The following is a 60,948-nucleotide window of genomic DNA, read 5'->3' as shown; positions in this document are numbered from 1 at the left end:
TTCTCTACAGACCAGTCAGATAAATCCGACGAGTCTACTTACAAAGATCAATGTGATGACGAGGATGAATCCAAGGATGACGAATCAACTGATGAGGATGAATCCAGTGATGATGAGGAGGAGTCACCTCTGGAGCTCCCATACTTCTGCTCTGTTGCCTTCCGCTTCAGAAAGGTACAGTTTTTAATCCGGCTCCTCAAGCCCCAGTGCTGTTTGAGATGATCTAAATCTTTTTCTCACTATTAGGAACACAGTCAATATAAATAACTGACAATGAGAGACTTTATTGCCATTTGCACAGGTAGCAAGTACATGCTCATTGAAATTCTTGTGCGGTTCTTCAGTCAGGTTAAAACAATCAACAACATAATATGAAACTTTTACCTGTTTTCTTTCAAAACTCCAGGTGTACGGCAGCCCGATGCCCCTGTCCTCTGTCACACTGTTCAGGCAGAGTCTGTTGTCCACAAATCTGAGACACAGGAAGGTGGAGGAGGAGCAGGAGGAAGAGGACGAGGTTGATGAAGGTTATCAGGAGGAGGACTCAGAAAACCTTCACGATGATGGGGTCGACATGACAGTCCCCACATCCAGTCACTTCACTAAACAGAGTCAAGCCAAGAGGAGGAGGAGGAGGAGGAGAAAGAGGGGGAAGAAGAGAAGGAGGTGTAAGGGGAGAAGGAGGAAAAGAAAGGGGAGGAGGAGGAGGAAGAAGAGAAATTGGAGGAGGAGGAGAGGAAGAAGGCAAAGAGGACAGCAAAAAAGATGGGGTGAAGGAACAGGAAGAAAAGGAGGATGCAACACTTTCCCTTCACCACCCACTTCCTCCTAATTAGACAGGAAAAGACCAACAGAGGACTTTTTTTATGCGCAGAAAAATGTGTCACTAGAAAACTGAGTTGGGGTTTTTGTAAGAGACTTTGTAGTGACACATGTTTCTGTCCATACTATTTCTGTTTTACCTGTTTTGTTTTCACTGCAAAAATAAACAAATAAATAAAAACTACAGTAGTAGTAGTTGATTGTTATGAAAATGGGAAAACTCCTGGAAAACTGTAACAGCTGCCAGATGAGGCAGGAAAATGAAGCACAAAACAATACAACAAAAAGTTTAAAAGTCACTACAGTTATTGGTAACTCCATCAAACTGTCCCTCAGTTGCAGCGGTCTGAACAGCTGCTACCCGCCCTATTAATGGACTGATTACTAGCTTTGTACTATTTATTCCCCACCTCTGGCTCCCTCTGAGCACCCAGGCATCTGAGGGAGGGGCGTTTGTGTGAACCGCCTCTCCTGAGGTTTCTTCTGCTCAGGACTTTTCCTGGGCAATGAACCGTTGATGTTGTGGGTAAAAAGTACTGATACTGTACATGAAATTTAAGCACCTAAGCTGTGCCATATTACCCGGATCTAACAGCTCCACTAATGCTATCACTTGCATACATACAGCCTTATCTTTTATATATGATATGTTTATGCAAACCCGTGACTCAGGCCGTGACTCAGGAATGGCTTCGACATCCTGGAAACTGATGGCGTTCAGCTCAGAGTATCATGTCCAGGGAACTGGAGGTCATTTTCGCGTCATTTCAAAAACTCCCTTGAATTCATGGCCGCCCCCCCCCCCAGTCATTCTTTTTACACTTCACGAAGAGCCTGCCAGTTCTCAGGTGCTACGTATGGATGATGCCAACATATATCACACCTAGAGAGAGAGAGGGACAGAGAGACTAGTGTTTAAAAAACCCTGTGGGGCCCAAGGGCATTTTCTCAATTTTGACACATCTTCTTAAATTCATATTTTAAAGGTACTTGCATATAACATGATACCCATGTGTTTTATATCAAAATTTCCAGAAGAATTTCAGCTCTCTCTGTAACGAGGCACCCATGTGTCCCGGAGCACTGTGTAAAGAGATAGCTTGGCCATAAAGCTGAAAAGTTGAAGTCTGATTTTTGAAATTCCTCAAATGTCTTGTGAAAACATACTTTTACTTATGTAGATGAATTGTTTTGGTGCTTGAATGGGTTTACCAAAGTCTTAGGTTCAGAAAAGAAGGGGAATATGTCGATAAAATAGTAAGTAAATGTATAATAAATGCCTAAGATGAAATTTTGTAATAACGTTTTTTGAGTAGAAGTGTTATCTGTCACTCTACTTTCATCAAGTGTTAGAGACTGAGATAAAATGGGACTGAATAATGGGTATGTGCAAATAGAAAAGGAGCATTACAACAGTCTCTTTTTTCCAACCAAGTACTTACTATATATATATATATATATATATATATATATATATATAAAAAACACACAATTTACATATTTTTATGTGTGGCTGCTGGAGAGATGCTGCATGTGGTTCACTGGGCCCTGGCAGTGAATCCTCTCTTTAAAAGAAATAAATAAAATTCTATGAAAGACAAAGTCTCATCTGCACAGAACAGTATGATAAAAAAAAACATATCCATTCATCTATACTATTTGTAAGTGAAGCTCTCTAACTCTATCTGTCTATCTGTCCATCCACTGCCACTGGACACATATTAGTTCTAAGTTTATTTCCTGGATTATCAGCAGCTGCTGTAGCAGAAACACCCTTGTCCAGGCTGATCTGTGAAGTCGACTTTCAACCTAAACTGAAAAGGCTAAGTAAAGATTGTGGCATCTCAGAGGAATGCACTCATTGGCTTGTATGATAACTGCTGAAAGAGAAAGACAGAAGCCTGAGAAAGCCTTTCAGGCTTTCTTAAATAGAATATTGTCACGTTATTCTCACGGCAGCTGGGGTAACGATCAAACACTAATGTCTGAATAACTGCTGGATCATTTTCTGGGATAGATTCCTGTGCAGTGCATTAGTGGTCTTGATGACTTATATGTATTGTCTTCTAATCACAATAATAGTGGTAACCTCTTTGTTCGGGAGCTTGAGTGTTGCCTATTTTATTCATTTTCTGTTACATTTTCACAGTGTTGACTCTGTTACTAAAGCTACAATAGCTTTAAGTGATACATGAATTATGTTAAGTTCATGACCAGCGTTAAACAGAACAAACTCAAATGTGAATCAGATGAGCAGTTTATTTCACTCTGTTGCTTCATATTTCACGCGTCAGCGCAGATGATTCATGCCACAGATATAAGTCTAATGCAGAGAAAATAATACATCAGACTTAAAATAGCTGCGACTTGTTTGCCAACTTTATCAAGTATTAGTGAGCAAAGGTCTATAGAAAGGGTCTGTTCTTCTTTCAGAAGTCAATATCCTGCCCAAGTCTTTGTCCTGTTATCTCATCTCAGGCACCGTTGTGGGTGACGCAGGCTCATTTGGCTCAGACCCATTCATTTGTGCTTTACGGGGTTGCTGATGCTTGTAATTATACCGAGCGTGTATGATATCGGCGCAGAGTGAAATGAATTAGACTTGAGAAAACAATTTGACCATCATATCAGATTTAATTGAACAACGTTTTCTTTCAATTCAATTACACATGCAAACACAAGAAACACATTTCATAACCTGATCACAGTTTCTGGCTCAGGTGAATAGTCTTTGAGACAAAAGACCAGCTTCATCTTACGTTGTTTGACATTGTTCACAGTGTCCTTTTTTCTGTGATCATGTTTTACGTCCGTCTTTCTAGTTATTAGTATTTCAAGAGTCAGTCCATGAAGTGTTTTGTGTGTATAATGAGGTAATATAATAAATCATTTCATACAAGTAGAAAAGTCAAGCAGACCTAAGCTCTAAAGGACTGATCCTGAACGCCAAGATTGTTTTCACCTGAACTAACATTGCTTCTAACCAGGTGCCAGTGCCACAATGTGTTAACTCAGCTGCAAGGTTGAGATTTTCTCCATCAAGCCCCCAGACTGCTCCCGAGGGCTTTTCATTTCCTCTTGCCTATCCGTGCCATTAGTTCTGCATTCGCTGCAGCCTTGGTCCTCATGTCCTGGTTCTTGGCCAGGTCTATGAGGACACTGAGGATGCTGGTGGGAACATCGAGGGACAGGGCGAAGCGAGACCCCTGCTGGGCTCTTTTGGGCACCTGGGAGGCTGGGTGTGGGGCTCGTGCCCGCCTGAGCACTGTGTGTTGCTCTGACCGGAGCAATGAGTTCAACGCACCGCTGCGGTTCAGGACGTCAAAGGCCAGCACATCCCTCTGGGTGTCTTCATTGAGTTGGGCAAGAGCAGGACGGCTCCTCTGACTCTGGACACACCAAGGCAGCAGCAGAGCCAGGCAGAAACACACACGCACACTTCTCATGGTCAGAGCTGTCTGCAGGGAGAGAAGAAGAACACACCAACCAGGGGCTCAAAATGACACGACTGTGACACTGTAAGGCTTCGCCCAGTGATGGCATGCATCGGGAATTTTCTTTTTCATCATAATCTGACTGGGGAAACCAATGGGAAAACGGTGATTGATTCCTGAGTTCATATCGAAAACACAAGAGTAAAATAATGTAAAAGTGGAATAATAGCATCCATCGCCAGTAATATCCAACCAAGATTCACATTTCAGTGGCCCCAACCAGTGCACAAATAGAGATAAATGAAGTATCCACTGTGCAGTAGCTGGGATATTGTAGACATAAAAGCATGTTTAAAAACAAAATTGTTTTTAGAAGTTTTAAATGCCCTGCAAAAACGATAAATTCACCAATTTTTTGACCACTTGTCCTATAAATCATCTATTATTTAATGCAACCTTCTGTCATGTCATGCAATATTTTCTGATTTATGTAAAGATAAACTTGGCTCTACTGAAGTGTCATAATCCCAGTCCATACTTACTCACCGCTGTGAAATGTTGGTAAGTCGACAAAAAGGCACTTCTCCCTCCTCTGGTCTAAAGCAGGGCTCGGGTAATGATCTCTTGTCTTTTACCCTCAGATGTCCTGTGGTACTCTATCTTCTGTCTCCCAGTTTCCTCTTCTTCTCGAGCAACTGGAGGAGCGACCTGTGTGGCACGGAGTCGGATGTTCAACTGGACTTTTTGCCTGCTCGTCCGCGACTTTGTCCTCACGCCCATCAGTCTTCGTCGTGACACTGTGCCTTCCTCTCCCTGTTTATCTTTTACATCTCTACATCCCATCGCCCTCCCCTCATTTAATCTCATTTCCTCCACCCTCATTGCCGTCGTGCTCTTTCTAAAAATAACATGATGGTAATCACAATAGTTTGCCTATAATGAGTTGGATAGTTGCCGTCAATCAAGTAATCCAAACAATATCGTCATTGAGACGACCAATTTTATGCTATTAAAGCTTGTCGTGATGAACTTTTTTGATTCTGCTGTGTGTGTGCGTGTGCGTGCGTGCGTGGCTTCTAATTCTGTGTTATTTTAACACTCCACTTAGGGTGAATGTGTACATTGATTTTCATAAACACACTGAATGGGAAAGAAGAGCAGATTTACTTCATAAATGCTTAAATCCCATACAGTTACCAGAATTACTGCTACCTAATATAACAATCAGGTTATGGTGCAGTTAGGAAAGTGAATGGCAGTTACAAAGATCTTTCCTTAACAAGACACAAAGACACAGACACAGATCGCAATTGACAACTACAGTCACTGGACTGTTTTTGTAAACACCAGACACCTGCTGGCCTTTCTTGTCTCAAATACAGCACAATGCCTCCGCCATCAAGAAGAAACAGTATCCTTGAATAAATAACAAGCTCACTGAGGGAAAAAAATCATCCTCGTCTTCAGCCCAGATGATCATCACAATGTCTCAAACTCTGTTCAACAGACAGAAGTCATGGTGTGGGCTAGTTTTATTGTATCATCGCCTTAATGAGACACTCCGAGGCACCGGGTGGGGGTGTGATACTGTAAGGCCAAATGAATCTCACGCACGCACTGTTTGCTTTACTTGGAGTTCTACTAAAGCAGCATATTTTACAAAAAAACCAAAAACAAAACATATTTTCATTAACTAGTCAGCCTACAGACAGAACTTGGGGACCTAAAACAAGCAGCTTACATCAAAAACTCCAAAAAAAGTTTAGGGAGAAGATTAAATTCTTCAGGGTGCACTTAGTCGGGAGCAACAGCCACTAAAATGTGCTGTCATCAATTGCAGCTCACAGCGGTTTTTAAAATGCAATTTGTTTTTCTCAGTAATTTAGCAGAATAAAAGCAACTGAAAATTGTTCCTTGGGTTTCAACTGTGAAACGATAGGCTTGATTGAAGATCGAATAATCAATGTGAGCACTTTTTACTGATGTCTGCTCCTCAGGCGGGAGGTTGTGTATGACAGCCGTCGCAGCCATGTGCACACCTCTCCTCGTGTGGAAACTTGAAAAGCTTGCAAGGTATGACATGTTGGACACAGATTCTGGACACTGTGCATTGTTGCCACCTAAAGGAACATATTGTATGAGTACACAAGTCCATCTATTTACAGAACACAGGAAAGGAGGGGAGGGGGCTGTTGGGAGGTTAGACAGAGGAGCGATCATACAGAAAGCCCACTGGAGAACGAGGAGGAGGAAGGAGCTGTCAGGCTCAGGAGGGAGACTCACCAAGACAAAGCCTACCTCGTTTCCTGAGTCACCTCCAGTCCAGCCCATCAAGGGATTTATCCTCATCCGCCTAATGATATGAGTATTACAAGTGCAGCCTGATTACTGCAGTTGGGCCCTCTGGGGCCCTCAGGATCACAAACTGTCTCAGTTACCCTCAGATAAATTAAACACGGGTCACACAAATGTCCTCCAGCAGCAAACAGAGATGTCCTGGGTTGTACCAGTTGGATTACTGTCACAGTGACAGCACTACGCAGGACTACACATGAATGTGAGATGATGTCATCTCTATGATTCAAGATACAACATATAAATCCGAGCAGGTCCTGGTTAATCTCTCAAGTAGCCTACTGACGTATGTTCTATATAGAATAAGCTTAGAGCGTCTCATCACCGGTACTTTGATCAGTGACGTCAACCCAACCATGTTGTCCATTTAAATTCTGATTATTGTTTAATTCTAAAGAAAAACATGATTCTAAACAAAGGAAATAATCGTCATGGCAATCGGTAGCACTAAGTACAGCGACTACAAAAGGTCAACGGTAAAGCCTATGAAGATAATGCTGCAGCGGTGTAGAACAAATATGCAACCCACGATTTGCACCTTAAACCACAGATCACCAATTAAGCCCAAATATATTCAAAAGGCTGAACGCAGGGAAAATGCAAAGAAAAATAAGATGTCGGGATAACAGCTGGGCTCATCAGTGTTACCCAGTGCTCGTTTTCCAGAGACAATTAGACAGAGTGACACTCAAATTCTTTGATGCGTCGATTTCAGTCCTGGAAAAAAAACAGTAAAATTAAATGTGGAGGTGTAGTGTTTAACATTCTAGAGCCTATAAAAGACATTCATTTCATTTCATTACGTAGTGTGACTGATTATGTATCCAAGTATCGAAAAAGATCAAGGAGTGTCATTATGCTTACGTACTGTATTTTGTTTTTTTAGTTGCGGTGTTGTGTATGTGTTAGAATGTGTTTGTTAAATGTCAAACTGAATACTAACAGTTTCCCCAAATTCAACAAGACCAAATAAATCCAACACTGCAGCTGACGATGACACTTAAGCAGTCTGCTAAATATAATAAAGTGAACGAAGTATCGATAAATTTCATATAAAATGTGTTGTGTACTTGATACTTTGAAAAGCAATACACCACGTACCACGGTGCATATGAATGAGACAAAACACACTAGATCAATATTTTACAGTATTTTATTTTTGTTGAAATGAAAGCTTCTGTTATGTACAATAGAAGACGGAAATAATTGTTACAGAAATTATAAATATACTCCTACTCCAAACTGGCTGTATTCAGTACCGGTCCAGTAGCTGACATTTTATATTTTCAAAGCCGCCCTCTCTCCCCTCCCCTCTGCAAGTCAGTACCAGTTGATGAATACCTGTACAGTAAAATCAAGAGGTAACCAATGCGTACAATGTGCAGGCTGGCTGCCTCATGGCTAACTAAGAGTGATTAGTGGGCGGGTTAAGAGAGGGAGGCGGGGAGAAGAAAGAGGATGGATCAATGTCTGTGATGTAAGCCAACATGTGGACAATCCTTCACTCACGTAGTGATGACATGAGGAAAGCATGGTAAAGTTGAGGAGGAAACGTGGGACACATAGAAGAATACAACAACGTATCTTAAAATCTGAGCCAGTACATGGCACTGCGCATTCTGTTGTAGTCGGGTAGCTGCTCAACGGGGCCTGGAAGAGAGACAGGAAGGACAGATTAGAGAAAGTCGTGACAGTATGACCTCTGACTTCGCTGTGAAAGGACTAAAACCAAAGCAGAACTCACCGACAGCTGCCACAGCAGGACACTTATCGTAGATATATTTGGAGCAGACGTCACGAACCATTCTGGGGGTGACGGCCTAAAAGGAGAGATGGGGAGGAAGTCAGAACTCTTATCCTGGAGACAGACTAGACTTACCAGTTTTAGCTGATTAGGAAAGGCACTGCATCCCATAATCATTCTTTTTCTCCCAACTGTACAACAGTCAAGGGCAGAACTCTGCTTCAGAGTTTTGACTCACATCAATCCGAGCGTCCCACTCGGCCAGAGGAATACGCCGGCTGTAGTTCAGGATGTGTCTGCCGATGTCATCACAAATTGGTGTTGTACCTAACCCGACAAACGAGTATATTGATTTGTGATTCCAGTAAGTTTGCATGTGTGTTTGTTTCAATGCAAGACTAACGAATTACGTACCATTGAGCTGTCCAACCAGGCTGGCCTTCAGAGCATTCTTGCCTCTGGCTACATCACTCTCCGTCACGGTGGTACACAGGTTCATCCTGCGGGGAGCAGAAAATGGAGGAAATAAGACTTAATATGTGAATTGTCCTATAACTAAAAGTTTTATAACATAATATAGTTTTGGTGTTCTGTGTGTGTGTGTCCTGGAGTCATTACTGACCAGGCATTCTGGGACCAGTGCATCATGTCGTCGATGTAATGTTTATCAGCCACAAAGTAAATGCCCAGCAGGCCGGTGTCGCTGTAGGAGGAGTGGAAGGCCTGGAAGCTGTGACAAAGGTTCTCCTCCACTGCCAGGCGAGCCAGACGACTACTCAGATGCTGCATGTGAGAGGAAGTCATAGATGCTGATATTCTACTGTTCTCAAAGTTCCTCTCCTGGCATTGTTTCAACTGCAAATCAGTTTTTCCCATCAAAAAAAAATCCCTTCATGGCCATAAAATGGCTTGGATGTAACCCTACACTTATGCCTTATTTAGTATTTGTGGATCCATGAATATAAAGTTAACACTGCCTCCATTTCCACCCATCCGTCAGCCTCTGACCTGGAGCTGCAACTCTGCTAATCAAACACACTAACCTCTGCTTGTTTTCTTTTGTACTAGCTACTGAACGCTACCCAATGACAAGTGGTAATATAGGAGTGATTCGGGCATTCACCTTCGAACCGGTAACTGACTCCGAAGAGGAAAAGCAAATTGTACGGGGTCATCTACAAGTCCATGTATCAGAAGGGTAATGTATTTTATGTATCGCATGTAAACAAAAACACCCTATCGACATGTTAACAATGTTAAAAAATTGATTTTCATTGCAGGGGGTCTTTAAAGATCTCCTTCATAAGCAAAGCGGGGTTATATCACACAAGTCAGGTAGTAGGTCAAAAATATTGGTAGTGTTTGGCTGACCTACTTTGAACATCAGATAGTTGGGACTGACAGTACAGTGACAGTGTCAATCATGAAAAATATGACAAAACTGACTTTGAAAAACATTCAAAATCTTCCCTGTCTTGGCAATATCCTCATATCTGGATTTAAACCTAAAATAAATTACATAAATTACATTCCACACAATGTCATCTTAAAACTGCAGCAAATGTGGTGGAATGTTAAGAGTAATGCAAGTGCCAAGAAAAATGGACCAATTACAGTGTTCTATCATACTTCACCGAGAAAATGGAATGGAAAAGTGATATATTTAAACATGTGTGTAAGATCTGAGTAAATCAACAAACTGTACAACATTTAGAGCTACTATTCTACCCAAAGAATTATGCTCCATGAGTAAACAGATTTTTCAGAAGCTGCTACGTATTTCAGGTCTTGTTCCTCCTGAAAGGTCCAGAGGCAGGAGTGAGACCCCTGACCCAGGTTTTCAGAGAGGACCATGATCTACCCCTCCATAATGGCCACTCAAGACATTAACAACCTCGAGTGGGCAAAGCTTAAAGGGGACAGTGCTGTACCAAAAAGATGAATTTACTTCAGGAGGTATTTCTGTTCATCACTGTTGTCTTTTCAAAGCTGCATAAACTAACACATGCCTGTACAAAAACACATTACACCAACCTTTCCACCGCCGTAGGTGAGGTCATAGCTGCCAATGATGGAGTTGGCCACCATGAGAGGCACGATGTCTGGGCTGGCAGCACTGGCCCCCTCGACAGCGATGGCAACGTGTGCCAGAGGCAAACCATCGTCACGCATACGAATCTGTGGTGGGGGAGGAAAAGAACAGATCAACAAGACAAATCACCATGACAGTAAATGGAATAGCAGCTATCCAAGCTCCATTTCCAGTGACAGGCCAGAATAACAACAAATGCATGTAAAGCATCACTCTGAAATGGTATTTCCCAAGTTGAAAACAGTCCGTAGGCGCTACATTACTCTGTAAAAGGTGCAAGGGCACATTTGGTGAATTTGCAAAAAAATTAAACACATCTCACCTCACTGCCTGTAAATCGGCAGGGTGACAACAAAGGGACGGCATCTCCCTCGTACTCAAAAGACACTCCGCTGAAATGAGACTTGGCCAAAGTGACCAGCTCATCATGGTTCACACCTGTAGAGGAAGCACATCAGATGAATGCCAAGTCATTCCAGGGAAAGTATAAATTCACAGCCTATCAGAATACCTCCTCATAACGTCGGTTAGGAGGAAGGGGGCCTACCTCCAGCAGCAGCCAGCACCATGCGAGGGGCCTTGTAATGGCTGTTGATGTAATCCACTAGGTCCTGGCGGGTCAGTGTCCTGGAAAAATTGAATATGAGCATCGCCATTAATTTACACAAGGGTGTTGAATTAAATATTACATGGAATAAATATGTGATAAGAAATGCAAAAGACTGTTTTGGTTGTTACTGTGCTACTTCTGAAACCATAATTGGCATCATTACAACAATGCACAGTTCTAACAGCAATGTCCTTTTGATGAAAACCATTCCGAACTGTTCTGAGATGGTGACTAATGTTAAAATGTACTGTATGTGTGCGAGTAAGCACCTAGCATTGTCAGAGGGTCCCAGCACGCTGTGTCCTAGAGGAGTGCCCTGGAAGGCTGTGGCATGCAGCATATCAAGGCAGACTTCCTGCAGGTTGCCCTCAACTTCCTCTAGCTCGCGCAGCACCACACCTCTCTGCTGCTCGATTTCTGCCTCATTCAGCGAGCAGCTCTGGACCACCTCTGACAGCAACTCCACGGCTGGGAAACACGGAGGAAAAGTTATCCTTCTTAATTCCTCCATCTTCCAGACAAGAATGTGTTTCATTTTACAAGGAAACCTTTGATATCAGGTTACTGTCAAAGGTGGAGAATAATCCATTTATTTCATGGCTTGTAAACAGGTCATGTCACCTTTGGGCAAGTCTTTGGCCAGGGTCTTCATGTAGTACGCAGTGTGCTCCCGAGAGGTGTAGGCACTCAGGTGAGCCCCCATTGACTCCACTTGCTGCTCTAGGGCTGTCTGAGGGTGGTTCTTTGTTCCCTGGGGATGTGTGTGGGGGGAGTGAGAAAGGTCAATAGAAGGAACTGTGTAATGGCAATGTGTGATGAACATGTAGCTGTATCTTCAACAATACAAAGTTCACTAAGGTTCTCAAGGTTATAGTCTTCTAATATGTACCTTGAAGGCCATGTGCTCCAGGAAGAAGCCTGCTCCATTGTTCTTCTCACTCTCATAGCGACTGCCAGCACTGATCCACAGTCCAACCTGTGACAAAGAAGAGATACGTGGAGAAAGGGGAACATCTTCATCTACAAAACCCATTGATCATGTACCATTCAATGAAAGTGAAATGGTGAATCGATAAAGTACTCTAACAAGCCCTTAAATGATTGTAAATAGACCCGCCCTACTGCCATGTTCTTACAGTGCATGTGGCATGTCCAGTCTCCTCAGATGCGACCCTCAAACCATTGTCCAGGGTAGTGAGGTGGGTTTCAGGGGCTCCCACCAGGCTCTGAGCATAGCTGACTGAGGCCTGCCCACGCCTCAGAGACAGCAGGATGGGCTACGAGGGTCAAGATGGAAACAGGCAACAAGAGTCATTTAAAAATCCTGTACATTTAAAATTCCTGTTAAATAACATGACTTTCTGTTCACATTAAACTCCTGTGAGAACCAATTACATATTTTCTTGTACTACAAAAAGATATGACGGCTTAGAAAAAGTTAGTGAGAAAATGTTTGCAGCTCACTAACAACCTGCTTTGTGCAAGTTTTATATCATGAACCGTATCTTGCTTATGCTTGGGGTCCACTGTTGAGTCAGACTGTATAACGTGTTAAACCCGCTCTTGTTGATCCATTCACCTCCAAAGTAAAAGTAGCGATGTTTGGCACAGGATAGCATCTAAACTTAAGGCTATCATCTGACATTGACACCACCCCCACCTTCTGCATATCTACCAAATGAAATGACTAGAGACAGACAAGACTTGAGGACAATATCAATTGATATGCAAAAAACATGTAACACTGTATTATGACCATCTCTCTGCACTATAAGATAATGAGATGTCATTATGGAGCCATTTCATTTTCAGATGATATTTTCAAGTTTGAAATATTTATGAGATCAATATAAGATGATATCGACTGCTTATTTCAAATTTCAGCAACAAGCCGTTGTGCGATGATTCCGGATTATTACAAAATCCGGAAACACTGTTGAAGGAAATGTAAAAAGCAGATGTTGCTCAGGCCTGTGTAAAATATCACCTAATATCAGTGTCACTGTGCAGCTTATTATTCCACATGCTAGAAAGGTGCTTATTCAACAATCAAACACTTTGACGATCCACAAAAGTAAAGACTGTCATTGTCAGGATCTGTCTTTCCAAAGTCACCGTGATAAAGCTGTTAGCCAGGAAGCTTAGCCGCTGAGTGGGGGGCGAGCGAGGACAAGTCACAAACGTTACAGCTGCTGTCCTTCTGAATGGACAAATACGACTGGAGAGACGAAAAGCTGATCTAAATAACACACACAAAAAAGTGGACGTTACACATGAAGTGGTTGAGGCATCAGCTTCTGCCTCATTTGCCAGTTGACCTTGTGTTCACTGCTAGCTAACTAGTGCTAACCGGGTGTTCTAGCCCTTTTCCGTTTCTGTACTGCGGACAGCTCAGCTAGCCAGTAATCAAGCGCTGTGCCAAAACAAGAACAGTATATTTCACATTTCAAAAAGGCTTTTCTGCTAGGCCTTTAATTCAGTACTTACACTGCGGGTTTTGGCGAGGGCACGACCCACGGTGCTCCCGATTCGGCACAAAGACGCCGCCATTTCTGAGCACGGTTTCAGAAGGCAGAGGAAGTCTCTTCTTCGCCGTCCTGTGAAAATCGTTATTACCTCCTCAGTTGTGTATTATCGCCACCAGCCGTTCACTACTCGTTGTTGAGGGCGAGGTCTGTGGATGCGAGCCTATATTTTCTCTCTGCTCTACTTATTGTTGAGGGTTCAGCTGTCATGTTAGTAATGATTCAGATTTGGTTTTTGCATTACGCACGAACCTTTGTCGTCCTGCGTTGTCAGGTTTGAAAGACTCCCTTCCGGTCAACTTAAACTCCTCTCAACCCCAACATGAGCTATGAACCATTGCAAAACAATTAACCCAATTCAAGACTTATTAGTCTTCCCGTGAAATCCAATCGCTTCTTGTGTTTTTTCTTCCTTTTTGATGGGTTATGGTGGTCGCCAATGTTTTCCAACTTCGTCGTTCCGTGATGCACTGTCATCTTCTGCACCCTCATCTACTTCTCTGTTCGTCCTGCCGTAGGATAGAAAACAAACAAACAAACAGAATCCCTTCCCTTGAGTGACAGGATACTTCGTTTGAACGCAGTCATGTTCTCAGTGCAAATTCTTTTATTCATTGCCATATAAACTTCATTGCCTCATCATCTGTACCTGTGCACATAAACATGTTGGGGTTTCCTCGTGTGTCCAGTGTTTAAGCCACAATGCCTGGTCTTAAAGTTATTTAGTGTAGACACTGTATTGATTTTGACACATATCTCATTTCTTGCTACGTTTGCCTGCCTCTGTTCTGCATTTCGGCTGAGATGAACTGCCCTCTTATTTCTTGACGTTACTACTTTGGTGATTTACCCAGTAGTATAAACAAATTTAGTGTATAAATACTGACAGCTCCTTGAGAAAAGATCTTAGTTTGTGATTGCAGATTGCAATTTATTTATTTAATTTTTTTTTGCAATTTTTATTTTTATTTTTTTCATTTAGCTCAAATTGTCAGATTATGAGTTCAGCATCATTGCTCCCTTCAGGAATTACTGTAAAAAAGGGTTGGTCGAACCTGGCAAGGACTCAGCCTTGACAGTGGTACACGCTTAACCAGGGCGCCCAACGGCAACATTCCTGAAACGGTTGTCCCCCTTAATCTGGATAAACCACACACTTCGCTGAACAAACAATGGAACTACTTTCTATGAAACTTTTTTCGGCGCTCACGGTGCTGGTGGCTGCTTGGCTGGACTGTTTTGAAACGGTAATCTCCACAGGCAAAGAAGGACCTTGGAACTTCCCTGTGGCACAAGTTTGGATCTGGTACGAGCAGACTTTGGATATCTCTCATCTTCTCTTCTACAAAAATACAGAGTGAGACTGGGCACTAATGGGCAGATGGATGGACTTGTTTACAGTCATTGGCAAGTGAAGTGTGAGCATTTCAATAGGGACGGGCACGGGTGTCTCAGGAGGGACAGGAGGAAGTGGCAGAACCCCATTGCTGGTGTTTTTGAGCTGAGCTTCTGCACTCTTCAACAGCATCTTAGACAGAGGCTTTACTTTTTCTGCTGCGGGCTCCTTCTCCTTGACAACGCCACAATGTTTTGGCGGTGATTTGCTGGAGGACTTCAGTGGGGGAAGCTGGCAGGGGCTTTTGAACTCAAAGCCCTCAACACGTAGGTTGACTCCTACATACTGTGGCACCTCTACTGCTGCCTAGAGACCAGAGGTGACATGTAAAGCACTGTGTGTCACCCGCATGACTTGAGCCACTTAAATGTACACTACAACCTGAAGAGGAGGGAAAACTCTTCCTTACCTGCCTATATATTAGCTGAAGGTCCCCCGTGTTTGCGGTGCGGTCAGCTCCCCAGTCCAGGACGACTCGTAACGTGTCCTCCTGAACAGCAGTACAGTCGGGCTGTCACAGGGGTAGAGGGAGCCATGGTGGGACCAACATTAATCTCTATCAGCCATTACCGCAGGTCACATCCTGTGTAATACAAATGAAAATATCTAACTGATGACAGTTTTTCTCTTGTTTTCCTTGTAAAGGTACATAGAAAATATTAAAACGTAATTTGAATTAGAGTTGAATTCTGTGTTTTTTGTATTACCACATATAATTTTGGAGTTTTAAAATGTGAAATAATGTGTGTTGAAACATGCAGTATAAGATACTCTAAAATATGGCGTGCCATTGACAGTGAGCTCATTCTACCTAACATGAAGTCAGCGCCATAGATTTCAAAGGTGTTTTTGCATGACTCCATCAGATCCTGTGTTGTCTGTAATGCATGTATTATAACCTTCTTCATTCCCGGGACTACCACAGTCCGCCACTGAGCTTCCTGGCCCTGGCTTGACAGAAAGGTCCTGAACTGGTCATCTGACCACATGTTGTCCGCTGGGATGCCTCGATGTGATGCGAGGGCCTCAGGTGCTTCTGGATGGAATTATTGCACAGGTGGACAGAGTTGAGAGGAAAGCGTGAAGACAAGTCAAGATGGAAAAATAAATGAGAGGACATGGGTGACAGTTGCTTGACAGCAGGTAATAAGTAATTAGACATGATATGGTGACAAGCGTGGATGCACAGAAATCAGATTATGATTTTCAAACCAAATATAGATGTCGTTAAACTGTTATAATTTCTAAAATATCAAGTAAGTAGGGAAATTGATTTTATGGGCTATCAAAAGGTTTTATTCAATATTTGATTAAAGTGGCATATGTCTCATTTTCGTTTATACTTTGTGACAACTCTTGGCTTCTTCTACTTCTTCTTCTAATCTACAGGGTAGATTCACAGCCTTTTGTCTATCTTAATAGAATACTCATGTGCCCATACAGTATGTACACTGAAAAGAGTTGTTGGTCTCAGTAATCAAGCCTCCTGCCCATACTGGCCGTAATGAGATTCCTTCCTATTACAAATCCAGAGTAAGAAGGGATAATCCTTGTTCTGTTTAAATATGCATTTCAAAGTTCAGTGAAAAGAAAATACTGTAACTTCGGCAGACACTTGATTTGTCTAATTCAGACTGCAGAGACCTCATGCTGTACTAGCTTTTGCTGAACTTTTAAATGGGTTTTTGCATGGAACGAGGGCTGCTGATTTTGTCCCTCATCTTGCAGTGGAATCACAGTAGGAAGGGATCTCTTGACAACCACAGTGGACACGAGGAATAATTACAGCCACCAAAAACTCTTTCAATGTACCGACTTGAGTAAATGTGAATGTGTATAAGAAGATAGCCCCAAATCTGTTGATTCCCAAAATCATGGTTGCATTTCTCTGCTGAATTTGTATTGCTCTACCACAGGAAATTAAGAAGCAATGGACAGTTTTCTACAGTACCACATTTGTGAAGCCCATCTGGATGTTTGCTTATGATTTTCATCTAACCGCAATGCCCCAATTGTAGCCTAGTTAGAGCAACATAATTCTTCCTCACAGGACTCGTATAACCTTTAAGTTTTAACTGTCCCTTTCTCAGGTAAATAGCCTACACCTCTTCTCTTCCTTCCACTCTTTCTGCCACTCTGTATCTAATTTTTCCTAAAAATACGAAAGCACTTGGGTGTTTTTTTTCATCCGAGCATCAGATCAACCATTCAGCGTTCCTGTAAATGTGTGGGGAAATGTTTCAGAGGCAGCTTGCAGTTTGGGATTTGATTTGAAGTTTGCTGTGGCAGATGTCAAAAACATCAAATAAACACAAATTTAAATATACCCCGAGGAGATACCCAACGGCTGTTTTCAGGCCATGCGGTGCATGGACGTAAAATTAGATCTCCCGCCAAAAATGACACGTATAATCATAACCTATCTTGCTCTTTTTCGTGTCTCACTTCTCCTTTTTGTATTTGAATGTTCGTTTGGTTTCACATCTGCTTCTGTTTTTTTTTCAACTTTTTTCCCATCCCTTTATCAGTGTGACTGTCTTACCTGTCCACTGTATCTAGTGAGTAAGGCTGCGTAGAAAAGCGCACATAGAACTTTTTATAGAACCACACAGTCAAAGGGTTCCAGTCAGTGACCAGGAACCACTGGCGCACATCAAACTTGGTGCCATGAACCAGCAAGGGGCGCTCCATGTACTTCTGCACCACCCACTTACTTTCCTTGATTAGGGTTGGATCACCGTTCACCAGCCTGAGGATCTCGTCCAGACGCTTGGTGCATGTGATACCCAGAAGGGAGGCGAAACCGGTCAGCCAGGACTTTGTCAGATACTATGTGAACTGTCTTGCGGTGTTTGACTTCTCACCTCTGCCCCTGGACTTTGCTCCGGGTTTGATGATCCAGATGTTGTGTATGCCATCTATGTCCATCTGTGGCCTGACCTCCCCCAGCCTCTGTAGCATGGCTTTGCAGCACTTGACAAAATGATCACTGTTCTCTATCTCTGCTCCACCAATGAGCGAGGAAGCAGAGAGAGCGGTACTGTAGTGAGGTACTCAAGAGGACTTCGGTTCGGCAGTTTTCTTTATCTCTGTCACACACGTACACGGTACACACTGAACAACAAGGTAAAAACTGTCAATAAACTTCGCCCACTCCTCCTTTGTGAGTGTTTGTGGTGTCTCCAGGCTTATGTCTATGTCGTTGTGCTCCAGACCCTCTAGGAACTCCTGACATACTTTGAGTGCGCTGTCAATCAATTGTGAGAAGACCATGGGTTTAGATTGCCATTTGCTACGTCTCCTTTGATCTGAAGGAGGAGATACAAAATCATGTCCCTCTTTATTTAGCTAACTTGAGAAGGTGGGCAGTCCTTTGGAAAATGGTCATACCCTGAAGAGCCCAAACGTTGTGGCTCATTCCCCCTCCCAGAACAAACTGCTCCCTCTCCGCAATGTACTTCCAAAGACTTGTGCAGGCAGTTCTCCTGTAGTCTTCTACCGGACATAGACAGCAGAGCTAAATAGTGCCAGATTTAAAGACAAAATTGCTTAAGTGAAAGGATCTGACCAATGAAAGCATGCTTCTCATCCTGTGGCCTGTGGCAGCGAGGGAAGAAGGTGTCTGAGTCAGCTGAATCAAACCAGTGCAAGTTCCTCAGGTTCACACACAACTCCACCTGTCAGAGAAACAAGAAGTAAGTAATGATGGTGGGTGTGACACTGAATAGTCCTTTTTTGCTGTAAGAAATGATGATAGCACGTAAATGTACCTTGGTGGTGAAGCTGCCTGCTTTTGCAAAATGATTGGTAATCTGTTCTTTTTGTAAACTGTAGACATTGATGGCGACTCTACGGTTTGTCCAATTAAAATGAACCATTTCATTTCGCACTAGGCGAGACCATGGAATTGATTTCCAGCATGGTAATCAAGGTTAGCACTGCGTCACATAAGCCTCATGTGAGCCTACAACCTCAGAGGTTATTTTTACCATGAGATCATATAGTTCATCCTGATCCTGCTCTTTTTCAACATCGTCTGAGTTGTCTGTGAAGAAGGAGCAATGTTAATCAGTGGAGAGATATATACATATTCAACATAACATATTCAGAGGAAAGCAGAAATACGATTTCTGAAAAAGTCAAACTTTCATCTAGCCCACCGTCATCGTCGTCGCTGTTACCAGCATCATTAGAGCTGGTTCTGCTGTCACCACTGTTACTTCGATTTACATGTTGTTTGGAGCGGTGCATATGCTGCTCAACCCAGCCTCTGGCCCTGAGTGCCTCCCTGATGACAGGGTAAGGGCCCTGGACAGAGAATACCCTATGCATCTGACAGGAATAAAAGCAGACGCCTAAACAATGGATGACTTGGTGTTTGTGTTTTTCTAGTTAGGGTAATTCACCTTGATAGCTTTTTCTACAAGGGCCTTGGCTGTTCTCAGTCTCTCTGGGTTAAGAATAGGTAGGCTGAGAAAACTGTGGTGACCTTTGCCCTCAGGAGGTGTAGCTGACACACACAAACAGGAAATGAAAATATACAGTCTGTTGTGTAAATTTTCATTTTAGTTGTCTTTATAAAGCCCATTAATGATGATATTGTTCATGTCGTTCATGGAGCACTATATCAGTTGAATAAGAAATTCACCATTCACCATGTTGGTTTTCGACTTGCAGGGAATACCTACTTGTTTGCTGGCTAATTAATGGCATAGCCTTCTTCAGTGACACTTAGCCGTCCAGTGCATGATGGAGGAGAGGCAGGAGAACATTCACAAACACCTGGATAAAGTGTCTTCAAACATGGCATTTGCAGTTGAAATATATCTACTGCAAATAAATGTCTACAAATTGGCTGATTAATAAATAAATGGCTAAATGCATAAAACATAAACCAAATATAAGTATACATGACAGGCAGCCAGTGGTAATCACAAAGCCGAAGACAATGTAACTAAATATTAAGACTTGACATCTTCAGCTTGGAGCCAAAAAGAGCAAAGTCTTGAAACTTTAACACATGGTGCCTGAGTTTAAACATTTGGCCAGCTGTCCTGAGTGGGACCTCATGATTAATTCGTCATTTGTGATCTATAAGCCAACTCTATGAATGCAAAGGCCAAGTCATACATTAGTGACCTTTTATGTTTCAGTTTATAAATGGGCCCCTCAACAGCAGGTTACAACAAAGGCTTAACGTGTAATTGTTTCCCATATTCACTTGTTTATTTCAGTTACTTCGGTTTCGACATCCGGCACAAAATTTCAAGTACAATATACATGCAATCTCGAACAGTAACTGAAAAGAGCAGAGAAGGGGTACCAGAGTAAGAAAAAGCTCAAGCCGTAATTTTTTGATGATATTTAGTCATAAAAAAAACGGGTTTGGAAAAGAGGTGATAAATAAGCATTTTATGGGTTTTTCATCTGGCTAGAATCGAAAATATAGACCATTGTTACTGATACAAGAATTGTCAATCAATTTGGAGGTTGTAGATGGTTCCAGTCCTGGGCTATGAATCATGGTGAAGGGGCCACTCTTTGATTAACATTTGAAGAAAATACATCCTAGTGATTTTCAGCTTTATTTGTCTGGTTCCTTGGCATGTTCAGTCAGGAACGGTGTCTTCTTTGTTGCTTTCCGTCTCTCACCACTTGCTGGGCATGTTGTGCAGCGTCCATCAGTAGCCCGGTGTCCCTCCTGGCCTAGTTGGACAGACTGTCTGGACCCGGTGGCCGCCATTTTGACTTCAGCTCTCATTCTTGAGGGGAACCTTTTCTTTTGCTCTGCTTCATGGTTTGGTCAAACACAAACTGCAGACTCCCGACCTGTTTGTTATTGCCACGGCAACCTCTGGATCGCACCCAGTGCTAACACCAGAGACAGTTCGGAAAGTTACAAAGCATCTTTGCTAACATCATGACAGTGAGAGTGTTTTCAAGGTTTCTGTAAACACCGTGGTTATAGTAGCTGAAATTTTATACATGACCAAGGCGTTGTTTCTTTTGACTTATTACCATACAATTTCCAGACTATTTTTTCTTTGTTTATTCTGTGTGTCTTTGGAAATATCCGTCTCCCTTTTACAGTTTATCAAGTTATTTTAGGGAATATATGAGTAGCTGGGTATTCTGCATAAGATACTTTTTAAAAATTAGCTACTTTTGACACCTAAATTCTGCTGTAGGCTATGGAAATGTTCTGCAATGCGGGATTTTAATTGAACATTGTGGTATTGCTACTTTAACTGACGTATTAAATATTTAAATAATTATTTTTTAATACAGTAGATCCAATACTGTAGAAGATTTGGATTTTTATTTGTATTTTGAATATTTCTCTCTACTGCGTCGCCATCTTGGCTCAGTAAAGCACAAGCCGGGGGCCAGAGGGAGTGGCCGCTGAACGCCACGGTGTCACGTGTTCGGCGCGCCCTCTCCTGCGTCTCTGCCTGGGCAAATCGTGTTATCCTTATTACATGTAAACACAGAGCTGAGCACACAGACGCAGACAGACAGAAAGACAATAAGCGAAACTTTACGATAGATATATATAAAACAACACTTGAAAACAGTAAACTTAGCAAAATTTCAAAACGGTGCCTTTGCAGCCAGCGAAGAAGAAATGTTTTGTTTCCTGAAATTAATGTAAGCTAACATGCTAACTCTGTAGAATATTTCTTAGCTGAACCTATGTTGAGCCCTCTTCTCAGGTGTCTGAAAAGTCCAGTTTCAGTTGTAAAATGTGCGGAAGAACAGCTTGTACTCTTGCTCCCGACGAGTTGAGCCGAGCCTGCTCTTACAGAAACCGAAAAGGGCAGCGGAAACAGCCCCGCTGGAGGGATGGAGATGTGGACAAATACCGGCCCTCTTACAACAAGAACCCCCAGTCCATGAGTCCCGTCCTCCTGTCCCGCAGGCATTTCGATAAGGTAAGAAGACCTGGATCTTCCTGTGCCTGAGTGAGATTCATAAACTGTTTCAAGTGAAGGACACCAAAGAAATGGACCTCATGTGAAGATTTCACCCTGTAACGTCAAGAGACAGATCTGAAAAAAACTTTTAGTAGAAAACTCTCAAGGTGAGGATATAACTAATGGATATTATCAACCTAAGAAGTCCCCCTTATATATTCGGATTTGGTTAGTTTCATTGTTAATTTGCTTTATCAAACCTTCAATACGGACACATAACAACATACAGTACAGTTCAGTGCAACAACACCACAACCTGGGAGCTACAAGAATTAACCACAGACATAATTCATTAATACATCTCTGTCACAGTCATAATACTATGGAACAGTGTAGGCCTCACAAAGGTAGTATGTACTTATTGCATTATATAATGTAGATGCTCATGTTATTGTGTCCACTCCTATGTGTCAATGTGACTGTGTGTCCTCAGAATGCTCCTGTGGACGAGTGTGTGTTGGCCTCGATGCGTTGGGGCCTTGTGCCTGCATGGTTCAAGGAGGATGATCCGAGCAAGATGCACTACAGCACCAGCAACTGCCGCAGCGAGAATATATTGGAGAAGAAATCGTACAAGGTGCATACTGTTTGAGACACAGCAGCGTGGCAGGCTACTTACCTCTTATCAGCATGCTTTATGTGTTGTGGGTCTGAGGATGCAGGAGTGTCTCTGATCACTTTATTTTCTCCCCAAAGGAGCCCCTGATAAAAGGACAGCGCTGCGTCATCCTGGCTGATGGTTTTTATGAGTGGAAGAAGCAGGAGAAAAACAAGCAGCCTTTCTTCATCTACTTCCCCCAGACTCAGGGATCCAGTCAGGAGAAAATGGAGGATCAGGATGACCCCAGAACCTCAGCTCGCAAAAAGGACAATTTAAAGACAGAGTGCCCTGCAAAGAAGGCCTCCCTTGACTTGACAGAGGTGTGTACTGGGTTTTTGATAGCAATATACTGTAAGCACCATGAAATTTTGCTTTCATTCAGAGCAAAAGTAGAGAGAATGCAGAAATGGCGGAAATTACCATGGCTGAAAATTTCCTGTGTGGGAGAGGAGTAGAGGCAAAAATATGCATGTGTCAACCAGGTGTTCCTCTAGCGTTGACAGTTATGCAATATACCAATGCCTGGTTTAGTTTTAATGTTAGTGTCAAGTTGTGGACTGGAAAGTCATAAACCCTCAGTCTGTCACTAGTATTTTCACAAAACCTGCTAATTTTCACCATTCCGACATTAAATTGACTCCCTTCTGCTCTTTGCTGTGCGTTGGCCAGGAAGGGGAAGCACGAGATGAGTGGAGTGGATGGAAGTTGCTGACTATGGCTGGACTGTTTGACTGCTGGGCGCCTCCAGGTGGTGGAGAAACCCTTTACACTTACAGTATAATCACTGTAAGTGCCTCCTCAAACCTGCAAAACATCCATCATAGGTAAGGACCGTTGATGGGCAAACAAGCTTGTTTCATTTTTTTTTCCTGTGTGAAATCGTATCTCACCATGTGCTTGTGTTCTAGGATGCCGGCAATTCTGGATGGAGAGGAAGAAGTGAGAAGATGGCTTGACTTTGGGGAAGTGAGGTCTCTAGAGGCCCTGAGACTGCTCCAGTCGAAAAACATTTTGACTTTTCATCCTGTCTCTTCACTAGTCAACAACACACGCAACAACTCTCCAGAATGCCTTCAGCCATTGGATCTTGGCAGCAAAAAGGTATTAGATTTACTGTGGTTTTTTACTCACTCTGGTTGGAAAATCTAGCTTGGCAAATTGACAAATCTGACCCCTGATCCCTAGGAGCCCAAGCCCACAGCCAGCAGTAAGAAGATGATGAGCTGGCTGACGAGCAGTTCCCCTTCAAAGAGGAAGGAGTTCAACACAAGTGAGCGTAAAGAAGAGCAAGAAAGCAAGGCAGTGGCTAAGCGCAAGTCTACAGGAGCACTTCAGCAGTGGCTTCAGGCAGCCAACAAGAAACCACGAACCAAGTGAAGATGTGAACCGGGAACTTAAAACTGCAGTTTTGAATACCGTTTAGGCCTTATTCTACTTTACCATTTTTACAGGTATGAGAAAAATATTGTATGTTCAGGTTTTTAAATTGTATTAGTAAATGTCTTAAATGTAATAAAAATATGCTTCACAGATACGGCTTGATAGTTCAATATTTCATTAATAAATGTCAAATAAATACAATATGCTTTATTAAAGATTTTATTACCCTTATTACTTGAAACGCAAAGACATTTTGAAACAATGTAGATGCTATGCATTTATCATAATATAATAATGATGAATGCCAATACTTCCCCCGATTTTTTTCTCTTTTCAAAGTTACAGTATGTATGCTATTTCGTAATCTATAATGCATTTCAAAGTTTTAGCATAATACGAACAGTTAAAGATCTGATCAGTTAAAAGAAATGTCAAGCACTTAAACTGTTTGCCAACACGAGCATCTGGCAGAGTCAGATATGGAGATTTACAACACAACTTTTTGCCTTCCCCACATATTGATTGAGAGGTTTGCAAATATACAAAGTCTTGCAATAGCTGACGATAAAAAGAAATGTACTAGCTAATAGTACTCAGGTATGAATGATAATTATACTAGAGAAAAAATCTCTCTCCTCTCCAGGACTATCAGGTAGAATGACATGCTTGTTTTGGTTCATTCCCTCGTCAGATGTACCAAGAATAATTGAATAAAAAACAAACCTTCATTTCTCCATAGATGAACAGCGAGTAATATGCTAGGGAGAGCACTTACATCAAGGATCTGAGTCTTGATTCACACGTCGTCCTCAACCTGAGCTACAACTGCATTTATTGTGGCTCCAAATTGAGATGTCTGAAAAAGTCTTAAGTTATTGTTCCAAAAAAAAAACAAAAAACAAAACAATCTGTGCACAATTGTCTGATTGACTTTTCAATGAATTGGATTTTCATATCTCTGCCATTTAACAAGAACCAGCAGGCAGAATATTGATGTGATCCACACATGCACCTTCACACATTCTGATCCTTCACTACTTCACTACTGACTATGTTCATCAGTTTAGTGAGGTAAAGTGAAACCAGGGTAACAAGTGTTTTTGAGTATGAAACAAAGTGTACTCTCGACATCATTGAAACTGAGGGCATGCCCTCAATGATTCTTCAAGATTTAAATAAAGGTTGAATGAATGAAAATTAAAGCCACAAAACAGACGAGTAAAACGGGGGGGGGGGCAGTGTTTCCTCTATCCATGCAGCGGTGGCGGGCTGCAAAAGTAAGAAAACCACCACCACTTCTAAAGAAACTTTGATTAATAAAACAAAAAAAAAAATAAACAAGATAAACACAAACGTATAGAGATAGTGCTTCAAATTGACCACTTACAGTATCCAAATAAAAGTAGTTAGACCAAAACTGGGTGTGAAAGCAGCAATATACATGGAACTAAAAATGAGATTAGCCCAAACCACCACCGCTATGAAAAAATATGTGGAGAAACACTGGGAAGTAAGAAGCATCATAGAAGTAAATGCCATAATGTTTCCTTAAGGTGTTCTTTGGGCTAGGAGATGTATTTTATAGAAAATGTGTGTTATGTGTATATAAGGAGGTGAGTGCAGCATGTTTGTGTGTGTAGTAGTATACTCTATGAGTGGGATGCTGCTTGTATGTTGGGCATTAGAGATTAACACAGTGGGTCATGGGAAAGGGGATATACAGACAAGGCAAGACAGGGTAGTGAGGGCAGTGACAACACCCCTCCTCCCCCCTGACGATCGTCAGAGTCCTCAGCAGCTGCAGGTCTCCGCTGACGGCTTGGCTCGCTCGTTCCTGTCCAGCTTTATCGGCTCAGGAAACTCGTTGTACAACTCCACTTCGGTCTCCTGAAATCAGACAATATAGTTGAGTGAGTGCCTGGCTCAGCACCTCACAGCGGCCATCGAAACAGATGTTGAAAAATCTAATTTTTCAACATTGAAGAGAAGGATTTCTCGCTGGCCTCCCGTTACCTGTTTAAGAGCGTTGCGTGCAATAGTCTGGAAGGCCTGCTCCACATTGATTGCCTCCTTGGCGCTGGTTTCGAAATATGGGATGTTGTTCTTGCTCTGACACCAAGCCTGTGCTCGCTTGGTTGTTACCTGAAACACAAAAGAGCTGATGTGACACTTACAAACATGAGATATGACTGTTTTATCCAAGCTATTTTTAAAATTGTTACATTACTCTAAAGTCTACAGTATTTTTTAACGCCTCAGTAATTGATAACCATAACCCCACATTTCCTAATTGATGCAAAAAAACATAAACCTGATCATCTGGACCCACCTGTCTGTTCTCCAAGTCGATCTTGTTGCCCAGTACTACAAATGGGAAATTCTCAGGGTCTCGAGGGCTGGCCTGGATCAAGAACTCGTCCCTCCAGCTGTCTAGAGTCTTGAAGGTGTTGGGTGCTGTCACGTCAAACACCAGGACACAGCAGTCTGCTCCGCGATAGAAAGCAACACCTAAGGACTGGAACCTCTCCTGACCTGCTGTGTCCCAAATCTAAAATACAGAAAGAGAGAGAGACAGAATGGAGAAAAGTCAGCATCAAGGAAGACATACTATGTTTACATGCACAAAATAATGTGATCACTGTGAGGGATAAAGGCAATCATTCCATTTTAGTGTTTATATGATTCCCATTAAACAGATCTGATTTGAAGTCTGGAGTTATGTATGTAGTTAAAAGTTACTTTACCACTGATTGATTTTGTTTTCATTTTAAAAATAATTTGTTAATCTAAAATCACCAGTCATGGTACTGTTTGCAAGAAAAAAAAACAAACAAAAAAAACCCAGCTTTGCAGCCACTCACTCTTTCATCTTAGTGGTTTATGTATACAATAAAAAAAGATCTATTTGTAAGCCAGAGTAATACTATAAAGACTGCTGAGTTTTCCAGATCTGTTATTCAAGATACACTCACCTCTGATTGTGATTATTTACATGAGTAAAGTATGAATGTTAATGAGTTGACAGACTGGCTATCCTCCCTACCTCAGGTTTAGTTAAAATACAGCTGTGATTACAAAATGACTGAGGTTCCAAAAATATACATCTGAAGATAAAACCTAAGAGATCGGTTTTTCTCAACTAATACAAAAGGGAAGCCATTAGAGTAGTCTCTACAGACGTCCAGTAAACTTTAGGCCATCTTTGAATAAACTGTTTTTACAGAAAACTAAAAGAAATAGTGAATTTCCTCAGTGGTAAACCATTAAAACACTTGCAAGTCCATTATTATTGTAAGCAATACGAATTAACATGTTTTCTTCAAGTATCACAGCATTTTCTTAGCCTTTTCATTTTACTCTGTGATGTTTTAGATATGATAATTGTGTTTCAATGAGAGACAGTACGTCGGTGTGGCATTCCTGTGGGAATTATTTCCTCATTACCTGCATTGTGACAAGTCTGTCGTCAACCATGACTTCTTTTGTCAGGAAATCAGCACCTATTGTGGCTTTGTACTGGTTACTGAACTTCTTATTCACATACTGGTTCATCAATGAGGTCTTCCCAACTCTAGAGAAGAGAGAGAAAAAAAAAAAATCACAAGACAACATTCAGAACATATGCTGGGCAGAAACAAGTGAAACAGAAAATGTAAGTCTGATGAATTGATTGGTGAAGCACAAAAAAAGGTCCCTTGCTTGCAGTATTAGAGTGAGCATTTCACTATCAAACCATAGTTCAAACAAGCTACCATTCAACCTCACTCACCCAGAGTCTCCAAGGATGATGACTTTGAGTAGTACTTTCTTCCTTGACGTCATTGTGCCACAGCTGTAAAAGACAAAAAACATATATTGGAAGGGAGAAGAAAACTCCTAATAAAAGCAGACCAACACTGGATTTGCTCAGAGAAGATGCATACAGCCTTGCCCCAATTATTACCCTTTTGATATGGGTCAACAGCTTTTACTGAAAGATGATAAGGTCTGTGAACGTGTCAAAATACATTCCGAAGAAATAGGGAAGTTCTAGGAATTAAACAAATTGCAGTGTCTGCTATATTACAGTTTCCTTCACTTCACAAACAAAGGAAAATAAAGTATTGGGACATTAACAATATGCTGCACTGCATTGTACCATGAGGCACTGAATACAATTCTTGAAACAATTCACTGCGCTTTTTTCCCCCGCTCAAAATACAGTGTGTTGAACAATGCAGTGCTAGGTTTGTTGAGCTGAGACATCTGCTATTTTTGTAACCCCAGCTGGTTGTTTTTGTTTGACTGTAAAGTAATGATTTTGTGATATTTATGCTTCTGATAACCATTCAATGGAAAAACTACATTATTTCATTACCAAATTACTATTCTTGTAGATATATTAATCTGATTATTTCTTTTTGTAAAGCACTTTGCAACGTAGTTAAAAAACGATGTTCTATAAATAAAGGTTATTATTATGATTAATATTAATAATATTCTTACAGTAGATTGGACAATGGAACACAAACCCAGTTACTCAAAAACACACTAAATTGGACCATGGATTGTGTTAATCATTACAATTCTATACAGTATAATGCATCATGATGACTTCCCCTCCGAAATCTGTATTTGTCCTTCCAAACAGGCAGGGGTTGCACTTAAAATCGTCATCTACACAGATTTAAGGATTTTTAGTAAAACAACAAATACACAGGCTGGAATATTTTATTTGTTAAATTTTGAATAACAGATGCTCTCATTATAGGCCTTAGCTATCCTCAGGTCTTCCTCTTCAAATGTAATACCTCTTTCCCTCTTTGACTAACCTCTATTTCCTTGAAATAAATCCATGATCCCTAATAAATATCTCTAAATTTATCCCCCTGACTTTTCCATTGTGTTTTCACATAATGTCACGCAGAAATGTGTTTTTTTTCATTGATGAGAAACCTTTGAATTTGCAATCACACTTTGTTAATTGATAATCTGGATGACTGGAGGCACAAACATATTTTGAGCTAAAATCCATGGCTGATCAAACATTCTCATCTTTGCACCTGCTCAAGACATTGCCAAGCATTTCTGTACTTTGGCTGACTGTACTTTGTAATAAGAAACCACCTCATACAGCTGCAATGACCAAAGTCCAAACTCTATAACAGAAGGGCTTTAAATCATCATTCCAATCAGGTTATACTAAGGAGAAAGCATTACTGAAAAAAAAAAGTCTTATCCACAGATCACTTAACGTGTAGAGCCTCTTATGTGAACAAAAAGCCACTGCTTGAATCAGTATCAGTGCTGTTATGAGGCAAAAATGGCATAGAGCTATCGGTGTGGCGCTCATAATCTGCACCCCATGACACTGTGTCAGGGACTGATCACATGGTTTAAAAACACAGGACTAACGGAACCATGACTTGGCAAGCATGATTAGCACTGCGAGCTCATTAGTTGGATTCAACACACATATCGGTATAATCCATAGTTGGCATCAATCTGTCGACCTACCCGGTTATGAATATTTACAGCTAATAAAGCAGCAGAGAGCCATGTCTCAACATTTTACCTAACGTCCATGAAGACATCAAAAACACTTGCAAAGGGTTAGCAGAGGAGAATAATCATTGCATTAGAAGATAAAATGCTAGATAGGTGGTAAGCAAATGATAGAAAACAGTGAAGGATAGCTTGAGGAAACAGTATCATTATTTAATGCAAAATATTTTCAAAACTATCGTTTTAAATACCGTGTTCACTAACAAATACCATATACAGTGACACTTCTTAATTTAAGCTAACGTTTAGTTGGCTAAACAGGGTTTATTAACAAATGTAAAACTCTGTTAACGACAGCTATATCGTTAACATATATCGTTGGTAAAAACCAACAACTTAAGTCAACACAAACCAACCTGGGCGAAGATCCTGTGGTAAGAAAATCTCAAAAGTGGACTTTTCCTCTGCCTCGGTTGGGAGCGTTAGCTAACGCGCAGGCTAGCTAACAGGCTAACAGCTGCTATAAATGTCTGCCGTTAACAAAACAACACGTTTAGAGCATCGACAGCTGAATTTTCTCTGACAGCTAGCCTCGCAGCTAACTCTGCTTATCTCAATCAACACTGCCACCGCCGACTCGTATTTCTCTTCGTGTAACAGAGGCGATTCGTTACAACTGTCTGTGTCGCCCTGCTCCCGTTGACGCTCGCTTCTCCCGTCAAGCTAACGAGCTAGCGGCTAGCCGAGCCCTGTCCACTTCCTCCAAAACAAGCTCTGTCGGTGGGCGCTGACGTCACGTGCAGGACAAGCCTGGCTCCACAGGACCTGGGAAGTCGCACAAACACGACTGTCACCTACTATGCATTCACTGGTTTCTCCATAGCGGATTATATGCGTGGTCATGCATACAGCTCACAGTTCCAGATTGTATCCCTTGTTGAAATGCTGCTCCACAAGCGACAATAATACTGCTACAAAAAGAAATAAAAAGCTATCAATCGGATGATCACATATCTAATGAAATCCAGGCCTGGTCATCATATACAAGCCTATTGCGAGTGAGATGTGTGTGGGTTTGTTTTTTTGTTTTTTTTCTTGCATCTGACCTGATCAATATGGCAAATGTGTTGATGACTTGGATTTGTTATTTTCTATTTAAATTGATTTTTATGTTTTTGTTTTATTGTGTGGGGATTTTATTTTATTTTATGTAGGTATTTTAATGCTGCAGTCTTCCATGCCTCCTCATTGTGGTTTCTATGGAACTAAATCCCCAGTTACATTCAAGGCATTTTACAGACTTTTTCAGCAACTGCTCCATAATTGCATTATCTATTTCATTATTGTCTGAACTACATCATCAGACTGCATACTAATAATATGATTTTTTTTTTCTTTTTGCTTTGTATCACATTTCATCCAGATGTTATAGTCTCAGGTCATCAGTTTTCTATTTTGCTGCAAATAAAATGCAAATCTACCACCTAAAAACCGAAGCCCTGTTAAGTGAGTGCTCCCTTTTACAAATTACTGTAGCCACTCCCATGTCTCACTGCTATGGGGTGACAGCTGATTAATGTATGATCAGTATCCCTGATCCCAGTATCCCTTTTTTAAAGTTACAAAATATGTAACGTTAAGGGAACCTTCGGGAAGGTTTAAAAAATACCCTTTGGAGAACCTTCAGAAGAACTCATTTTCAGGGACCCTTTAGAGAACCTGAGGGCTACATGTTCGCCGGGACTGTCTATTGCGCTAGACCTTGAGTGATTGACTGATTGCGAGCTTTGGTGTTCAAATATGACGTTGACAATGTGATTGATTTGGTGATTTACAATTTTGAATGTAGCGAGCAAGTCTCTGGCGCGTTATCAACTGAGAATAAAATCCCTGTAGTTATAATATAATTTGAATGCAAAAATGCTTTTAACGTTCAAACGCCACAGGCCACTGCCGAAACCCGGGATCGAACCAGGGACCTTTAGATCTTCAGTCTAACGCTCTCCCAACTGAGCTATTTCGGCTGATCGATTTGGTAGAAACACCGCACAATTCTTTACTCTGTTACACGTCAGTCATACCTGCTTTTTTTTGGTGATTTTATTGGTATATTGACGGTAAATTGACACGGATGTCATCAGAAGGCCAGGAAAGGTCACTACCACAGTTATTTCATGGTCAGACGGTCCAACATTGACAACAGCACAGAGACAAAACGTTTAACGTGTTTTTTTTTTTTTAATCGCTTTATCTTAAGAATGACCATCTTCAGTGATTGTTTTTCTTGTCTGATTTCACAATCGCTTCAGACGCACAGTACGTTGTAAAGCGCGCGTCGTGACGTCATTGCGTCGGACTGAATGAAGCGTCATCTTTTCTGATGTAGAGCGGCACGGCGGCCTTTCTTTGCTGCTCTACGTTTCCCCCAGTCTTTCCGCCCTTATCCCGGTATTTCAGCTCCTACTTTCTTTAACCATGATTCTGAAGGCGCCACTTCTCGCCGCTTGCCTGCTCCTTGTGGCTGCTCTGGGCTCGGGGGCTTCAGCGGACGGTTTGGTGAACGAGGAGGTGAAGAGGACAGTGGACCTGAGCACTCATCTGGCTAAGATCACCGCGGAGATCGTGCTGTCCAACCAGGGACACTCTTCCGTCCAGAGCTTCACACTGGCGGTAGAGGCGGACCTGGCCCCGCACCTGGCTTACATCGGAGCCTCGGTGAGCCAGTGAAAGAAACAACGCCAACATCTCTGTCTGTAGCCGGCTAGCCAGCTCTAGCCCGTTAGCTACTCTGTAATGGGCTACCTTAGCCATGCTAACTCTTGCAGCTCTCACATTTCGTTGTTTTGCTTTGAAGTGACAACAGCAATGGGGCAGAGGTTAATAAAAGCACGCTACCATACGATGTTACAATGTTTTTATTGAATGCATTAAATCACAGCTACTAGCTGTGTGATGCGATTCAGTGTAATCCTGCGGGCATTGAATGAGCTCTGCAAGCAAAAAGCCACAGTTGGCCATCGCTAGCTGCTGTTTCGAGACGTTTAATGCTAAGTGCAAGGCATTCACATCAGCTCACTTACTGTGAGCAGAAATGTGTGTACCGAACAGGCCAGCCCAGATGAGAGAAATTCATTTTGAATCGCTAAGGATGTGGGTAAGACTATGTTAACTTCCGCGGAGCTGCACGCTTTCAGTGGCTGAATGACACGTATGCGCTGGGCAGCTCACTTCCGTGTGTGACTGCGCAGGCCTGACTCCCTTCTCTTATGAATGAAACTGTAGCAACGCTCTGTTTGTAGACAGATTAATGAGCTACATATTCTTACGTAGAGGTACTGATATGCATTGCTTTATAGAGCACTCGCATTTCCTGTATTTTGCTTGTAAGTGCATTCATTTCAAAGAGTATTCTCTAACAGCCATGTTTTCACAGGTGAAGGGTGATGAGGAGGAGGATGGCACACTTGAACTTCAGCAGACAACAATCCAGGGCCAAAGGTAAGAGATCACACTCTTAAATTTTCCTCTAACCAGATTCTTACCTGAACTGAAGAAAACATTTGATTAGTTGCTAGCTGATTGAACTGATTCAGAAGTGTCTTAAGTGGGAGTCATGCTTTTTAAATTTGTCTAAATACCAAAGGAATGCTTTCCAGTGCTCCCTTTCGGATTGCCTTTAGCCTAGGCCAGGATAATCATCCTTTATAAAAGTAAGGGAGACATTGTTGTCCCACTGTTCCTTGCTTCAGCAATCAAAAACTCACAACACAGACCTTCCTGTCAAACTGTTTTCGATTAGTCCATGGACCTTTAATCTATAAACAAATGGATTTGATTATAAAACCGTACTTGGCAACTTGTTTAATGACAAAAATTAGTTATTAATAAATATTTAGGTCGTTTTCCACAATATTTCCTTGCTAACACCACTCCCTCTCTTTAAGAATTCATGTCAAGAATCCAAAAATGACTTCCTCAAAACAAAACAGCATTTTGTAGTCCCCGAGAAGCTGACATTTTACATCTGCAGGATAAACATCATTGTGTAAATGTATCTAATCCACGCTCCTTTCTGTCATCTGTTCTGGTGCAGCGGGGAGTTTTACAAAGTGCAGCTGCCCTCCAGTCTGGCAGCTGGTGCTCAGCTGAAAGCAAAGGTTGAGATGACATTCAGCCACGTCCTGAAGCCCTTCCCCACACACATCACCCAGGCCGAGCGCCAGCTGGTGGTGTTTCAGGGAAACCACTACCTGTACTCACCGTACCCAACGCGCAGCCAGACCACGCGTGTCCGCTTGGCCTCCAAGACTGTGGAGAACTACACCAAACTGGGCAACCCCACCAAGACCGATGAAGTCATTGAGTATGGACCCTTCCGTGACGTGGCTCCATTCAGTGAGGTACAGCTCTGAGCAGATTTGATGGCCTTCAGATGAAACTGCGAGGTAGTTGCTGAAACATTCTGTGGTGTGTGTGTGTGTGTGTGTGTGTGTGTGTGTGTGTGTGTGTGTGTTCTCTACTGTTCAGGATACAATGAAGATCCATTACGAAAACAACACACCCTTCCTCACCATCAGCAGCATCACTCGCACCATTGAGGTGTCTCACTGGGGCAACATTGCTGTGGAAGAGACCATCGACCTGAGGCACACAGGAGCCATCCTGAAGGGCCCTTTTTCACGTTATGATTACCAGCGTCAGTCAGACAGCGGCATCTCGTCCGTCAAGTCCTTCAAGGTGTTCTTTAAAATACGAACCATGGTTTCTGACTTGTTTTTATTGCTAAGGTGCTAATGATGATGAATATATGTCTTTTCTCCTCAACAGACTATCCTTCCTGCCTCAGCCCAGGATGTCTACTACAGAGATGAGATCGGGAACATCTCCACCTCCCACCTGCAGGTTCTGGATGACTCAGTAGAGGTGGAAGTCAGGCCTCGCTTCCCCTTGTTTGGAGGCTGGAAGACCCACTACATCATTGGCTACAATCTGCCCAGCTACGAGTACCTCTACACCCTGGGTGAGTTGATCGCTCATAACTCTAACTAACCCGAACATGGGACTCACATTTTCTGCTGTTCTACTCCAAGGATACCTCAGCAGGACAGGTGCTTGATATTATCATGACTTGAACCCACACGCCCTTCTAATTTAGAGACTCTTCCCTCCTAACCGCTGTATCCCACGGTGTGTTTCTAATGTGTCACATCATTTTATCTCCTAGGTGACCAATATGCACTTAAGATGAGATTGGTTGACCATGTATACGATGACCAGGTCATTGACTCCCTGACTGTGAAAATCATCTTGCCAGAGGGGGCCAGGTCAGTGTTTGGATAAAAATCTAAAGTATATCAGGTTGAGTATTAGATTTCTGCAGTAGTTGATATTAATTTCTCCCAATTTTTTCTGTCTTGTCCAAACAGAAACATCCATGTGGACACACCTTACAAAATTGATCGTATGCCAAACCAGCTGCACTATACATATCTGGACACCTTTGGCCGACCTGTGCTGGTTGCCACCAAGAACAACCTGGTGGAGCATCACATTCAGGATGTTGTGGTAAGGCCAATGATAACAAACACGTGAATTTTGTGCAGCAAGTTTTTATTTTTTATTTTTATTTTTTATTTTTAAAGAGTTCACCAAAATGTAGCAAAAGATGTGCCCTGACTAAAATAAAATGTATGTGGTATAATTAACAATGCGTCCAGGCTTTAAGAGCGGGTGTTTTTAACATCAGTCCTCCTCACAGATGTGGGGATGTTCTGGGTTTTTGTTCTGAAAAGTTATCTGGATAAATCAGCAAACCTGCATTTTGGAACAGGGCTCAGGGAGGCCTCTGTGAACAGCAAAATTACCAGTATGTTTTTGTTTGTGGGATCTAATGGATATTGCAGCCTCTGTTGGCTGCTTGTGGGGAATTTTGATGCTGTTAATGCTGTTCATTTTATGATTACCTGTATGGCTACACTGTACTCTCAAAGTAAAAGCCAAAAGTAAAAGCTAGGCCACTCCTCACATTTGAGATGCTATAACCAGCAAATCATATGTGTTTCTAATTGATAAATTACTTAATAAACAATCAAAGTAGTAATTTTAGCATAGTCAGTTTCATTCACAAATTTGCTTAAAAAGGCTATACAAATTCATACAGCATACACCCTATCCAATACCCTATATCCTTACACCTTTAATTCGGATAAGGAAAACTTCACAAAAAATGCATTTATTTATCAATTTTTGTAAATTGTTGCAGCACTAGAAATTAGGTCATAAAGCTGTCTCAAAGAGCTGTCTTTATGTCGGAGTTTGTTTCATATTAGGGGAAAACATTTCTTGTAGTCATTAATATACTTGTGCAAAGATATTTTAAAAAAGAAAAAAAAAAACATCAGCCTCACTAGACCTGCTTTACATGTGTGTGAATTTAATATGAACTGTGAAAATGTTTTCACACCTGAATTAATGGACTTCTTCCTTTTGTGTTTCCAGGTTCATTATAACTTCAATAAGATACTGATGCTGCAGGAGCCTCTGTTGGTTGTAGGGGCCTTCTACATTCTCTTTTTCACTGTCATCATCTATGTCCGCCTAGACTTTGCCATCACAAAGGTATGACATATGTTTCTATAAAGAGAACCTAGTTCCTGTTGGCCTGTTCGTTCTCATGCTCCCTTCCTTGGCTGCTATTCTGTATATTTCTGTCTTCATTCAGTTCTTTTCACTTCACTCGTGTGTTTTGAGTCCGTTTTAAATCTATTGTCATGTCTTTTTTCCTTGTTCAGGACCCTGCTGCTGAGGTACGTATGAAGGTGGCCTCCATCACAGAGCAGGTGCTGACTCTGGTTAACAAACGTCTGGGTCTGTACAGACACATGGACGAGGTGGTCAACCGCTACAAGCAGTCCCGCGACACTGGGGCGCTTAACAGCGGCCGGAAGACGCTGGAGGCCGACCACCGCGCTCTCACCAATGAAATCAGCTCGCTGCAGGCCCGCCTCAAAGCTGAGGGCTCCGACTTGGCTGACAAGGTGAGTGACGTGCGTGTTTGAAATGTTGTAAGTTAAATCAAATATGTGTGTGCAGTGAGGTTTACTCCCCTCTTCCTTGTCCCCGCTTCAGGTCGGGGAGGTGCAGAAGCTGGACGGCCAGGTGAAGGAGCTGGTGTGTCGCTCCTGCCAGGAGACGGAGCGGCTGGTGGTAGGTAAGGTCAAGAAGGAGGCCTACATTGAGAGTGAGAAGACTCTGACCAGCAGGAGACAGGAGCTCGTCAGCCGCATCGACAGTTTGCTGGATGCCCTCTAAACTACTCCTGCCACACTAGCACACACAAACACACAGACGCAGCACCCTTGCTACAACATAAAACCGACTGTTTGTATGAGCATTAAAAGAAATATGACACAAATGCTTAAACATTTTTTTTTTTACCATCTTTGAACCAAGACATGGACTACTAACATCTCATCTCGCTGTAGTGATGGGTTTATCCAAACACTTGTGCCTTGTGATAAACTTGAGGTCACTGCATGCTCAGCTCTACAGCAGGTGCATCACAACTTTTGGCTTTTTTGTTTGTTTTTGATTTTGTTGAGATACACTTAAACTTTGTCACCATTGCTCAGACTTGACTCTTGATTTTCATATTCAAATCTGGACTATGTAAATTTTTTTTTTTCCCCAAGTATGTACGGTTATTGGATTTTTTTTTTTTTATTTTTTTTTTAAATGAATAGGTGATGGGCCCAAGTGTTTTCAGTCTCATGTCTTTACTCAGATATGCCATATTTTAAGATTGAATCATCTGTAGTTCTTAAGAATGAAGGTGACAGTCCTCTCCAATCATAGCTCTCTTGCACTTACAACTTTTTTCCTACTCCCCCCGACTGACATTTATATTTGAAAAAACTGAAGCTCTGACTCTGTGTCATCCCAAATACTTGTTTTTGATATTCTTCAGTCATATTTTCTATATTTTGTACCATTTTGTTGTATTGTAAGTGGTATTTTTTTTTTTTTTTTTTACCATGAGATTAGTGAATACATGAGATTAGGTTGTATGTGAGAAAATACATGAGAAATGGGACACAAATGTTTGAAATGGGCAATGATATGGAAAGCTGTCAAATTTGAAATAAAATGTGGAGAGACTCATTTATAATGGTTATTCACATTACAAAGCAGGTGTATAAAGATTGATGAACTTTTATTTTGTTTTTGTTTGTTTTGTTTTTTTACTGGTGTATTATTTCATTTGGAGAAGCAGTACCCTTGGTTAATCAAAAGAGGGAGCACTTGTGTCAAAAACCACCACTCAACCATATTGGAGGCTTTTTTTTTTTTGCTTTTTTTTTTTTTTTACTTTCTTCCTCCATCAACAATAGTATCCTACATTTGGACCCTGCTGACACACAGATAAAAATGAAAGAATGTCATCCTAACATCCCGAAATAAAAATAAGCCACATTTGCACGGTGACTGGTGTCCCTTTTTAAAAAAATGGCACCTCAGAGGGAATTTCCAGCACATTGTTGCATTCCTTGTTTCAGAGGAGCCCCACCTATCACCATCTCCTTGCCAGGCTGTAGAGCAGCCGACCTGCCTTGATTACAGTCTGAGCCCAGGAAAAACATCAGGGTCAGTCTGAGGTCATCGCTTTCCCTCTGAGGTCACCAGGGGTCCTGGCAGGTCATTTCCTGCTCCATAATAACAGGCCCCGTTCCCCTCACAATGATAATGTTAACATATTGTATGTGCCATACAATAATCATTCTGAAAATACACAGCTGGGGGAAAGCAAAGACAATGTCTGTTACCACTGATGCTCGATGCTGGTGAAAGGCCACACAATGGCATTTTGTTTGCATGTTTGTACTTGAGTCTTTAGCAGTGAGAGTTCGGCGAGCCGACGAGTCTCGTTCGCACAGTAGAGCACAGCGGGCGGACTGCAGCTGCTCGTACACGTCCACCTCAACGTTACTGACTGTCGAGCAAATCACTGAGCTCACTTCTGCTCTCCGCTATGCAAGGTTGAATGTTTGATAGGCAAAATGGAAAGATTCCCACAAAGCGGAAAATTTGTGGATTTGATCACATTTAAATCAGACCTTAAAGATTTTTAAGAATAAATGCACTTGGAGACATTTTTTCTTGAATTTGTCAGTAAGCTCCAGCTCTCTGGCCTGCGCTCTATCCGAGATGTGTTGTGATGGAGATTCATGTTGATACAGTAGCAGTTTTAAAAGATGTTGAACAGGACTTTAGGACCGAAAAAGGTTAGAACAACAGAATAAAGTTGGCATTGCTTTTGTTTGTAATCACTTTCCATGCATTTACATTATCTACACTTGTCATTGTGGTACTAAATTACCCCATTATGTTTTCAGCCAATTTCCTATTATTTTATCCCTAATTATATTTTTATATAACAGTATAAATATATAGATTTAATTCTTGTGTTAATTTAAAAAAGATATTAAACGGCAATATTGCAGAAATAAAATTACTTTACTTACTTACTCATAAATAAGTTGTAAAACCCTACTTTTACACCTTTTTAAGCTGCTTATAATAATTGTCACAGACCTTACATGAAACCTAAAAAAACCTTTTAGTCGCTGCTCTACGTTTGGACAATCTAAAGGGCGCAAGGAAAACATGGAGTAGGTTCTTGCTGTTTCTTCAGCTTTCTTGTATTAGGGCTGGTGGAAGCAGCACAGGCAGGTAGGTGCAGTGAAGGAACTTTAAGAGATCAAACGTAGAGGACCAGGCTTACTGATGGATGGATGGATGGATAAGCAGGCAGGCAGGCAGGCACAGACAACAGATCACTGTACAAAGGTAGCAGGCACATAGGGAAACACATGGAGACATACACGGACAATCTGACATGGGACTGGTGGAAATGGCTGGCTTAAGTACTGGCTGGGATATTGAGGAAACTGGGAACAGGTGTGTGAGTGGGCAGGGAAGCTCAGGTGATTGAGAATAAGAGACGGGTGAGCAGGTGGATCTGGTAGTCAAGTGCCTGGGAAAGGGAAGAAGGTCTGAGGACATGTGGTAGGACGATGGGGAGTGGTAGGAGACCGAGGCCAAAATAAACAGGAGTGAGACAGGATTTTTGACAGTAGGGATGGAAGGCACAGAGGGGGGAACGAGAGAATCCAGAGATGAATCGTGACATGTCCATTGTCCATTTGAACTAATGAGCTAATTGAATAAATTAATCTTTAAATAAATATATTTAAATATGTTATAACAACATAAAAACATGAAATTGAACTGCACTGAACCAGAGACCGTAGAGACTGCTACTCTGTTAAGCTAGGCTAGTTAGCTTTTAGCAGAACTTCCATGTACTTTTTTTCCATTGTGATTTAAGATTTAGCTGCTGTCTTATTTATCTAGGGCAACTTAATTACTAAGATACTAATATGATAATCCAATTACAGGAAACAGGAAAGTTGATTGCTTAGCTTTGACTACCTAACTTCACCAGCTGGCCTTAACTAGCTGGACTGCATTGTGGTTTTTCCCTCTGATTTTTAGCTCTTCTAATGTTTACTTGCCATTGCCCCCAAAACGTACTCACTCTTATAGCATAGTATTGTTTGCATGGTATAACAGATGTCGAAAAATCTGATTCTGGTCTTAACTCAGTTTTAACCAAATATGTTGTTGCTGTTTTGCTTTAGTGGGGCCGAATATTAGGCTGCTGCCTCTCTGATTGGGTATTCCTGCTCTGAGCATGTATGTGATTGATCCTGACTAAATTGCTTGATGAAAGTGTCATATACTTCACTTTTAGAGAACCTTTTCACTCCTAAGTTTGCTCTTCAGAGTATTTTTAAAGGTACTTCTTCGTGGCTCTGATATTCTAATTTTAACGAAAATAAGCAACATTTCACCCCTTAAATTTAATGCAGCCTTTATAATGCTGTTAGTATGTACCCTCATGGATCACTTTATTAGGAAAAACACAGTAATACTGGACAGGGACTCCCTTTGCTCTAAAAACAGCTTCAGTTCTTTGTACATTCCTTTGAGATTCTGGTCCATGTTGACATGATGGCATCACATCATTTCTGCAGATTTGCTAGCTGCACATTCATGCTGTCAGTCGCCTGTTCTAACATATCCCAAAGGTGTTCTACCGGATTCGGATCTACTGACTGGGGAGGCCACTGAAGTCAACTGACCTCACTGTCATGATCATGTGACATGGTGCATTATCCTGCTGGAAGTAGCCATTAGAAGATGAAAAATTGTGGCCATAAAGGGATGAACATGGTTAGCAACAACAGTCTGATAGACTGTGGCATTTAGACAATGACTGTTTGGTATTAAGGGGCCAATAGTGTGCCAAAAAAACATTCCCCACACCATTACACCACCACCAACAGCCTGGACACAGGCAGGTTGGGTGGATGGATTCATGCTGTTGACTTCACTCTACCATCTGCGTGCCTCAGCAGAAATTCAGATCCATCAAACTAGGTCACGTTTTTCCAGTCTTCAGTTGTCCAGTTTTGGTGAGCCTGTGCCCACTGCAGCCTCTGATTTCTGTTATTGGCTGACAGGAGCGGAATCCGACGTGGTCCCATCCCCCAACCAAGTTTGGTGCAAATCGGTTCAGTACTTTTTACGTAATCCTGTTGACCAAACAAACCGACAAACAGACATGGATGAAAACATAACCTCCTTGGTGGAGATAAAAAGTGGTCATCTGAGTTACTGTAGCCTTTTTGTCATCTCCAACCAGTCTGGCCACTCTCCTCTGACCTCTCTCATCAACAAGACGTTCCCATCTGCAGAACTGCGGCTCACTGGATGTTTTTCGATTATCGCCCCATTCTGAATAAAACTCTAGACACTGCTGTGCATGAAAATCCCATTTTTTCCCCATTCTGATGTTTGATGTGAACATTACCTAAAGCTCTTGACCTGTGTCTACATGATTTTATACATTGCACTGCTGCCACGATTGGATAAGCAGGTGTACAGGTATTCCTAAGAAAGTGCTCGGTGAGTGTATGTTTGAATAATGCTGTTAGCAAGTATCATCTGCTGGACTATCACCTGCATCATAAGGAGAAATCATTGAATATGGCTGTACCTTAAGGATTATGTCATCACTCATTATATTGTTGATGCATTTGCTTCCCTATGTGGCTGCTGTATCATTCAGAGGGCATTGTATAGTGTGGTATTGGTGCTGGTTGATCGGAGGCCCTTCAGTCTTTCAGTTCCAGCCCTCTCCTCTGGTCCAGGATGTGATTACTGGTCGCAGAAGAACTGCGGTTTATCTGTTGGTGTAAGCCGAGCAAAATACAGTTTAAACCGGAATTAATGTGCAGCACTGTATCCTGATGTGGCAAACCGTGTGTGTGTTTGAGGTGGATGGTGGGGCATGTGCAGGGTGTTGGACTGGTTGGGCCATGTGGTTGAGCTGTCATGGTCCCCCCTCAGGCACGAAGTTGATTATTATCTTCCTTTCCTGAAATATAGTAATGATGCAGAGGGTTTTCTTTCTTTATCTGCCAGAAAAAATAATGAATATGCAAAAAAATGTGGAGTCAAAGTACGTATCAGTTGAAGGGGTAATCCACAAGCCGTGGGCCTTGTGACGTGGTGGTGATTGATTACATTGAGGGCTCACCTGCAGCGCTTTCCCTCTTAATCTTTCTCGCTCTAAAATACACACACACACACAAACACACACATACACACACAGAGAGGCAGAAGTCACCAGTCAGGGAACAATATCCTGCTCAGAAGACCCTTCACAGTACACTCTCATAAATCACTGAGACAGAGCCACCACCCTCACTGTCAGAATGTTATTATGCACACACACACACACACACACACACACACACACACACACACACACACACACACACACACACACACACACACACACACTCTCACACACACACACACACACACACACACACACACACACACACACACACGCTCTCACGCAGACACACAAACTCAGGTCTATGTTCCTCACAACATACATTCATTCAATTCAGTCAATCCCGCTACCTAGTCATAAAAGGATGTCATTGAAAAGGAGAAATATGAGGCGAATCTAAACTCAAAACTCGCCCTCAAAACACACACCTCACCTGCACTGATTCCGCTGGCTCTGCTTAAAACACATATCTTCACAACAGCAGCTCTGTGTCCCAGCCCTCTGCACAGGCCATTCCTCAGTGACAGGGTGCTGGGATGAGTGGCTCTGAAGGGGAAAGGTGAGGGGTGGATGAAAGCCCTGCGGCTCAGGTCCCAGGGACCGTGCGTCCTGTGCAGGTGGCAGGTGTGATCTGGCCGGGTGCAGACGCGTGAGGGAGAGGAAGAGGAGGACAATGAAGGCGTCTGTGGCCCTGGTTACAGCTGCAGGAGGTGGAGAGGAGCGGGGCTGACAGATAAGACAGTCAGACAGACAGACAGACGGAGGAAGGGAAGGACAGTGTAGGGAGAGCAGAGATGGAGATGAGACTTCAAACAGGGGATTGGGCCCTGGGTGCAGAGAGACGCATTCTTGTCTGGCATGGAGGAGGTGGGGACGGAGGGAGAGCAGGAAAGATGGATGGCACAAAAGAAGGCGACCATCAAAGTCCACTGTCGTGTTCGTCTTGTGCACGTTTACATCGCACACACGTTTGCTCGAAGCCTCTGTGCTCTGCCTATATCTATGCATATTGATGTCAACCTCCCTCTCTGTATGGATTTGTATCGATGAGACAGTAATCCGCTTCCCTTGCCGCTCTTGTGTGCAACTGTCCACAGCTCCCACTAAGACCCACTGATCTCTGCCACATGGCGCTCCATCAAAGCACTGATGGTCATGCCTCTCAGGGCAAGTTTTGCCAAAAAATGTGCCCATGTGGCTCATATATGTCCCTCAGTGCAGAGGATAAGCAGCAGATGAAGGTCTAACGCTACTTTAGACTTTGTATCATCTTGGATCACATGAGGCGAGTGAAACAAAGCTGCTCTCTGTTAAAAAGCAGTCTCCTCGGAGCACGTGCACAGACACACACACACACACACACACACACACACACACACACACACACACACACACACACACACACACAGACACACACACGTTTCCTACTTTCTCTATCAGACCTGATTAGACTGACAGGGGCACTTCCCATTGGCTGTGAGAGTGGCCCTCTCCTTCCCAGGGCAGCCAATTTCCCCTACTCCAGAGCTGATAGGAAACTTTGATTGTCCACTGAGCTCAGGAGAGACAAAGAGATTTTTCCTCTTGCAATCCACATATCGCTCCATCACATCTCTACCTACAATCTGCCTCTCCACTTGCTCTCTCCTCCTCTCCTCTGCCATCTCTCCCTGTTGAATTCTCTTATTTCCTTCGCCTTATTTCCATGTACCCATACTCACTTTCTGTTGTGGGCTGCAGATTATGAGTTTATTAAAGTGGCGCTGACTGCTTTGATGGGCAGGAAGTTTCACTTGTGGTGACATCTGCATCCTGTGACACAATCCTACCCTGTGTACATGATCTACTGTCTTGGCTTACCACTGTCCTCTAATAGCATTCCTATAATTTAATACTGTGAGCACAGGCGGATGCTGCAAAAAGCATTTGCATACTGGTATGTACTCATGTTGGCTGTGACATGAACCGAGAAAGAGGGGGCGGTCAGAATAAGCGAGGCGTCTGAACATGTGTAGAGACCCAACAGGAAACATCTCCCTCTCTCTCTCCACCCGATGCTGGCCCTCCCTAAGAACACACTTCCTGTCAGAGCTCCTCTAACTTCCTGTCCAGCCACCGGGAATCCCAGCTGGAACATTCCAGCTGTGCACTTAGTCTCCCTCCCTCTCTGGGCTGCTTGATTATTACAGTTCCTTAGTTGCTCAAACCTTCAGAGACCCTCATGCAAATATATGTACCATGCGTGCACACACACACACACACACACACACACACACACACACACACACACACACACACACACACACACACACACACACACACACACACACACACTCAAAGACTGCTCTTGTAGTGCTACTGCATCTACTCCTCGCCAGGGGTCGCTACATAACAGCACATTTTCTTGACTGCATCTGTCCTGCAGTGTGAAACTCTCCCTCTCAGTCCTGGGGATACTGGGCTCTTCTAAATCCTCAGAAGGCTCTCATTTATATTACTAGTGTTTTGAGCAAAGGGAAATGCACAGTTCTATTAGTCTAATGGCATTAAATGAAATGGCGCGTGCATGTTTATGAATGTCTGTGTGTGTGTATATGTGTGTGTGTGTGTGTGTGTGTGTGTGTGTGTGTGTGTGTGTGTGTGGGGTGGGGTGGGGGGGTGGGGGGGGGATATAGAGTGGAAAAAAAATCAGGTTTGGTGACTTTGTGTATGACCTTTTCGGAAAGCGAGCTAATCCCGAGCTATAATAGACTCCAGGACCGATATGGAAAACTGCTGCACCGTTATCTCGGTTGTCTAGGAGACCATCAGAGCACCGGGGCCGGTGGAGGTGCCACGGTATTAAAAGAGGAGCGTGTGTGTTTCTCTCTCTCTCTCTCTCTCTCTTTCTCTCTGTGTGTGTGTGTATTGGAAAATGTTTTCTCTTTTTGTCACAAGTGTCACTCATAAATACTGCGCTATATCTCGTGCTCGATTATGGACGTACAGCCATTTATTTATTTATTTTTTCCCGCCGTGTTTGGCCTGCAGCATCATTACTTTTTTTCGCCACGTTGAATTTATAAATCCCATTTTGAAGATACAGGAAAAGGTCAGCGTCGAGCGAAGCGAACGAGAGGGGCCGTGTTCGTTCGTTCGGCTCATTCGTTAAATTAAACGGCGTTGGCCTGACATCAATTATAAAATGTAGTATGTCTTCTATGCACTAAATTATAGCTGACACAGACTGTTCAACCAGGTGCCACGGCAGTATATTTGGATGATAACGGGGGGCCTGTGACATGAACCGAGAAAGAGGGGGCGGTCAGAATAAGCGAGGCGTCTGAACATGTGTAGAGACCCAACAGGAAACATCTCCCTCTCTCTCTCCACCCGATGCTGGCCCTCCCTAAGAACACACTTCCTGTCAGAGCTCCTCTAACTTCCTGTCCAGCCACCGGGAATCCCAGCTGGAACATTCCAGCTGTGCACTTAGTCTCCCTCCCTCTCTGGGCTGCTTGATTATTACAGTTCCTTAGTTGCTCAAACCTTCAGAGACCCTCATGCAAATATATGTACCATGCGTGCACACACACACACACACACACACACACACACACACACACACACACACACACACACACACACACACTCAAAGACTGCTCTTGTAGTGCTTCTGCATCTACTCCTCGCCAGGGGTCGCTACATAACAGCACATTTTCTTGACTGCATCTGTCCTGCAGTGTGAAACTCTCCCTCTCAGTCCTGGGGATACTGGGCTCTTCTAAATCCTCAGAAGGCTCTCATTTATATTACTAGTGTTTTGAGCAAAGGGAAATGCACAGTTCTATTAGTCTAATGGCATTAAATGAAATGGCGCGTGCATGTTTATGAATGTCTGTGTGTGTGTATATGTGTGTGTGTGTGTGTGTGTGTGTGTGTGTGTGTGTGTGTGTGTGTGGGGTGGGGTGGGGGGATAGAGAGTGGAAAAAAAATCAGGTTTGGTGACTTTGTGTATGACCTTTTCGGAAAGCGAGCTAATCCCGAGCTATAATAGACTCCAGGACCGATATGGAAAACTGCTGCACCGTTATCTCGGTTGTCTAGGAGACCATCAGAGCACCGGGGCCGGTGGAGGTGCCACGGTATTAAAAGAGGAGCGTGTGTTTCTCTCTCTCTCTCTCTCTCTCTGTGTGTGTGTGTATTGGAAAATGTTTTCTCTTTTTGTCACAAGTGTCACTCATAAATACTGCGCTATATCTCGTGCTCGATTATGGACGTACAGCCATTTATTTATTTATTTTTTCCCGCCGTGTTTGGCCTGCAGCATCATTACTTTTTTTCGCCACGTTGAATTTATAAATCCCATTTTGAAGATACAGGAAAAGGTCAGCGTCGAGCGAAGCGAACGAGAGGGGCCGTGTTCGTTCGTTCGGCTCATTCGTTAAATTAAACGGCGTTGGCCTGACATCAATTATAAAATGTAGTATGTCTTCTATGCACTAAATTATAGCTGACACAGACTGTTCAACCAGGTGCCACGGCAGTATATTTGGATGATAACGGGGGGCCTGTGACGCGAGGCCCGTTTGCTCCTCAGGGAAGTACTCCGGGCCTACTGACCGGACAAAACGAAATCAGAGGAAAACTAACGCTACATGTTCAGCGGCTCAGCCGGTTGAGAAAACTGATGATGTTGCGATCCTGTTCCGACGTGTTTATTAGGGGGGAATCGGTTTCACGTGTACAGTTATAGCTGGAAATTGAGCTTATCGCGTTATCTGTACCGTGTGATGTTAAACAAGAGATAACCTAAAAATATTAAAATCATACTGTAAAAATGTATATCCTAAGGGACTGAAAGTTTTATAAATTTGTAAATGTGTACTGTTGTTTTTTCTTGAAATCTTATATCAAATTTCAATATCTAAAAACATTAACAAGACATTAAAACTGTCTTCATCTATCCAAGCGCATTAGGTAGATGGGACTAATCAGACAGATAGGAATCATATCCCAGTGATGTATGTTTAATATTGCTTGTATTGATATGTAAAGTGTGTGTACCAGAGGTCTGGCCAGTAAACTCCCTCCAGTGCCAAACAGAGCCTATGTTGGCTGCACCGCTGCAGCGCGTAAAACGTGTAAATATTTCTCATTCCCTGCGACTATCTGTCTCTATCAACCTGCGGGGGAACCCCCCCCCCCCAAACACACACACACAAACACACACACACAAATGATGCATTAGATGCATTCAATGTATTTGTTGTGCAAGTTTGAAAAGGCGGCGATAATCTGGGAGTGAGAGATAAGGAACACCAATTTATTCAGCAGCACTTTGGACCCCGCTTCCAGCCTCGGTCGGTGCTGACACCCCCAGCAGTTTGCTGATAACGATTAGGCCATTTATTATCTTCACAGAGAACAAAGATTGCGTGGTGCCGATGAAATATTACCCCTGGTAATAATCAGAAGGAGAAGGGCCCTGGCATCTAATGCAGTGTGCATATAATATCGTCCCTGACGAAAACCGTGCGCTCGCTCGCTCGCTCACACACACACACACACACACACACACACACACACACACACACACACACACACACACACGGTCTCGTGCCGATCATACAGAAAATTGATTAACAAAACAAGTGCAAGAAGCCACAATATAATATTAAGATACACTGTTGGGATTTTGATTTATTGATAGAGATAATCTGTCTGTTTTTACACAACAACAACAACAACAATAATTATAATGATAAAAGCTTCAATGCGGTGGTTGTCACATCAAGGGATAATTATTCCCTGACAGTGCCTACAAAAAAAATGTTGATATAAAATTGGTCTAAAACTGTTTTATTTATTTATTTATTTGACCATCTGCTCTTAACCTGATTAATAGCTCTGAAGAAATGCAGTCAGATCTGACAGACGGATCACAAAGACCACATTGTCATAATTCTCGACTAATTAGGATCCAATTAACCAGTAATTTAACAGGCATAAATGTTGACTCAGATGTACTGTGTTTGCAGAGCCTAATTATTGTAATACTGAATACAGACTACTATACATGTTGTAACTAAAAAGTGAACCTCATATAAATAGATAATAATCAAAAGTCAAACTAATAATGCTGTTTTTCGAAGAATACATGTCTTTCACTGTCCAGACAATAACAATACAGCCTAGACAAACAGAAGAGAGATTTTTTTTTTTATCTCAAAAAGAATCTCTACCTTTAGGCTTTACGAGTCAAAAATGTTTTAAGAAAACCATAAAGCATTCATAGCTTATTCGTTGTGCCCACTAAACAAAGTTAGCCTATATTTCCGTGGTCTACCATTATGTGCCAAATATCGATATTTTGAGCTCTCAGGCGATTTTTGTTAAACACTGAAACAAATGGCATTAATTCAGTCTGAATTCACGTTTCTGCCCCCCCTCTCTCTTTTCTTTCTCTTCTTTTTGTGTGCGTGTGCACTCTGGGGAGCACGAGCCCCGAGTTGCAGAGGTCCTCGCGCCTCTTGCACCTGCTTGGCTCCGGCGCCGCGCACGAGCCCAGGTCGCGTGCAAGAGATTTCAGGGGCTTTGCATGTTTTACAAAGTTGTTGGTGCTGTGTGGGATATAAAGCACGCGGAAGGGAGGGAGGGAACCGTAGTCTTCTTCTTTAATACATTTAACAAAGTGTTTTGGGGTTGTTTTTTTTTGGGGGGGGGGGGGGGTCAATCAGGACCGACCCTGTCAGTCTTTCCCCAAATTTTAGTGGCAAACAAAAGTAAGACAAGAAAAAAAGAAATAAAATACTTAAGAACATAAAATGTTATAAACAAAGTATCACGGTATCGGGTATGGGCCCATTCACCTATACACGAGGAGGACAAATACCACGGTCTACAAATGGCGCATTTACCCTGCTATCTAACTTTAGACTGAACTTCTTCTGTTGGCCACACGCCGACAGATTACTCCCAAATTGTTCATAATGGTTGTGCGCGTATTCTCTTGCACCTGGGACGAGCGGGGACCAATGGGGTCCTCGGCAAAACGAGCGGTTATTTAGCTTCGTTATTATTTTACTGCCTGGAGAACTAAAAGAGATTTGCGTTCTGCATTAAATAATAACCAACAGCAGAAAGTCCGTCGGATGGTTTTGCATCTAAAAATAGACCTGGAGGATCTTGATTTAAAAAAAAAAAAAAAAAAAAAAAAAAAAAGATAAAATGCTGGAATCCTTTGTAAGGGGCAAATAAGCCTCTATTGATCACCTCTTGGGAACAGGTATTGTTGCCAGTTTCCCAGTTTCTGTCTATTTACCCGGGACCCGGAAGACCGGCCGCTGGCTGACGTGCCATTACGTTGCTGTGAGGCTGCAGCCTCTCACACGGCCACAGAAGTTTTTCGCTCATATTCACGTCGGTCCGGATGCAGCGTGAAGGGAGGGAGAGACCGAGCGCAGACAGACGCCGCTCTCCGCCAGGTGATGACAGTGGCAGCAGCGACTCCACGGGGGCCACCGCTTGTGTCCAGTTGCCTCGAAGGGGGCTAGTCCGGACGCCGTTTCCGCCTCGGTCGTTGATTTTTTTGCGCCGTTATTTCGGAGAGAAGCGCCGAAACCGTGCGGTGAATCGGATGGACCCACTTTGTCCGGCTGGACTCTGAAAGCGCAGCCACTCTTCTCACATGTAAGACTGGAACAGGTAAGTCAATCATTATGTATTTATATATTTATATATATATATATATATATATTTTTTTTTTTTTTTTTTTTTTTTACACTGTAATTTTTTAATCTTCTGTAGGAAATATGTTCGGCGTTTAAAAAAATAAAATAATACTTGTACTCAGAGCTATAGGTAGACAGTAATAATTGTGACAAAAAAATCTATAGGTTCTCTTAAATTGTTATTAACATTACTGTAGCAACAACAAACAAACAATAGATTATTTTTCTGGAATACTTCGCATGGATGTTAAGGAAAGATGTTGGTTTTACGCTTTGTTAATAATATTTACCTTCATATTCTGCCCTGGTTTGCCACAGCTTTTCGGATATTAACTGTATAAACCTCCATAGCATCTGAAAAAGGGGACCAAAACATTGAATTGACTGTGTGAAGCATATCAGTGACCAGTCTTATCCGTTGTAAAGATGCAGTGTTAGTTTGTGCTACTTTTGTTATAATCACTGGCACGTTCCCCTTTTCTTTTCACGCTTTTAGATTAGTCGCCTACATTATTTTCTAAACGACCAAACAGTAAAACGGAATCCGAAATTGAGCCAAAACGGAACAATTAATGCAGCGATTAACAAAAAATATTGCGCCCGTCAGACGTACATTATTTTCTAAAAATAAAAAATAAAAAAATAAATAAAAAAATTCAGGCGGTCACGTAAATACCATCAATAATCAGTGGCCCGCTTTATGTTGCCACGGGCAAGGTGCTGTATTCCTGGAATAAACCTTCGATCACGAAGTGGATTAGTGTGTCATCATCACGATATTAGTGACGACAAAAGTATTCAATTGTCACGGCTTTCAAATGAATGATGACTGGAGCAGTCCCCTTTCATCTGCAGAAAGAGCAGTCACACCAGCACAATGGTGGGGCAGAGGCAGGGGCGGGCTGGGGTCTCCGCAGGCACGCAGGAGCCGGTAATCAGTCCACGGCACCTTTTTACACCAGCCTCCCTCTCTTACCTGTGCTGCTGCCTGCACGAGGCTCTGCAGACGGTGTGCACGGCTCCAGGAACATGAGGTTATTGCGTGGAGGGAGCCCTGTGAGTGAGGAAGAGAGTGCGCAGGCCAAAGACCGGTGTGTAGGTTCAAGCTTCGAGCATGTAAAGAACTCAAAGACACATCCATTGATGTTTCATAAATGAATGGCTGATGTGGTTGATGAATGAATACATTTTAGCACTGCTGTTGGGAAGCTGTTGACACATCTCGGACAGTTTCTATGAAGAACCATTACAGTATTGTGCTAGAGAGAACCTCTCCATAAACGTTCTGCATTTATAGCCCCCAAACGGGGGTTTAGGCTATGGACCTAAGAATCATCTTCTGCTCCATAATCTCTTTTGTTAAGTGTGCAGACCATGTGGCATGTCCTGCCCTATTCTGAAATGTTATTATTCTGAGCTCAAACTGCTTAAATTGGTGTGAGTGCTGCTCTCATAGCAGCATCCAGGTCCCTCTCTCAGCAGTTATATGGCCTTATGTCTGGGTGCTTGTGTCTATAAAGCCCCCCAGTGCCCTGGCTCGATCTAATTAGCTGTGAGTAAAGGGGACAATAATGCTTCAGCTGGTTTGTGTCATTCTCTTCTCTCTGGCTTCTGCTTATCTTCACAAGCCCCACTGTGGCTCTTCACACTCCCCCCCAAACACACACACACACACACACACCCACACACACACACACACACCTACATACACATACAGAGAGAGAGAGAGAGAGTCAAGCACACACACGCACATTCGCACAGCCACACACCTCTGCTCTGGATAATGATGGATGACCGTGCCCAATGGGAACAAACAGGTAGATAAAGCCAATCCCATTTAATAACAGCATGGATTGGAATGATAATCTTGTTGTTCATTAGCTACTGTGGCTGCAGAGCGATACAGTTGTTGCACACAGAGTTCTCACCCAGTGCAGGAGGTGCCGTGAGAGGGATAGTGTTCTCCAGTAGCATCCCTGGGTGAAACAATACTGCTGTGTCCTTGAGAAAGACAGAGGGAACGCAACAGCAACCACCCCCCCCACACACAAACACACACACACACACCCCTCCCCTCCCCAAACCCTCTCCACCAACCCTCCGTCACCCTCTCCCATCTTTTGTTCCAGCACAGATACAAATGGGATTAATGAAGGTATAAATTACAGAGGGCTAAATCATGCTGAGTAATCCATTTGGCAAACATGCAACAACAATGGGCATGCTGCTGCAGCTAGCCCGAGCCTGACCCACTCTCCAAGGCCCAATGGTGAACACAGGCACACAGTCTGACCACTGCAGGCCCGAGTGGTATGTTACAGTGGGAAAAAAAAAAAAAAAGGCCCTTCGCTACTAGCCCCATGAACAAGAGCATCACTGGTGATCCATTCAAGCTCAAACAGAGGGAGTCGTTGTTGCTTCAGGTTCAAGCATGTCTGGCAGCGATTATTCTGCAACGTAAAGTCACTTCTTTGCATTAGACATAAACTATGTGTATTACTGATGATTGTGCAATATAATACCATACTTATGAAAGGACAATGAATAGCCAATTAATTCTATATTAAGGTAAGCATGTACTCACTCCACCTGCCAAATGCAGTGCTTCTTTACACTGGAATGTCAGTAATTCTGGTAGCAGGCCCTCTGCTGCCCCACATGCACTAATTTGTTGATTTTAGGAGTTGACAAGCTCAAAGGGCTGAGCTCGTCAACTCACTGCCCATGGCAACATGCCAGTGATTTAATGACTGATGACTGACACACACACGCACACACACACACACACACACACACACACACACACACACACACACACACAAGAGAACAAAGATGCACACGCATTTATTCGGCTGGTATAACATCAGGTCGGAGCGTGAATTGTCGCCCCGATGACCTGCATGGTGGACTTATGGAGACTTTATCCAGGTATCAGAAGCTTCACGTGACAAGGCCTATAAGATTCCCACCTACCTCGATGCTGTGACGTCAGGTCTCGGCGTCGGCGTGGCGGCCAGTTTAGGCCCCGACCAGCCTCCAATTATTCCCTGTCAGTCACACACACACACACACACACACACACACACACACACACACACACACACACACACAATGCACGTAGGCTTGTGAGCATAGCCTTTATTCTTTAATCCACACTGCCAAAAATGTGATTGTATCCCTACAGGCAGCAAATAATAGCAATGATAGCGGTAATTAAAGTAAATTAATCCGTCTCTGTGAAACGGTTTTGATTTCTGATTTGATTTGCATTGTGAGGTTTGAATGAGGTTGTTAAGAGACACTTTGATGATCACCAACTGGTTTTCAAAGGTGAGGCCTTGCGCCAATCCCTGGTGCCACCAATTCAGAAAGAGGCGCCGTTAGTATGCAAACGGTGCTTGAATGCTCTGTCCCCGAGACAAAACCGCTGTTTTCACAGGAGGAATGCTGTGCTACTAATGAAAGACAATTAGGCTCTCCCGACAATGGGGCCAATTTCGGGGTCATAAATCGACTCCTCCTCTGTTGGTTTTAGAGGTGCTGAAAACGCTGTTTATTTACATAACAGCAGCATGCGAAAAACAGCACTTACAATTATTGTTAGTAATGTGAAACCCCATCAGCAACTTTAATTGTTAAAAGAAAAAGAAAAAAAAAAAAAAGGCACTGTTCAAGGGAGTTCGAAATTTAAACGTCGCTTCAAAGCCATAAAAATCCTCAAGAACATGTTGCAGAAGGGCTCATGGGGGGGGGGGGGGGCTCTCCACATGATTACATTTTAAATCATTGTAATAGTAAGTCACATATTGTGCAAAATGAATTCCCCTCTATGTTAAGTATCTGCCTTTATGCTCATAACTGCCGCTAAAAAAAAAGCCGATTGTCAGGGGCCGATTGTTCATTCAGTGTGATCTTCATGAGAGAGAAAAGACCCCCGAGAAATTACACCGCTGATTGATAAGTCGCTTAGTTTTTTCGGTGCGGGGAAATGGGAATTGAAAGAGGGAGAGCAGGGATGCAGCGAGAATCAATTGTATCAGGGTTGACTGTGATTGGCTCAGACCGAGGCCCCGCCCCGCCTGCCTTGATATGGGAATTTACTGGCGCCAGCCGCATCAGTCTGCGCCACATCTCAGAGCTCGGCACGGATCAGGAGGTTTACACATCCAAGCTGTATTTGCCGTCAGCTGATCGAAATTGCAACAGGTATCCAGAGGAAACAGGTCTCTTTTTTTTTTTTTTCCTTTTTTTTTCCCTTTTTTTTTTCCTTTATGCGGAGACGGGATGCATAGCCTCGACACCGAGGCAGCTGTGCACTACTTTGTTTTCGACATATAATCACAAGGACCCTTAAGTGTGCAAAGTTCATTTCATGTGTCAACTGCTATGATTAGATTAAAAAATATAAATATAAAGGATGCTTATTCTTTGCATGGAGGAAGAGATGGAACGGCCACCGTGTCTATGAATTAACATTTTGTCTTCGTCTCATTACAGGTAGGCTATCCCTGAGGAGAAAGAAGGAAACCGGGTTATTTAAGGATTCTATTTCTGAAGTAAATAAACACAGCCGAGAACCTTCACAGCTCAGGAACTATATTGTAAGGACGATCTCACTTCCACTTGGAGGCAAACATAGCCTAAAAGTAGCCCAACACACAGAGACGCATTCAGGGGAGAGGAGACGGCCAGCTCAGCCATGGAGGTCGCAGCGGCCGATCAGTCTCGGTGGATGGCGCACCATCACGCAGTGCTGAACGGCCAGCACCCGGACTCTCACCACCACAGTCTGAGCCACAACTACATGGAGCCCATGGCGCCTTTACTGCCCCAGGACGAAGTTGACATGTTTCTGAACCACTTGGACTCTCAAGGGAACCCCTACTACGCCAACTCCCGGGCAAGGGTCACCTACAGCCAAGCACACGGTAGGATGCGCTCAAGTTTGCGGTGATATTTAAGTCGGACAAGTTGTTTAGGTATGATGAGAAATTACAAACATGCTTGGAAAATTGTCAGATTTTATTGAGGCTAAATTAAAGTTTTTATATAATTCATCAGTGACCTAAAAGAGCTTGAATTATATATGTGAGTCTATGTGCGTCCGTGTGTGTGTGTGTGTGTGTGTGTGTGTGGTTGTGGAATAATTTGATACAGAAAATGTAAGCTTAACAATTCACGCAGTGTCCAGTAACGTGCTTTTAAAAGTCCGTCTTGACATTTCTGGGCCGATTCACCAACATAAAAGGGATTTTGTAGCGAATGACAGGGAGAGGAAAGGGAAGTATGTCATTTAACCCCTCTCTGTTGGGGCAGGGGTTCTGGAGGGAGAGAGAGAGAGAGAGAGAGAAGCACTTCCCGGATATAAAATAAAAACCGCAAATTTACTAATAACAATCTTTAGTCCGAGAGCTGCAGCCGATGAAAAGATAGGTACTGGCCTGACAAGGGTCCACTTTTACTGTGTTCTTCTGCAGCCAGTAGGCCTCTATCATCTCTGCCATAAATAGGCGACATGAGCGGGGCTATTGTCATTTAAAGAAAACAATATTTTTTAGGTCATTCGGTTTTGAGTAAAATCTTTTATTTTAAATTAGCTACGTGTATTTTATCTACGTCTGCAACTAAATGTCGGACTTGAGTAACTCAGAGCATTTATCAGGTAAGATCGTTCTGTTATGTTTCGCAAACTAATGGCAAGACCGGTGTGTTGAGGAGGCATTCAAAGAATACTTATATTAAATAGAGTATTTTGGATTTCAGCTCGTCTCGCTGGGAACCAGGTTTGCCGACCACACCTCATCCACAGCCCCGGCATTCCCTGGCTGGACCCCGGGAAAGCAGCCCTGTCCGCCGCCCACCACCACAACGCATGGGCGGTCAGCCACTTCAGCAAACCCGGCCTGCACCCCACCGGCTCCGGCTACCCCTGCAGCAGCAACACCGGCACGGCTCCGGTGTCGTCGCTCACTCCGGCGTCCCACTCCAGCCCGCACCTCTACAGTTTCCCCCCTACCCCTCCGAAAGACGTGTCCCCGGACCCCGGCCCTACCTCTCCGACCTCCACCTCGACCAGGATGGACGAGAAGGAGTCGATCAAGTACCAGGTGCCGCTGACGGACGGCATGAAAATCGAGAGCTGTAGTCCTCTCCGCAGCGGCCTGGCCTCGATGAACGGCCAGGCCGGGGCCACGCATCACCCCATCCCGACCTACCCGGCCTATCCTCTGCCTACGCCCCACGAGTACAGCGGCAGTCTCTTCCACCCCGGCAGCCTGCTCGGCGGGTCCTCCTCCAGCTTTACGCCCAAATGCAAGAGCAAAGCCAGATCGAGCTCAGGTGAGTCTCACGTGGGTTCGAGCCTCTCCCTCACATCAGATGGCAGATCAAACTGCCAAGGCCTTATTAAATGGTTATGGTTTATTCAGCTGAGCGGTGAAGCGTTACGCAATCGATCATCAGAAGATCAATCAAATTATTATTACACCCTGCTCCTGCCGTACATTTGGTTTACATCCAGTAAGCGTGTGGGCGTATCTGTTTGAAATTGTATTCATTTTTTAATGGCCAGCTAATTTCTTGCACTTTTGTAATGCTGAACGCTGACGCGACCTCTGCATTGTCGCGCTAGTAGTTCCTTACAAAAAGACTGATCATTTCCTTATCGGACACGTCTGTTCTGTGAAAGCCTGTCCTGGCAAGTCTTATCTGTGTCCCATCGCAGTCCTCCTCGCCCCTTGTGAGATCCATCCAGAAAGTGGGATTACACCTAATTAAATTAATTGATTATTCATAAATATATGTCTTTTTTTTTTTGGAGGAAAAATAAACCTGGTATCCGTGTTTAGACCGAGAGGAAAGGCTGTAACACAAAGGAAAAAGTGGCATTTTTTTTCCCTCTTAAATCTTTCACTAGAACTTTACAGCAACTTATTCCGTTACACTCTGACTTGTTATCGTGGGTCTGTGTCCAGGCAGTCAGACGGCCTCATCTTCGTGCCATTGGCTTGTTTTCTTTTAAATGTGGCGTTTATTGCACTTAAAAAAATGAAGTAGTCACGACGCGCTGGCTCCTGCCATATCCTGTATACCTCCAAGTGAACAAATCACGACCTCCACCCCGCCCACCGCTCTCCCCAGTACTAACAAAGCACAGGCGACAGAGCCCTGCTGTTTGTGTTTTTAAGCATGGCCTTGGCCCAGTGCACTGACACAAAGTGGAGGCAACCAAGTCCCACAGTAGATCCTGCTTCTATGTGTAGATGAAAGCGTATTTAATAACACTATAGGTCTGGAAACCAGTGCATTGAGTAATCCCGATTAAACATGCACATAATTGGTTTTCCTCTTACCTAAAATCCTCAAAGCCAGCGAAATTGTTTATAATAAAGCCTATTTTCTGACTGTCTGGACAAGCACCTGATTCAATATACTGCATGTGTTGGGAGTAATATTTAGACTTTATGCCTAACATTAATGTGCAGACATTTGAAAAAACAACTCAGTCTGGTAATGGCTGTGTAATTTCCCTACATTGTTCCAGCTGTTGTACTTTGGATTAATGGACAAAAAGTAACAACAGACATCTTAGACCGTTAACAGGTCGCTCTAAACGTAGTTGTGTAATTATCAAAGTTGTCATCCATTGTCCCCGTACTTTTTTAACACACCTGGCGAAGGCCCACTGGCTGATAACCTGAGTGAATGTGAGCTGCTGTAGCAGAGAAATGTTATACAGTGACATTTAAAAGAATTTGGCCAGCAACACGAACACATCAGCTACGGCATTAAAAAGACTCTTATCTATCAAAGTCGATGTCCAGTGCCAGTAATGGTGATTGACTGTTGTACAAAACCCCACAATGACATTTCAGCTGTCTGCACATACACCTTACACTAGTGTGGCTTCCTGTTGTACTAGCCTCAAACCAGAACTCCTCCTCCTCTCTACTCTAACCTTTCTCATGAAGCTTTCATCTTCCTATTTTTTGTCTTGTTTCAACACTATACATTGCATAAGACATAATACTTTAGTCATTGCTGATGAATATTTAAAGAGTTAATGATCCCGCTTTAATGTGGTAGTTGGACTTACAAAACACTTAAGAGGAAGAGAAGGGAGGTACAAAAAAGTGCCGAGATGCATTTCAAAAGGAACGTGGCTTTTTGCTCAGGTCAGATTCCATTGTCAAGCGAGGGTGGGACTTTGGGTGTCGCAAGCATTATAACAGGAATAAGGAGAGGATGCTCAAGGGAGAGAGGTCTACTTGAATTAAATGAATCGGTTGGTTTAGCAACAGGCTGTTTGAAGTTAGTCAAACCTATATGGGAGACGAGAGGATGTGGGGATAACTGAAAAAGCAGGTTTTTACACCCATCAGCCACAACATTAAAACCAGTTACCAGTTTTAATGTCATACAGAAATATATATATATATATATATATATATATATATGTATACAGAAATATACTGTATGACTTTAAAACTGGTAACTGGTTTCAATGTTTTGGCTGATGGGTGTATATATAGGTATGCACAGAGGTCTATTTTTTCTGATCCAGTCGTTGTTTAAGAATAATACTAATAATAAAACTCCACGTGAATAATGTTGGATTGAACATCAGTTCAATACGATCAATTGCAGCCAACTGGCATGCATGCTTTTCATTAAAGACTGCAACACTGTCTGGCACATTTAATACCACCACCACACACTTATGTTTCCTCTCATGGGTGCCCACTGAGCTGATGAATAATGTAGTCCTAATTTGATGATGTTTCTCATTCCTCTTGTTGGACACCTCTGGTCACGTTCTGGCTGTCTCTGGCCTCCCCACCCAGGATCAGTTTACATATAGGTGTCTGTGTCCATGACAGCTGTGCACATTTGGTACACCCGCACGCTCATATGGACATTGTCACCACCATGAGACAGATTTGACTTCATTTTACAGGGCCATCTAGGGTCATTCAGCGCCGTACAGTTGCACGATTGGGCTGGACAGCCGCTATATGTTGCTCCTGACAGAGGGTGAATTTTTTAATTATATAAATTTTCTTCTTGTCTCCTCCTCTTGAACTATATGCAGAGGGCCGTGAATGTGTAAACTGTGGTGCCACCTCCACCCCTCTGTGGCGACGGGATGGTACTGGCCACTACTTGTGCAACGCCTGTGGACTGTACCACAAGATGAACGGCCAGAACCGACCACTTATCAAGCCCAAACGTAGACTGGTGAGTTCTCACTCCATCGAAGGCACCCAAATATGAGCACAAAGCAGATGCTGGCACAACAATTCCAGGAAAGTTATATTTTCCCTATGATCTTCCTGGAATTGTTTGTCCCTCTCACCCCCCATGATCCACCTTCATGGCCTGTTACAATACTGCTACTATTGCCATTGTTCCTGCTATCATTATTGCTGGTACTTGTGATACTGTTACTGATACCAATGCCCATGCTGCTTTAGTTAACACCATGCTTGAGTAAATGAAAAGCAGCGTGGACACAGAACGTTCCTGGTGTTGATGTAACACTGCTCCAGAGCTGCCGAGCCAATTCTGGCTTTAACCATACACTGAAGCTAGATACATTTCTATGTGGCATAATTTATTTGTTTCGTTTAGAAATCCATGTATTTAAATTATTTTCTCTAATCAATCAATCTATCTATCTATCTGCCTATCAATCTATTCACTTTCTCTACTCTCAAACAAGAGAGCATTATTTACAGTAGCTCCTGAGTCCTTTATTGTTCAGCAGAAAAATTTGCTTTATTTTTATTTTGTACCGAAGTGGTTGCTTTGTCAACAGACAAATCCAGACACTTTGTTGACTAGATATTCAGAAATTAATTTAATCTAATCTGATTTTATTTTTTTTTAATTGTTAATTGGTTAGTAGAAATAAAGATTAAAATTCCATTTATAACTTCATAAATATTAGTAATTAAAAAAATTAAATTGCAACACAGTAAATACTACCACCACTACTACTATTACTACTACTACTACTACTAATAATAATAATAATGGGGAAATACTGCGAATCAATGTTACAAAAATTAGGTCTAAATAATAAGTAAGTAAATAAGTTTAGTGCTGTATTAACCTTTTAACTTTAATTAAAAAGGGGTCTGGGCTTTTCCATTTACCAAGGCTAATTATGATTGCGGGGGCTGTAGCCTGGGTCTAATGGTCTTCATTAACGTTAGCTGGTAATTTAACTTGCCAATAAATCGGCCGCTATCAGTCGATCGGTAAAGATATTTCGAATAGAAAAGAACCAAAAAACTGGAGCTTATTTTTTAAATGATATTTTTTTTCGTGTTCTTCCCTGACCACCTCCACGTCGGTCCTCCTCCTGAAAAGTCCATTACATTTTCCACTGGGTCGGCCCATGCGGCTGCAGCTTTTGCATTTTCAGCTCAAGTGTTTTTCAGAGTTGTGTTCAAAGGGGCATCCAGTTGTTTCCTATCCGGATATCTGCCCGGCCCAGATAAGGAAGTCAGGCTCCCGGCTGTTTCCGCCCTCAACCAGCGCGCTGCATTCTCTATGGCCAGACTGACATATACTGTAAAGAGATTACCACAACACTGGAGGAGCCGCTTATGTGTGAAGAGACAGACCGTGAGGGGCGGGGATTGGAAAAATAAATGGATTTATGTTCTTCTCTTGTTTGTCATTCTCAGTGGGCAGTGTACACTCTTAATGCGCAGCGGCTTTTTCTCTCTCTCTCTCTCTCTCTCTCTCTCCATATCTTTGAAAATATAGTTGACATATTTTTATTTCGTATAAAAACGAGCAGGGTTGTTGTTGCTCTCCGGGTCAACGGCAAAGAGTCCACCTGAAATTAATTAGAAGAAAAAAAAACCTGGATGCTGCTTGTGAAGCAAAGAGCCGGAGGGTTTCTTGCATGTAAAGCTAATGTTTCTTATTATGTGTGAAGAATCGATCCGCAATGGACGCGGGAGCACAGTGCCAGACAGGACACCGGGTCTTACACGACTTGTAGCCCAGTTTCCCTGGATCAGGGTAAACAGAGGGTTTACACAAGGCCTCTATTATAACCTGTTAATACCAGCATACTTATTTTTAATTCATTAAATAT

General features: G+C 42.7%; 6 protein-coding genes, 1 non-coding gene and 1 pseudogene across 11 annotated transcripts in view; 3 read left to right on the top strand and 5 right to left on the bottom strand.

Annotated features, from left to right (window-relative positions):
• Positions 1 to 3,514: 3,514 nt before the first annotated feature.
• Positions 3,515 to 4,977, bottom strand: LOC120783224 (urocortin-3-like). Its single transcript, XM_040116045.1, has 2 exons — positions 4,803 to 4,977; positions 3,515 to 4,280 (listed from the first exon to the last, which is right to left on the bottom strand). The coding sequence occupies exon 2, from the start codon at positions 4,266 to 4,268 to the stop codon at positions 3,891 to 3,893; it is 378 nt and encodes a 125-aa protein (XP_039971979.1). The 5' UTR covers positions 4,269 to 4,280; positions 4,803 to 4,977; the 3' UTR covers positions 3,515 to 3,890.
• A 2,769-nt stretch (positions 4,978 to 7,746) lies between these two features.
• On the bottom strand, positions 7,747 to 13,833 carry LOC120783421 (cytochrome b-c1 complex subunit 1, mitochondrial). The gene is made up of 13 exons (XM_040116422.1): positions 13,545 to 13,833; positions 12,194 to 12,334; positions 11,947 to 12,033; positions 11,679 to 11,808; positions 11,327 to 11,525; positions 10,995 to 11,074; positions 10,770 to 10,885; positions 10,390 to 10,533; positions 8,978 to 9,138; positions 8,770 to 8,855; positions 8,594 to 8,682; positions 8,356 to 8,431; positions 7,747 to 8,261 (listed from the first exon to the last, which is right to left on the bottom strand). The coding sequence occupies exons 1-13, from the start codon at positions 13,605 to 13,607 to the stop codon at positions 8,197 to 8,199; spliced, it is 1,437 nt and encodes a 478-aa protein (XP_039972356.1). The 5' UTR covers positions 13,608 to 13,833; the 3' UTR covers positions 7,747 to 8,196.
• Positions 13,834 to 14,924: 1,091 nt separating this feature from the next.
• Positions 14,925 to 20,721, bottom strand: LOC120807284 (annotated as a pseudogene).
• A 672-nt stretch (positions 20,722 to 21,393) lies between these two features.
• Positions 21,394 to 24,083, top strand: hmces (5-hydroxymethylcytosine binding, ES cell specific). The gene is made up of 6 exons (XM_040115474.1): positions 21,394 to 21,910; positions 22,386 to 22,529; positions 22,649 to 22,873; positions 23,223 to 23,377; positions 23,462 to 23,654; positions 23,739 to 24,083. The coding sequence occupies exons 1-6, from the start codon at positions 21,722 to 21,724 to the stop codon at positions 23,928 to 23,930; spliced, it is 1,098 nt and encodes a 365-aa protein (XP_039971408.1). The 5' UTR covers positions 21,394 to 21,721; the 3' UTR covers positions 23,931 to 24,083.
• Positions 24,084 to 25,282: 1,199 nt separating this feature from the next.
• On the bottom strand, positions 25,283 to 30,271 carry LOC120782914 (ras-related protein rab7). The gene is made up of 6 exons (XM_040115473.1): positions 29,834 to 30,271; positions 27,703 to 27,765; positions 27,378 to 27,504; positions 26,263 to 26,481; positions 25,947 to 26,075; positions 25,283 to 25,820 (listed from the first exon to the last, which is right to left on the bottom strand). Exons 2-6 carry the CDS (start codon positions 27,753 to 27,755, stop codon positions 25,725 to 25,727), a joined length of 624 nt encoding a protein of 207 aa, XP_039971407.1. The 5' UTR covers positions 27,756 to 27,765; positions 29,834 to 30,271; the 3' UTR covers positions 25,283 to 25,724.
• Positions 30,272 to 31,368: 1,097 nt separating this feature from the next.
• trnaf-gaa lies at positions 31,369 to 31,441 on the bottom strand. Its single transcript has one exon. It is a non-coding gene; the product is annotated as a tRNA-Phe (tRNA).
• A 284-nt stretch (positions 31,442 to 31,725) lies between these two features.
• On the top strand, positions 31,726 to 37,773 carry rpn1 (ribophorin I). The gene is made up of 10 exons (XM_040116399.1): positions 31,726 to 32,132; positions 32,851 to 32,915; positions 33,511 to 33,817; positions 33,945 to 34,154; positions 34,245 to 34,437; positions 34,642 to 34,741; positions 34,844 to 34,982; positions 35,916 to 36,035; positions 36,209 to 36,454; positions 36,546 to 37,773. The coding sequence occupies exons 1-10, from the start codon at positions 31,893 to 31,895 to the stop codon at positions 36,726 to 36,728; spliced, it is 1,803 nt and encodes a 600-aa protein (XP_039972333.1). The 5' UTR covers positions 31,726 to 31,892; the 3' UTR covers positions 36,729 to 37,773.
• An 11,789-nt stretch (positions 37,774 to 49,562) lies between these two features.
• Positions 49,563 to 60,948, top strand: part of gata2a (GATA binding protein 2a) — a 13,925-nt gene continuing 2,539 nt past the window's right edge. The window contains exons 1-4 of one of the 5 annotated variants that reach the window (XM_040116235.1): positions 49,563 to 49,809; positions 54,333 to 54,763; positions 55,599 to 56,174; positions 58,915 to 59,072. In XM_040116235.1, the coding sequence (XP_039972169.1) occupies positions 54,535 to 54,763; positions 55,599 to 56,174; positions 58,915 to 59,072 (963 nt within the window). In that variant the 5' untranslated portion in view covers positions 49,563 to 49,809; positions 54,333 to 54,534. Of the gene's footprint in view, positions 49,810 to 53,959; positions 54,059 to 54,332; positions 54,764 to 55,262; positions 55,498 to 55,598; positions 56,175 to 58,914; positions 59,073 to 60,948 lie in introns of those variants that run through there. The other 4 variants (XM_040116236.1, XM_040116233.1, XM_040116234.1 and 1 more) reach the window with 4 other exon arrangements.

This window comes from Xiphias gladius, chromosome 21, assembly GCF_016859285.1.
Source record: "Xiphias gladius isolate SHS-SW01 ecotype Sanya breed wild chromosome 21, ASM1685928v1, whole genome shotgun sequence".
NCBI classification, from domain to species: Eukaryota; Metazoa; Chordata; class Actinopteri; order Istiophoriformes; family Xiphiidae; genus Xiphias; species Xiphias gladius.
This window is presented reverse-complemented; position numbering and strand designations above follow the sequence as displayed.

Bases quoted from the DNA above. Each gene is read 5' to 3' on its own strand.
- LOC120783224 (XM_040116045.1), bottom strand. From the start codon at position 4,268: ATGAGAAGTGTGCGTGTGTGTTTCTGCCTGGCTCTGCTGCTGCCTTGG.
- LOC120783421 (XM_040116422.1), bottom strand. From the start codon at position 13,607: ATGGCGGCGTCTTTGTGCCGAATCGGGAGCACCGTGGGTCGTGCCCTC. The intron at 11,526-11,678 runs GTGACATGACCT...CGTGTTTCCCAG, and splicing joins GGCCAAAGACTTGCCCAAAG to CCGTGGAGTTGCTGTCAGAG. The intron at 8,432-8,593 runs GTGAGTCAAAAC...CTCTCCTTTTAG, and splicing joins AGTGGGACGCTCGGATTGAT to GCCGTCACCCCCAGAATGGT.
- LOC120782914 (XM_040115473.1), bottom strand. From the start codon at position 27,755: ATGACGTCAAGGAAGAAAGTACTACTCAAAGTCATCATCCTTGGAGAC. The intron at 27,505-27,702 runs GTGAGTGAGGTT...TCTCTTCTCTAG, and splicing joins ATCATCCTTGGAGACTCTGG to AGTTGGGAAGACCTCATTGA. The intron at 26,482-27,377 runs GTAATGAGGAAA...TCTGTATTTTAG, and splicing joins ACAGACTTGTCACAATGCAG to ATTTGGGACACAGCAGGTCA.
- rpn1 (XM_040116399.1), top strand. From the start codon at position 31,893: ATGATTCTGAAGGCGCCACTTCTCGCCGCTTGCCTGCTCCTTGTGGCT. The intron at 36,036-36,208 runs GTATGACATATG...TTCCTTGTTCAG, and splicing joins TAGACTTTGCCATCACAAAG to GACCCTGCTGCTGAGGTACG. The intron at 36,455-36,545 runs GTGAGTGACGTG...TCCCCGCTTCAG, and splicing joins GCTCCGACTTGGCTGACAAG to GTCGGGGAGGTGCAGAAGCT.
- hmces (XM_040115474.1), top strand. From the start codon at position 21,722: ATGTGCGGAAGAACAGCTTGTACTCTTGCTCCCGACGAGTTGAGCCGA. The intron at 21,911-22,385 runs GTAAGAAGACCT...GTGTGTCCTCAG, and splicing joins CCCGCAGGCATTTCGATAAG to AATGCTCCTGTGGACGAGTG. The intron at 23,378-23,461 runs GTAAGGACCGTT...CTTGTGTTCTAG, and splicing joins CTGCAAAACATCCATCATAG to GATGCCGGCAATTCTGGATG.